The sequence below is a fragment of the Cuculus canorus genome, chromosome 26, assembly GCF_017976375.1.
Source record: "Cuculus canorus isolate bCucCan1 chromosome 26, bCucCan1.pri, whole genome shotgun sequence".
Taxonomy (NCBI): domain Eukaryota; kingdom Metazoa; phylum Chordata; class Aves; order Cuculiformes; family Cuculidae; genus Cuculus; species Cuculus canorus.
The window spans coordinates 2,821,774-2,882,721 of NC_071426.1; the positions used below are offsets into that span (position 1 = coordinate 2,821,774).

A 60,948-nucleotide genomic window follows, 5' to 3' on the forward strand; every position below is an offset into this window, starting at 1 on the left:
GCAACAGCAATAGCAGCTTTAGGACAAGGTTTGTTCAGGGTTGCCTGCTGTGAATGGGTATCTGACCCCTCAGGAGAAGAAATCAAAGGCAGCCAAGTGTGGCACCAGCCGTATCCCTGCCAGCTATACAAAGTCTTAGGCTTTAATCAGACTTCCCAAAAGATTACTTTTCCATTGGAAAACTACAAGCCTTTTGATCAAAAGAAAAAAACAACAAGCAGTAAGAGTCCTAAGGAAAAAGCTGGGAGCTAACTGAGCTATACATCATCTCCAATATCTCGATGTAAATAAGGCATCCCCTATAGAGCGGATGAGGATGTAATTTCATCATGTGCAGACACATATAAGTGAGCCCGTTAGGGACCCAGAAGTGACTGTCCCCAGGCTAGGCTGATGCTAATGCAGCAGCGTTCCTCACCCATTGGATAACACCAAGCTTCTCTGATAATCCCCCCAAACGCTGAGACTAAAAGCGGCGTTTTCCTCTGGAACTAAACCACCAGAACAGTTTTCAGTTAGAAAGGAGCTTTAATTAAGATAGCAGAACGCATCCTTCATCATTCACAAGGCAAGCACGTCCTTTCAAGAGGGACAGGACAAGCCGTTCCTGGCTGCCCCTGAAGAGCACAGCTTTATCGATGGTACAAAGCAACCCTGATACAGAGTTGTCATTCCAAGATGTGAGAGGCAGTAGGCAAGCTCCCAGCTTTACCGTGCACACACTGTTTTCATCTCAATCAAGCACTAGACCTACGAAACGGAAATAATGATACTGCCTCAGTAAGCAATTTAGGACCTTCTGATCCGGGCTGAGGCAGGAGTGCCTGTGGTGCAAAGCAAAAACTGCTTTCTTGTTGTGCTTCTATTTCAAATAGCAGAGAAAATATTTTACTTAAAACAGTCCCGTTCTAAAATATTCTGTTCCTTAACTCAAAAACACTTTTCAGTATATTGAAAAACAGATTCAAATAAAATGACGCACCTTGAGAAATAAGTGATGGAAGCGACTTTTGATTAAGAAATACTCCAAAACATAATTCCTATTCAACTCGTGCTCAAGCCTTTGCATTCTAAAGTCACTGAAGTGACAAGCCCCAAAATAAAGTTATGAGAAACGTAGCCATGGACTCGAATAACAGTTCCCACCTTCTGCTTCCAATCCGAATTAAAGGTCTTACCCCGGGACTTCAGGACATGGTCGTTAAGAGTACGTTCATATCATTTAATCTCGTAAACTGTTTAAATGATTAACACGCACATCTTTGTAGTGTTCACTGAAACAAGGAATAACAGCATCTATGCAGCCAAAGTGAAATGGAATTAGAAAGTAATTGGCTGTAGTTCAACATTTATAATTGTTTGAATGAACACATTATGAATATAATGCATAATCAAATCTGAAGGACCTATTATTTAGCTTGAAAAGTAGCTACAGAAGCATCTCTTTAAGCACTTATATCTTGCAGCAGTCGGACTCAGACTATGAAGTGAATCTATTTCTCTAAACTTTATTTTTCAGTACAGTGGGGTTTTGTGGGTGTTGACTTTGTTTGGGTACTTTTCAAAGCTAATTAAATGGAATTGTTTAGGACTCATCGTTTGCACCCAAGAGGTAATTATATAAGTTTTGAAAACAACCATTCTATAAACAACATTATCATTCATTACAGATCCTGATCATAACAGCAGGTTAAATGAAGGCAAAGGAAAAGAGTCCAAGGGAAAGGAAGTGAGGAAGGTTTTGTTCTCATTCCGTTTTCTTCTCCCTGCCCACATTTCAGACATTGCTTGGAACACCAAGGAGCCTGCCTTGGATTTGCTCCACAGTCCACATCTTCCTGGCAAACAGCTTGCTATATCATAGAATCATGGAATGGTTTGGGTTGGAAGGGATCTTAAAGGTCATGCAGTTACAAAGCCCTTGCTGCAGGCAAGGACACCTCCCACTGGATCAGGGGCTCCAAGCCCCATCCAACCTGGCCTTCAACACCTCCAAGGATAGAGCAGCCACAACTTCCCTGGACAACCTGTTCCAGAGCCTCACTGCTCTCATTGTGAAGAAATTCCTCCTTATGTCTGGTCTAAATCTGCCCCTCTCCAGTTTACACCCATTCCCTCTTGTCCCATCACTCCAAGCCCTTGTGAACAGTCCCTCTCCAGCTTTCTTGTAGTCCGTTTCAGGTACCAGAAGGTCCCTAGAAGGTCTCCTGGAGCCTTCTCTTCTCCAGGCTGAACAACCCCAACTCTCTCAGCCTGTCCTCATATGGGACAACATAGATCTGGGGGCAAAAAACCACACCTGACCCTTCAGGCTGGCAGAAAACCACCCAGCTGAAAGTAAGACCAACAGAATTTATCCTGAAAGCCTCTTCGACAAGTTAAAACCTTATCTTTAAGCATGTCCAAGTTTTCTCCTGAATCAGGGCTTTCGGGGCTGGTCTGGTGGGATCCAACGAAGTTTCAGCGTAATTAACGCAATCCCATGTATCTTCAAATACTAAGCGTACATCTCTGCAAAGAATCTGAAAAGTTAATCTTCGTAATTACTAATGCATCTTTACTATTTATTAACGATGACGGGGTTTTGTCTGGAAAGACAATTTATTCCGCCAACTACACATTAAGGCACTGAGAAGAGCAAAGCGCTGTGCCATCACTTTTCAGTCACGCATATAAAGGTGAAATTAGAGCACAAACCTGAAGGGTCATATATCCACCATGTTCCACCCCGTATATTCTGAACTTTGAGATCCCCATTCCCTCACAACCCTCATCGACAGACCTCTCTCTAGAGGCATTGCTTGCGACATTAAACTTCGTGAGCTCTATTATCCAAAGGTCAGCAAATCTAACCGATACTTCCTCATATACTAAGACACTGTAGATTCTAATTATTATTTGGGGAGAGAAATATTTTCATTTTACAAATGATAAAATGAAATAAATCAGTGAACATGCCTCCACAGTGAAAAATACTAATTTATCTCCTTTTGCAAATCCTATTTAATTCTCTTAAGTGACTCATTTTAACAGGGAGCATCCATGAATCTCATCTTCTTAAATGACTGTGGTGTGTTTGGAAGTCCTCAAACAAAAAAGCTGAGTCACTTGTCTAAATCCATCTCCTACTCTTCTGCAGGCTTGGTCACAAGTACAGGAGAACATAGCTTCATCACAGGACTTCACTACAGCTAAGATGCTTCCTATGCTTCCAAATCAGGGTACGGGAGGCAGCGGGATCTGTCGTTCCCTTATGCAAGGCTTGAACTCAACACAAACTTGCGCTGGCAGAGGCAGGAGGCAATGCTTGCAGCACTAAACAAGGGTGTCTCCAATCTCAAGAGAGTAGGTGGCTCCAGCAGGGAATAGGACATCTATTTGGAGAAACGACGCAAAATGTAGCAGTCAACACAAGAGCAAGCTGTCATTTTTCCAAAGTTTATTCAACTCAGGTTTAGAACCATACAATCAAAGAATGGATTGGAAGGGACCTTAAAGCCCATCCAGTTCTACCCCTCCCTGCCATGGGCAGGGACACATCCTACTGGATAATGTTGCTCCAAGCCCCACCTAACCTGGCCTTGAACACCTCCAGGGATGGGGCAGCCACGACTGCTCTGGGCAAAATGAAATAGAGATTTAACCACCTCTATCTCAGCATTGGAGCTGGACAGCCATGTGAAGCCCAGAAGCAGAAAATTGTGTTTTAACTTTCTAATTACAATGAGTGGAGAAGTCATATAATCAGTTTAAGAGAATATGCAAAGCTGATTTACCACAGAACGCCCTACACAGCCGTTAGCGTCCCAGAACAATATTTAGTTAAAGGAGTTTAGCAAAGGCTGATGCACGATTACTGTGCTCGTGTACTGCCTTTCAGCCGTGCTGGGATAGAAGAACAGTTTATAGATGATATAACAAATCACCTCTTAAGGACACAGCAACATGCATCACTTCACAAAACACCATAGGGTGACTCTGATTTTCTTCTTAATCGGCAATTCTGCTTCAGCAGCTTTGGCTCCTCATGCATTTTTAAAAGCTTCAGTCTTTGTCCTTCTGTGTCCCACGTGTCTCCAAAGTTACTTTCCAAATTAACAAGTGCATTAATTAAATCGTTATTATGACTTAAGATATTCTTTTGAATATTTGCTCAGGCATATAAAGTTGGAAGATTGTTTGTGGCCCCCGAACAACCACCTCCAGTCTCTGTGCACTGCTTTCCCTTCCCCAAATCTTATTAAATATGAGTCAAAGAGATTCACTTTCAGGAGGTGTAAAATAGTGCTACTCTGAAGCAGAGCAGCACCACTTCTGCTTCTTCCAACTACGGTTTGACCCCCGAAGCATGTTAAAGAACAACAGGTGGCTTCCACATGCATCAAAACCCACTTTCATCTGTTGTGTACCAGTGGCTACTCTGCACTCAAATATTTTATGGAGGATGAATGTCTCTGCTGTTTGGCACCCTAGAACTGAATTTCATGAAGTGTTTCTCCTTTTGACCCAGGGAGAGGAACTGCATCCTCCTCTCTGCTCTCCTTAGGCACATCAGCAATGCAGAATCTAACCTTCTGCCTGCCCCGCTGCAAAGCTTGCCAACCCCCTGGTCTTAAACAAGCAAAGAAAAGAAGGGGCAGAAAGTGCAGAATATGGAAGGATCACAGACAAACTTCAGGACACAAGACCATTGCCTTAAACCGTAGAGCAAAGAAAGAATATTCCAGCCTCTCCATTGCAAGCCAACATCAGCCTGTGCTTGAGAGACTCATTTTATCTTCCTGTGAGATCACTCTCAGTCCTAAGGATCTTTAATTTCACAGAATCATGGAATAGTTTGGGTTGGAAGGGACTGTAAAGTTCATCTATATACCCATTGCCCCTTGTCCTATCACTACGTTTCTTCTTCTAATTCATGGTACTGGCTGCAAAAACAGAAAGTCTCTTATCTCTAGGGGTAAGAGGGATGTTTTTTTGCTGGGATCTGAAGGTAAGAAATGGGTTTGCTAAAAAGACAGCCCAGGTCTGAAGTGCAAGGGTTACAACTCACAGATACTGAAGAATTATCATTGCTTATCTAAGCTTAGACACTTCTCCACTATCTGAGTAGTTTAATGGATTGCAAAGAAAAACCTGGGTGGCTTAACGTGGGCACGTATTTTAGTTCTTTGAGTTTCAGTTGGACAAAGTTAAACCCAGGCTTGTTGGACTCAGCCAGCTCTCAAAACTGTGTAATTTCAATGCACAGCTACTGTTGGAAGAATGAGTCATGCGAGAAGAGAACTCATTTTCCCATGTCTTCATTTCTCGTTGGATATGAAAGGTTCTTCTTTTTAATTAAGGAAAAAACAGTTTACAGCTGTCTTGCAAGATCTCATAGCTCTTATATATGCACCTTTGGGGTTTTTTTTTCCTCTTTTTAGTTGCCAAAAGAAACAGCAGAATATTCAGGATTAAGTTACATCCCTTGTTACTTACAACTCAAGGCTTAAAAACACAATCAATCTACAGCCACTCTTAACCTTTCCTAAGGGCTTTACAAAGCCAATGTTAATGAATCTTGCTTTACAGCAGACCCGGATTATCCAGGAAAGAGGCAAAAAAAAAAAAGAGCATGGTGCACATAAAAATGAATTCTCCCAATCCCTAAGATTCATATCAAGGATGCCCTTCCCTGTGGCTGGAACACCAGATGTTACTGGTGCTCAGCAATTATAACTGATCAATCTGCCTGCAAGTCCGAGTTCCGGCTGTGGTCTCACCCTATTAATGAAGAGCCATCCTTCTGAAAACACAGAGACAATAAAGGCTTGGCTTTTTCCTTGGTTACTAACCATGTGGGAGGATCAGCAGCATGTAACCAGCTTATTGATTTACAGGGGTTCTAGGGCAGCTCTGAGGAAGCTGTGAGCCAGCTGTGTTCTCCTCCACCTCTGCATTGCACAAGCCTTTATCAGAGCAAATTAAACACCACCCCTGCTGCAATGCACGGGCTGCTGTGCTGCACGACCTTTGATTCTTGGCTGATACCCATGGCTCGGCCTGGCAAAAATATAAAGGCAAGATCTGCTCCAGCATCATCTGAAGCTCTGTAGCTAGGGGCAAGAACAAGTCATATTCACTGTGACTAAAAACACAAAGGGACTTAAAACATGCCTTCAGCAGCACGTTACATATTTGCTCATGCCAGGGTCTTGTCCTTCACAAATGATAGCTGAAAAGAGCTAAGACACAGCTATACACCTTGAAATAAAGGCATTTTAATGCTTATCCTTAAGCAAATGAGTAGTCCCAGTGAAATGGAATCACTTAAATCGATGACTCTTAATATAATGGTCTAGTTTTCATTACCATCATTAATTATTTTACATAATGTGGTTGAAACGCTAAGCAAAACAATCAGCTTCTGCACTGTTGTGCCGATGAGAACTGTCAACGTCAATCCCAAATTGTGCTCGTGAAAAAAAGTCATCTTTTCTACCACTCTCGCATGCCAGTCAGAGCTGTTAAAACCCGCGGCAGGACTCTGTATTTCCACAGGGGGTTGTGCAGGACCATGAGTGTAACAATGATGCTTGGAGAGGTTTGCATAGTGACAGCTTGCTTGAGCAAGCGGTGCTTCACCACTGTCCCACCTGGAGTCTCCACTGGGTACCATTCATATCCATGATTAGAGACAACAGAAGACATCAAATGTTGACAGATTGAAGAAACTAGATGAAACTCTTTATCAGGGAGGGTAGGGATAGGGCAAGGAGAATGGTTTTCAGCTGAAAGAAGAGAGACAGAGACAGGATCTTAGGGAGAAATGTTTTGCTGTGAGGGTCAGGAGGCCCTGGCCCAGGTTGCCCAGAGCAGTGGTGGCTGCTCCATCCCTGGAGGGGTTCAAGGCCAGGTTGGATGGGACTTGGAGTGCCTGATCCAGTGGAACTGGATGGGCTTTGAAGACCCTTCCAACCCAAACTCTTCTATGAGCTCATTTAAGAATTAAATGACGCACCTCTAAAAATCTGTTTTGTACCTACACGACATCAGTAACTTTAAAGTGAAGCAACTTGTGGAAACTTTATCCCCGATCTGATGCAAAGGTGTGGTCTTATTGAAAAGGGAATACTTACAAAGAAAGCAAGAAGTAGCCTTATGTGGAACCTTGCTTTTCATGTACGACTGCCTAAGATGGCTACATCAACTCCTATCTCAATGCAGAGCCCATATGCAGCCAGAAACACCGGAATGCCACAAGACTACAAAGACGACACTCAAGTAAAAGCGACTTTTATACGAGATCCAACACAAAATTCATAGAATCGTAGAAACACTAGGTTGGAAAATACCTCCTGGATCACCGAGTCCAACTGTTCCTTTCTGCCACTAAACCACGTCCCTGAGCAACTCGTCTACCCATCTTTTAAATACCTCCAGGGATGGTGACTCCACCACCTCCCAATGACCCTTTCCATGAAAAATTTCTTCCTGATATCCAGTCTGAACCTCCCCTGGTGCAGCTTGAGGCCATTCCCTCTTGTCCTATCACCCATCACTTGGGAGAAGAGCCCAGCATCCTCCTTTCTACAACATCATTTCAGGTAGTTATAGAGACCAATAATTGAGACTAATCATAAAGCTGAGGAGCAGAGTGGGATGGGAGAGACAGAGAAGGGTATAGACCATGTTCTATCCCATCATGGTGAGACAGGGCTTGGCTCGATTGCTTCACTGAGTACAATTGGATTCATGTTCAAATAGTTTCTTACCCTCAGTCAGGGAGGGTTCAGTTTCTTGTGAACCTGAAAAAAAATCCATGATAGAAACTTTTCGGCTATTGACTGAGGGTGACGGTGAAGAGATCCCAAAGATCCAGTCAGTGCTCAAAGCATCCCACGGAGATCCTCAACCGCCTTTTGGGAAGTGATCTGAGGAATTGCTTTGGACATTGGCAGTGTCAGCTCAGAAAGGAGCTGTTGTGAAGACGATCATAGTTGATTTTCTTAATGTTAAACACCATCAGTTACAGGCACAATCTCGAGGGGGTTTTTTTGTGCTGGATCTCCTGTAATTCTAAGGCATTTCATTGCATCAGGTTTTGTATTAAGTCAGCAAGAAAAGGTTTTCAATTTGTTTCTGTAAGAATATGGGAGTTATCCTGCACTAATCAACCCCCAACCTACACACGACAGGTTTTAACATGATTTTTAAAGGATCCATCTTGTTTTCCAGAAAATAAACCCATTTGTGTTAGTTAACAGGTATTGTTTTGTCAGCTCTCGAGTGTATGCGAGATTTCGCTGGGCAAAATGCCAAGTACTGATGCTTCCAGGCAAAGGCATCCATTTAGCATAGTGATGAAGAACTGACTACTGATGCTTCTGAACTCTGCTCTTTTGTTTGTTATATTTAGGCTCTTTTTAAAGCCGATCTCTCAAGTTTGTTCTCTGTGCTCTTCCTCCAGATTCAAGAGAGAAAAACTGAACCCTTCACACCGTATAAAACTGCTGTGACAGATTGGAATAGCAGAATGGGGAGAATTGTCATTTGGAGCTGTAAAGTCACATTTATTTTCAGCTGACTCCGACCTTTCCACAGTTAAGCCCTCTCTTCTTCTGTTTATAATACGCAATGCTGAGCTTTTCTTATCAATAATGCAAAAGGTGCGAGTAAAGCAGAAGCTGCCCAAGAATGGCCACGAGCTGATTAAGGATATCTGCAGGTTCACTGCACCTCTGACACTCAAACATCACCTTTTACAACCATTTCATGGTAATGTGCCAAAATATATTAAAAGCATCGTTCTCAGGTATGGTTTAGTGCTAAGATATACTGAAAGTGGACAAAGAAAGCCCTAAATTGAGAGTAATTAGCATAAAAGTAAAGTGAAAGTGGCTGGAGTTTTACTTAGGATCTTATCCAAATCCATTTATTACAATGGTGGAACAGTAGTTTGCAATCAACATTATCACCCATGTGTCCATACTGGTGTTTAACTACTGCTGTGGTATAAGAGCAATGGGTTCCATTCATTAAAATCACCACAAAGATGGATTCTTATGAGCATTCGTTACTAAAATCACATCTTTTCTGATGGTACAGAGATGCACAGGCTGAAAGAGTTGGGGTTGTTCAGCCTGGGGAAGAGAAGGCTCAGAGGAGATCTTATAGTGACCTTCCAGTACCTGAAGGGGCTACAAGAAAGCTGGAGAGGGGCTGTTCACAAAGGTTTGGAGTGATAGGACAAAGGGCAATGGATATAAACTGGAGAGGGGCAGATTTAGACTGGACATAAGGAGGGAATGCTTCACGATGAGAGTGGTGAGGCCCTGGAACAGGTTGCCCAAGGAAGTTGTGGCTGCCCCATCCCTGGAGGTGTTCAAGGCCAGGTTGGATGGGCCTTGGAGCCCCTGATCCAGTGGGAGGTGTCCCTGCCCATGGCAGGGATGTCAACTGGATTACCTTTAATGCCCCTTCCAAACCAAAGTATTCTATGATTCCAGCTCAGAGAGCCCAGGAACGAAGCTGATCTTAGCAGGAGAAAAGAAAGTCCCAGAACTCAACAGTTCCTGGAGCTTAAGTCCTTTCTGAAAATTAATTCTGAAAGAAAGAAAGAAAAAAAAAGCAAGCACAGTAGCAAAGTCTCCTTTAAAATTGTTTTTGGCCAGATTATTCTGGTTTAAATTTTCAAATAAGATTATTTCCTCAGATCCATTCTCAAATAACTGCATTTTTAGATTCATATCCCATCTTTCTCCAGGATAACTTCTTTATAACAAGATCTCGGAACATTTCTTTAGCAAAAATGCACATGCATTACATTAAAACATGGTAAATGATGTTATTTTCCTATAATGCAAGCAAAATTCTCCCCTCCTATGAACAATGTTCAAGATCCCTGGGGATGCATAAGACTGACAACACCGGATGGCATGTATATAAAGTTGTTTTTCAATAAGAGCTATGCATATGCAGTAGTCCCTGCCCTCTCAACTCAGCTTCTCCCCTAACAATGCTTTTATAAAGCTTCAGGAGTTTCACATTTCTCATCAGAAGGCAGTTTAACCTTCATTAAGAAAGGGGCACACTATTTACTTCCCAGAGCAAAGTCATGTTTCCTCTAAGGCAATGCTTAAATAATGAATGACAACAGTGTTTTTCAGGGAAGAAGGTTAAAATATTGCAATCAACTATATTACTCTAAAAAATTCTTGCTTGAATGAAGAAATTTGTGCACTGGGCCAATTCTGCCAGCGCAGCAGATTTCTGCATTCCTCACCCTTACAATCAATTATCTGATTGTAATGCCCTTGGCTTGACCATCCCTTTTCTCTGCTTAGTGTTGGACACCGAACTCCTCAGCTCAGCAGCCCCTCATTGATTATGTGCATATCATTACTCGCCATAGCCGTGGCGTGATGTACCGTCACCGCAGCCCCAGGGCGCTTGTCCTAGAGACATGGACAGACACTCGAAACCAAGACAATAGCAAAGGTGAAACTGATAAATAGAAAGGTGATAACTCAGCAGGGTCCTAATGATGTACCTGTATGTACCGATAGCAAAGCTATTCCGATTTATATCGGTTACACATGTTTTATTTCAAAGGTTGGTAGGAGTTGCATCTGCTCTAAGAGTGCGCAGAGAAGGGCAACAAAGGTGGTGAAGGGTTTAGAGCACAAGCCTTGTGAGGAACAGCTGAGGGAGCTTGGGTGGTTTAGTCTGGAGAAGAAGAGGCTGAGAGGAGACCTCGTCACTCTCTACAACTGCCTAAAAGGAGGTTGTGGCAAGGTAGGGGTTGGTTTCTTCTCCCTGGTAGCCAAGGACAAGGGGAACGGCCTCAAGATGCACCAGAGGAGATTTAGGTTGGATATTAGGAAGAATTTCTTTACTGGAAGGGTGGCCAAACCCAGGTTGCCCAGGGAGGTGGTTGAGTCACCACCCCTGGAGATGTTTAAAATACAAGTAGATGTTGTACTTGGGGACACGGTCTGGTGGCAAACTTAGCAGGGTTGGATTAATGGTTGGGCTCAATCTAAAAGACCTTTTCCAACTGATACTGTGTGTAAGGAAGTAGCTTTTTTCTGCGAGCAAGTCACTCTACAGATATTTCTCAAAGGACTTGTTCCACTTTTTGCTGCAGCAGCAGAGTGACCACAGTCAGAGCAAGGGTATTGGACTGACTGGAGCACCGCTTTGATCAATATGGTAATTCCTATCTGGCTACTCACTTTACCCCAAGGTGAGCGCTAATGGGTCCACACAGCATTTTTTGATACCTTGAAGTGACAGATATTGTGGTTCATCAATTCAGTAATTCTATCAGGAGTGCCGGTGAAACAAATGCTTTCAAGAATAAACAGCCAGCTGCCTTCTGTCAGGAAATGATCTAAGTGTTAAACAGGAAGGAAATTAAATACTCAGAAAAAAACTCTTTTTAAATGAATTTTTGTAGCTCCTTGCACAATGACCTAAATATTAGAATGGTTTAGGTTGGAAGGGACCTTAAAGCTCATCCAGTTCCAACTCCCCTGCCACGAGTGGGGACACCTCCCACTGGATATTAAAAGGTATAAAGATTAAATATGTAATACAAAGATTAAAAGATGCATAAGCATAGTTACAATTGCCCTAAGTATGTCCAGTAAATTTATATTAACAATGAAAAACTGTGTGTTTATTTGGACAATGAGTGTATACTTATCCATAGCTGATAGAGGGCTTGATCCTGAATAAACCAATGAACACAAATAATTGACAAAGAATTTCAGTGGAGCTAAAAGTTAAGGCACATTCCTATGATGGAGTTGCAGGACTTGGCTCAGAGCGTAAGGAAAAGATTTACAGCTGATTAAAGCTGATAGAAATATTCATATGGCTTTGGCAGGGTTCAAATGCACTGTCAAGGCAGCTGCCTGTACGGAGATGACAAAACTATGGGAAAGGGTCAGAGTTACGTATTTAGAGTAGCAAGGAATGATTCTAAAACAGAATTCTTACTGTTCACACCACTTTGATTCCTTGGGAGATGAATGAATAGGTTTCTGCAAGGTTAATACGCGAATGCAGGGCAGGACGAGGGATAACAAAGCACTTATTAAGAACTGTACCAAATTCAGCAATTTTGTTATGAAGTTGTTCATAGAATAGTTTTGGTTGGAATGGACCTCAAAGCCCATCCAGTTCCAACCCCCTGCCATGGGCAGGGGCACCTCCCACTGGCTCAGGCTGCCCAAAGCCCATCCAACCTGGCCTTCAACACCTCCAGGGATGGGGCAAAAGGTCTTTTCTAACAATGGCAGACTGCCCCATGCAGCGCCTCACTTGGATGCGTCTGCACACTTGGAATCTTGACCACTCTACGTTCTCCTACAAAGGGACCTTGAGCTTGTTTGGAGGTTCTGGCGAGGGAGAACAGCTCCCACATACCCTTGGACTGATGAACAGTTTGCCTCTATTGAGGAAGGTCATTCTCTTTGACCAAGCATGCAGCTTTGGGAGGGATACACATGGAGTAGGGAGGGAGGGAGGAGACGCCCATCCACCCAACCCAATCAGCCAAATCGGCCCTGGCAAACTATGCGGTGAAAGATGTGACTGCCAGATCCACTTCACATCCATGTTTATGGAATATTAAGGATATATATGAAAAGATACCATACAACTAGTGTTGAAAGCACTGAGTAACCATCTTTCCTACATAAATGCCTGTGTGTTTGCATACTCACATGCTACACTGAAGCTGCAGCACCAGGCTCGGCGTACATAAAAAGCCTATTCGGACAGTTTAGGGAGATAATGGGACATGAAGTGGGAACAGGGACTTGGGAAGCCTGTATTGATTTGCCTTGGCTGTCTCTGGGAGTCAGCCATGTAATCTTATTACTGCATTAAGGACTACATTATTTTTTTGCATTGGGATTAAGTCTACATACATTACGGAAGCCACGTGAGAGATGGAGAAAGTCTATGGCCCATTATAACGTGCTTAGACCTTAATGGTCCAGGAGAGTATTAGCTACAGCCACTCATTCTCGTTAACAAGGGACTTCATGACAATATCTTCTCTGAATGATGCCATCCTTTCTTCATCTCCCTAAGGCTTCCCATTACCACTTTACAACCATTTCCATGTTATCTTTAGGTTTTGATTGCTGAAGCTAACTTGAAGGAAAGGAGCTGAAGATGATGTTTTGACAGATCAGTAGAAATGGCAATAGAGCAAATAAGCCAAATAACAGGGAGGACAAGGAAAAATAAGTTTAAGGCTATTTGTTTAGCTATTTCAGGAAACAGAGTTCATAGAATACAATCAGAGAATCATTAAGGTTGGAAAAGACCTCTAAAACTCATCCAAGTCCAACTGTCAGCCTAATCTCACCATGCCTGTTAAACCATGTCCCCAGGTGCCGCATCTACATGTTCTTTGAACCCCTCTAGAGAATAAAGACAGGAACCTCCAGACAAGAGTAGATCTTAGAATAGATTTTAATGGAATATACATCTCCTCTGGCATCTAATATGCCAAATCATTCCAAATACCCTTAGATATGCTTCCAAATTATAATCTGTACAAATACAGACTTTCCACTTCTGCTGTGTAGAAATCAAACAGATACAATCAAGAGATCAATGAGATACACAGAAATAGCCACTAACTACAGCACACTGTTCCTCAATTCCCTCTGAAGAGCCACCACATTGCAGACATTGTCATTGAAGGCTATCAAACTCAACAAAAAATATTCTCAGAGCATTATAAGTACCTCCTGGAGGTGCTGGAGAAGAAAGTAGCTTTGAACAGTGCTAATAAACTGCTTTGGACACTACATTACCTTCACTCTGTCCTTGAAGGTCACTGACTGTCACTCAATGAGCGTGGCTTCTGTTCTCATTAACTAAATTCTCTTCCTCAGGCCAGATGACTATAGATTATGACCTTGCAGAACAGACTTTGGCTCAATTTCTACTTCCTTCAGCTTTTTAATCTCCTGGAGGAATTTTTCCTGGCTAACCCTTTGAGTGTGCAAATAAGCTTCCATAACACGTGGCAGAAATCCCATAATATTCTCTCATCTTCCAATGAGAAATGTTTCACTGATGCCCATTTGCCTCAACTGAACAACCTTTGCAAATCACTATTTCAGCCCTCAGGAAGTCTCCAGTCTTGGGTGTTTCACCACAGTGCCTATTAAAAACATTTTCTTGACAAGAAAATAAGATACTGATATCTACTATTTCACACAATTATCTGAAAACTCAGAAATTTGGCTAGGGTAAGAGATTTCTCCAGTTTGTAGTATTTTCATGACCAAGTGGAGCGAGTTCAGAGAAGGCCACTAAGTTGATCCAAGGGATGGAGCACCTCCCGTACAGGGAGAGACTGAGAGAGTTGGGGGTGTTCAGCCCAGAGAAGAGAAGGTTTTGGGGAGACCTTAGAGCAGCTTCCAGTACTGAAAGGGGCTCCAGGAAAGCTGGAGAGGGGCTTTTGATCAGGAAGTCCAGGGATAGGATGAGGGGGAATGGTTTTGAGCTGAAAGAGGGGAGATTGAGATGAGATATTAGGAAGAAATGTTTTGCTGTGAGGGTGGGGAGGCCCTGGCCCAGGTTGCCCAGAGCAGTGGTGGCTGCCCCATCCCTGGAGGGGTTCAAGGCCAGGTTGGATGGGGCTTGGAGCCCCTGATCCAGTGGGAGGTGTCCCTGCTCATGACAGGGGTGACACTGGATGGGCTTTGAGGTCCCTTCCAACCCAAACCATTCTATGATTCTACGAAAACTGCTACCATAAATTACTTAAAGATTCCCTGAAGAACTTCTTTTCTGTAATATAAATGAAAACTCGGTGTAAAGACACAATTGAAAAAAAAACTACCAAAAATCTGAGTTTTAAAACATACTAAAGGAGTTTTACCAACCACCCCATCTACAATCAGCTTTGTCTTTACCAATAGGCCAGTGCAGTGATGCTGACTTGGCGTTTTTTCAGAGTGCAATGGTGTTAACTTTAAAAGAAACAGAGTTGATTAATTCATCACACCCCTAATTCAGCTATACATTTTGTTTAAGTCGTACACTCATGATACATGGCCGAGAACAAATGCAGAATCAGCAGATAAAGAGGCTTAGATGTAAAGTGTGTGTTGTACAGACGTTTGTACAATTCAGTGCAAGTCCTTTTAGGGGGTTGTTAACAAAAAACAAATGGAAAATCATTAATAATAGGCTCTAAGGGCAGCATCTGCTTCCCAAGGGATGAAGACAAATTCTATTCCATGGGCACAAATAAATAATATATAGCTTTGGTTTAAAAGGCATTATTTATTCTAGAGGGAAGAAAACAAAATAAAACAGCCTCAAAACAAAGAGCCACAGCAAGAATCTTCTTGACGCTGCACAGTTCAAGCCTTGGGGACAACACACAACACAAAGGCAGCTCTCCTGGAGAAACGCACTTGCGTGGAGGTGGTGTAAAATACCACGGCCCACGCACACAGATAACACACGCAAACTGCACTGATAAGGGCTTTTCAACTCCACTGCCCTGCCCAGATGAGCAGGCAGAGCACAAAGGTGCACTGTATAAAAAGCTAAGGATTATTTTGAGCATGAGGATATCGATGTCTTGTACCCTACCCAAGCAGACCTAGCGTGCCATTCACACAATGGCAGAGACAGCAGAGACTTGGTAGGTCCTCAGAGCCTCCTTCCACCTCTTCCTAGCATCTAAAAACCACATTTCTCCTTCCAGCTCCTTCTACACCCAGCGCAATGTGCTGTAAGAAGGATTGATAGAGTGCCATCTACTGTTACAACTCAAATTTTTTCCTACAGTTACAGGGATCAAACTGAGAAAGAAATCTGAAATCAGGAAGAGCCCCAAAGTGATGCCAAGCTGGGCTGAGGGGGCTCCAGAAACACGTGCAACAGGCAGATCAGCGTGCGGGTGACTGCATTTAGAGTTTCTTTTAGCATGATGGGGAAGGAGCTCTTGATTAGCGAGGGTAGGGATAGGATGAGTGGGAACCGTTTTCTGCTGAAAGAGGGGAGATTGAGGTGAGATCTTAGGAAGAAATGGTTTTGTGCAAGCAGGTACTGGAACAGGTTTCCCAGAGCAGTGGTGGCTGCCCCATCCCTGGAGGGGTTCCAGGCCAGGTTGGATGGGGCTTGGAGCCCCTGATCCAGCAGGAGGTGTCCCTGCCATGCGTGGAACTGGATGGGCTTTGAGGTCCCTTCCAACCCAAACCATTCTAAGCATCTAAGCTGGGAACAGCTCCGAGTCTGCATAAATAATCAGTCCTTCATTAACTACACAGCTTTGTCTATCTCTTAACTGTGCCTCTCGCTGAGATGGAAAGAGAGGCAACGGAACGAGACATGCTTGGACTGGAAGGTTCCACTTTCTAACATATACCAAGTCACCAACACACCTCCAAAAGCCTACATGTGATGCAGGTGGTGACAGATGTTTGGCACGGCTTTCATACACACAGAAAAAAAATTCCAACCGCTTAAGCGGCGTCCTTGGTTTCTAAACACACGTTATGCCAAAACCAACAGCAGAGCCCACAACCCCCACAACCAGATACTGTGCAAACAAAACAGCCCAAGACAGACCGCTCATATCACAGTTGCTTATGCTGTTTCAGTGCTTCGAGGCTAGACAGAGCTTGCATAATTTCCATCCACTGTCTGGTCCCTCAACTTTACCTCCTTTGCTCCCACTTAGGGACAAAACAGAGGAGCGGTTTAGTCATAAACAGTTAAGCACTTAGAGCAATGATGAGACGCCCTGCCAAAAATGGAGATCTTGGCCCAACGTGAACTGCTTTCAGCATATGAGGGGATTAGAAGCCATGCATGAAGACACAGTTCTCCACCAATCTTTATTAAAGCTGCTTCATGTCCTGTTCAGATGTGCTCCATTTAATTAAATGAGAGCTAAATGATACTCTGCTGCCAGCACCAAACTGAAAACTATTTACATGGCAAGATACCTGGCTAAGGCTCTGAATAAAGGAGGTCATGATTTTCATTACCACATCTGTGTGTTGACAAAATGCTTTTTTTTTTCTGAGGAAAACAGATTTGTTAAGTATGAGAGAATCAACACCAGCAAAACATTCAAAATCCTCTTTCCACTAGAACTTACTCTTTCAAGAACAGAGGAACACCAGGGTTAAGGTTTGCAGAGCTTTGAGAACTAACTGGGAATTTGGCTTTAAGTCTGTATATTGATTTGTGCATTAATATGCCATTATGTCCACAATATATGGTAGACGAAATCTAGACATTGCTCAAATTTATTGCTGCTGCCTTTTTTTTAATCTTGCTAAATCACTCTTATTGTTTCTTCCATCTCCAGAGATACCTAATGAAACACTGACAAGTCAGGCATTAAGTCTTCCAGGCAGGAAAAATGTTAACTGTGCAAAAAGCACATTTTTTTTTCTTATATTATAATGCTATAGATCTTAATAACCTTAAAAGTTTTTGATCTTCATGGTCCCTCATCATTACTTTCTGCTGGATTTGAAATGTTCAAGAGTTCTGAAGATGAAGAAGCTGTACCTCTAAGGAAACCACGGGAGGTTTTGATGGGAAGTTGGTAAGCGAATGGATTGCTTCTTCCTGAAGTACCGTTTTGAAAATACCACTGTCGTGATTGACCAGCAACACACAAGAAAAACAGGATGAAAGTCCAAAAAGGAAATTTCAAAGGCTTCATGGCATAAAGGAGAGAAATATCTACATCAGGACAGATCTACACCACCTTGGGATATGCTCCCTGATATTTTAGGTACAAATTATGTCACTGTTTCCAAGTCACCCTACACATTGAAGACAGTGCATGAACTCTGTGCTTTCTGCAGGTTTTATTAAATGAGCCTAATTCATTTAAGATTAATTTAACTGTAAATTACTCAGCCTTCAGCAATGTGAAACAATACTTATTACAGCCTTTATTTGACAATCCATCTTTACCACCCCCTACAGCCTCCAGTATGATTTTGGGAGCGTCTTTCTAAGCAAAACTGTCTTTGCAGTGAATTTTCTGTATGGACAACAAGTTCTGCAAGAGGCAGAGGAGTTGTGCTAGTTGGACTACCAAATGCGGGGATAGGATGAAGGAGCACACTTCAAAGCTGAAAAAGAGGAGGTTGAGATGAGATCTGAGGAAGAAATGTTTTGCTGTGAGGGTGGGGAGGCCCTGGCCCAGGTTGCCCAGAGCGGTGGTGGCTGCCCCATCCCTGGAGGGGTTCAAGGCCAGGTTGGATGGGGCTTGGAGCAACCTCATCTAGTGGGTGATGTCCCTGCCCGTGGCAGGAAGGGGAACTGGGTGATCCTTAAGATCCCTTCCAACCCAACCCATTCCGTGATTCACTCCAAGAAATCCATGTCCTTCCTGTGGCGAGAGCTATAGAACTCAACGCAGGACTCCAAGTTGTTTGCCTGGCTCCACACACTACTGCAGTTCCACATCTAACAGCAATGCCGGGATATCTTACACCAAACAGATGAGAACAAAGCATTCCCATGGCAGCAGATTTAGGTGTACAGGATGCATTTAAGATTGATATTTATCCCTGCAAACCACATAAAACATGCCATTGTCCTGATGGAATTACAGAATCACAGAATCACAAGGTTGGAAAGGACCCATTGGATCATCAGTCCAACCATTCCTAACACTCCCTAAACCATGTCCCTCAGCTCTTCATCCACCCGTTCCTTAAACACCTTCAGGGAAGGTGACTCGACCCCCTCCCTGGGCAGCTGTTCCAGTGCCCAATGACTCTTACTGTGAAGAATTATTTAAGGACTTCTTGATGCTTTGTTTAGCCATTCCTTTTCTGTGCAGAAGTGTTTCTAAGATAAACAGTGTCTCCTCACTGCTATTGCAATTTTCACATAACCTCAAAATAAAGTTTTCCTTCAGGTAAAAACATCTGCCCCTCGTTTTTTCCAGCACACAGCACTTTTGGTGCTGCATCATTTGGGTGACACGCAGGAATGCAAGAGTTACGGCTGAATGCAGCATTTTCTTGGGATGGGCTGGTGAGGTTACATCAATGCCCAGGCAATCAGAATCATGCCAAAAAGAAGGGCTGCACAAACTATTGATGCATTGCAGATAAAATGTAGATCAGCCGAGTTGGTTTGGCAGCGAGCCTGTCGGAGTTGAGAGCAGGAGTTCTGTCTCTGGGGTGGAAACACATATGTTCCTGCTTTTTCTCCCTTCCTTGTCCCACATGGCCAAGGTTTTTTTAAATACTAAAGCTTGGCTTTAGAAAGTACATGTGTAAAAGTACCTTATAGTCATTTTATGGACTTTTTGATATTCCATTCAGCTCTCCTTTAATAGTAATGTAAATATTCTGTCTTTAGAAGAGATGTAATCATTTAATTAGGCAACAGTCCTATATAATTATATTAAGTGTCCATTTTACCATTTATATAGCAGCTAATTGTCTACTTAAGTTGGCATAAAAGTATCTTTAACCCTATGGTGTGCACAGGGAACAGAGACAAAGGAATACAAGTAACACTGCACTCCTCTCCAGGGTCCCAGGTCAAACACAGCCTGAATCTGTTGTCACAAAATCGGAGGCAAAATTTACTGATATTAATAGGAAGGTTGCAAGAAGCAGGCAAGAGAACAGATAACACGACTCACATCAGCTTTTCCATATGTCCTCTGGATCCCATTGCCTCCCTAGCTGGAGTGAGGCCACTCAGTACAAGCACAAATACAGATTTAGCTTCTCCAGCGTTGCTTGCAGGGCTAGGAACAATTTCAGCTGAAAGAGGGGAAGACTGAGATGAGATCTTAGGAACAAACGTTCTCCTGTGAGGGTGGGGAGACCCCGGCCCCAGGTTGTCCCATCCCTGGAGGTGTTTAAGGCCAGGTGGGACGGGGCTTGGAGCAACCTGATCCATTGGGAGGTGTCCCAGCCCATGGGAACCCTTGTGTTGGAACCCTTCCAACACAAACTATTCTGTGACTCAATGGTTAGAGATGAAAAACATCTTGCAGCATCCCTTGAAGCCCTGTTGGCCCCAGGGAATACTGCAACTCCACAGCACCTGGCATCAAACAGCTTGCATGAAGTCAGGTCCCACCTAGGCTTGCATAAATCAGGCTGGATCAGGCTTATTCACACTTCTTTGGCTCAGAGTCATTTCCTTCCAAATGCACTTTGCTTTCCTAACATGCAAGCCTGAGTAGAGCCTGAAAATTTAATTTCAAGGGCTTCTCCGCATCATTTCCACCCTAGTTTTGCAAACCCCAAAGGATCCAAACATTCAAAGTACTATTACTTTCAAAGGATGGCATTGTCCATCAAGACTCTGGATTCAGATCCGAGTGTAGTGGAGAGATTATCGGGGCTGCTGAAGTGTTTTTTATTGGTATTTTACCTCTAGCTTTATGGAGTATTTACTTACTTGCCACTTACGCTTCCTATATGATTTTTCTTATTTTTCCTGATCAGACAAACGGATGAGATTTTGCAAAACCGAGGTTTTGAGTTTAAGAAAGTTAATTTTTCCACGGAAAGCATCAATGTTACCTACTTTTCTCCAATTAATTCAGTGAAATCCTGAATCCAGATCCATATCGAGGGGTCAGCCCTGCATTTCTTATGTTACATCACCATGTGTCGAAACAAAACTGGTGATCTGAAAATAGATCTCCTTTTAACTTGCAGCCAGAAACGTTTCGCTAAAGAAAAATATCCTACCCTTTCCTCACCCTAAGCTTATTTTCCTGCCTACTGAAAGCTAAAAAGAAAGACTGATAATCTAAGAAAATGAGACCTACAAATTGAGGTAAATCTCTTGCATTTTATGACCCTTGTCAAAGCTCTTGTTTCTGCAGACTCAGATCTCAAGGCAATGGGATTTCAAAGATTACTCTGAGGAACTGGGAAGCCTGGCAAATTCTGCATTTGGCAATGGGTGATTATGGGGAGGGGTTTTGCTTAGTGTTTAAATCCCACGTTTTGCAGCACCAGTTAATAATGCCAGTAGAAGAAATGTTCCCTAGCGCTTAACTTTGAGGTTTATTTGAATTCTGAGCTCTATTTTGCATGCAGGGGATTTATAGTAATGGATCCATCCTGCTATTACACCCTCATGAGCTCAGCAGTAGCTTTGCCTCATTAAAACCTTCAGGATTCAGCTCCTGCTCCTCCCTGGATTTGATTCTATTTGTGTCATCTAACTCAAGTTCACTTTGAAAATGTAAAGATTGCGGTGCCAACGCTCCTGTCTGCCTTTTCCCATAGTCTATGCAATATCTTGTGCCAGATTCCCCTTCTCTACTGCCATAAAGAGAGCTTCAAGTGTTATTTATGTGAAGTCCTTGACACCAGCCAACCTGACACAAAGCCTAGAGTGAGCCTGAGAGCGGATTTAAGGCAGGAAAAAAGAAAAAGCCCCACGGGTCAGCAAAATTAGCTTTCTTTGAAACCACTTTCAACTGGATGAACATCAGCTTGCTGCCACAGCAATCGATAAAACCCTCTCTCCCAATCCTCGCACCCACAGGGTAATGAAATGTTGTAACCAGCAGAGATGCAACAGAACTGTAGAGTCATGCTGCTGCAATGCATTAAACTTACATAAGTCTAACCCAACTTCTCTTTAAAAACTCACTTTTACCCCAAGATTGTTTCTATTCATGGCATGAAAATCTTGCCTCCTAATCAGAGTGGTCTGATGAGCATTTCCACAGGAGGATATTTTAGTTGCCAAGACTTCAGGAGCTCCTCTTTGCACAGGACTGGAGACTCAATCATCACAAGAAGCCCCTTTTTCACCCTTAAACTGCTAAGGAGGACCCTCAACAGAAACAAAGAAAGGCAAAGCTAAAGAGGTCAAAGAGCTCCAGGTGTTGATGGGTGGGAGGAGCAGATGCTGAGGAGGTCCATTTCACAGATAAAGAAAGCACAGAAAGACTAAAGCCCACAGCCATGAGGGTACTTTACCCCTGAACTGCCACTGATCTCTGGAGTTGGGTTAACAAAGAGTTCGCACCCCTAAGTAAGAGCTCTATAGACATAAGAATCTCATTTAAAGCCATAGAGGACAGAAACCTGTCTGGGATTGTTTTCTACATCTGGATTTAAGTTGCTAAGGAGCACAAGGGAAATTTCTAGCAGGGCTCATACCTGATGCTTAATTCCAGTGCTGCATGCTTTAGGGATTTGGTGCACTCCACAAATTTGCCTAAAATCCAGGTTACTGATGATGTCTGGAAAAAAGGAGCTGAAGTCTAGCCTTCACTAATTGCCTCCAGTTCTGTGCAAAGGCTGACTGACAAGAAACATTAGGGGAATGTGGCATTTATGCCTCTGAAATAGTGACCTGAATACTGCTAGAAAGCAAATATTTGATAGAATGAACTTAGAGGAATAAAGGTGGAATGGCAAGAGTTAAAACATTTTTCAGAAGGCTTTATTAGTTCTCATCCATCCCTTTATATCTCTACCACCCCTTTCCTCCTCTCCATATCTCTACAGGCTTGTTATCTCTTCTCTGTGACTGCCTTTCAGTCGTTTTGTACCACAGCCAAGTCCAAACACATGGCAAGTGAACCATTTTGGCTGAGGGGGAGATGTTGTGCCACAAGGGTTGTGGATCCTGCTCTACAAACACCCTCCCAACACCGCAGTAAGTCCTTCCTACCTGCTGAATTTTGTGCCTTGCCAAGTGGGAACACAGCACAAGACTGGTTAGAAAGAGTGCTGGCAGCAGTTAGTGCATTTCCAGTGCCAGAACGGTTCTTCAAACACATCCATGAGTCTGTATTTATTCTCTCAGCTCTCCAAGTTAACCTCCTGCCCTGGCGATGAGTGAGAAGAGTGAAGATCAGCACAGCTTCTAAATGAACATCTGCCCTGAGGGCTCATATGTGACAAGGAAGAGGGGAAAAAAGGGGGACACGGGGTAGGCACCTTTATATCTCGACTAATATTCTCTTGCCAGCGGAGAAATTCGGCGTGCACAAACCAACTGGGGTCTATTGCCGGTATTAATCAGTATTAAGATTTTACTCCCCTGCAGAAGCAGCGAGGAAGCTGAGAGGACATTGATTATAGTAGACAGATACTGCCCATGTTTGAGGATGGCCCAGGGACAGCTTAATTGGCTGGAAGGTATTGAAATCCAGCACTGAGTCCTTGGAGGAGATGGTTCTCACTTTGCAGCAGCTGAGGATTTTCCCCTATGAGACCTATTGGCTGGGAGCAGCTGCCGTGTACCTGTGCCTATTAACACCGCTGGAAATAAGGCTTTAACATACACCTGGTCAATAACATTGCATTGAGTTTGACTCAGGCTCTTATCAGTCATTGTACGCACACTATAGAATAAACACCAGAATTTTATGTTAGTAAAAGCGCTACTTTCAGCTCTGACAGAAAGTTTTCCACCTAAGATTCTCCCCTACCTTCAGAAAAATTGGGCCTTTGGACACTTCCCCAAATTGCACTACTTCTATAACATTATTTGAGATTTTCAACTGATTTCTAATTGTTTAGATCACTTCAAAAGACATGTGCCATTAAGAATCCCATTTTGAAATACACATCTCCGGTTCTTTCATCAGCTTCTTGTGCCAGCACCAACACATTCTGGCCCAGATCCTCCCAACACCATTGAGAGACCAAATCGATTTCAGAGAAGGGTATTCTGATGCCTCATGTCCTTCCAGCTCCCTTCAGGGGAAGCCTGGAAAAGTCTTATTGCAGGACTTTGCCCTACAAAGTGGTGAAAAAAGTTTCTGCTTTGCCTCATTTTTCTGCTCCGTGTCTTTCATATCCAAAGAAGCCGTGAAAAGCCAAACCCCATCAATGCCAATTTGGTTATTAAGCAGGTATTCCTTTAATTAGTGGTAATCCACCCAATGTGTTCAACTGTTGAGACTGGTTACATGACTTTTATACTGGTTAAACATACATATCCATATAGATTTCCAGGAAATACTGGTTAAACACACATATCCATATAGATTCCTGGAAATATTTTACACGCCCATTGTTTTTGCAGGGAATTATTATCATAATTTATCACCCACTCTTGTATGCACATCAGTTTCCTTGTGTCTTCAGAAGCTTCCTATGGTCTTTGTAATCTCCTTCCTAATTGTGTCCTTTTGGCAGCTCAGGACTGTTGTTTCAATACTTAATTTATTCCTTGTTTCAAGTAGTAATCAAGCCAAATTCCTCTTACAATCGCATTCATTCTAACTGCAAGGTGGTTAAGATTTGATTCTTATTATTGCTTAAGCTACTTCATTCCCTTAACATAATGATTTATTCCTTCCTTCACCACAATCAAACAAAAGCAGGGCCACATCAGAAGTGTTGATATCTACTGCCATCAACACCACCTCTTTGCAAGCCAGAGGCCACAGTACAAGATTTGGCACTCAACCTTAAAATCACGCACAACACATACAAACATAACATATTGACCACTGCTAGAATAAAGTTACTCAAACCTGCTCAGTTCAATTCCACTTCCAATGCCTTGAGGCAACCGATTGTCCCGATATGTATTTAAACGCTTAGTTCTCGGATCACGTAATGACAATTCTTTCATTTTTAAAGGGCTTTGATAAGCTGTATGGAGTAAAACAAACCCAAAACACCTGCACTGTTAGGCAGGCAAATCATGAGCACATGCACACGCTTAATATCTTTTTGCCCAAAGAAACATCTCCTACAAATACTGAGGTGATCTTTCTTGGCAGAGAAAATATTCCATGTTCTAGTGAGAAAAAAACATCCTAAAAGGAGATGCTTAGCTACTCAAAAACACAATACCAAAAGGAAAACAGAGACAAAATTACAGCATAGCAGTATGACTACAAGAATTAAAATATAGAGCACTCAGTTTTATGTTCAGGATAACAACAACAACAAGAAATAAACCCACTCAAATTCCCTTAATTCTAATTTATGCCAATGCTATTTTATGAAGCACACCAATGTAAAACCAGTTGAAAAGTAGTCCTGCAATGCAGCCTATCCAGTATGTCACAATTCAGTCTAAAATGTGCCCCAAGGAGACAAAACTACTGTTACCCTGCACCATGCTGAGCTGAAATCCTGCAGAACAAAGGATTACAGCAAAGGATTGGAGTTCCTTCTGGGAAACCCACCCTTGGCCTTTCATAACTACCCTGTCCACTGGTTTTCCCCTTTTGAAACACAATTATCCTGACCTGTCACGCAAGAGGTGTAATGAATATTCATAGCACACTCCCAGACTTCTGGTGAAGAGGTATTGATGCAGTATCATAATCACTTCTGCGGTTCCCTGGAGCAAAGATGGAATTTCAGATCATTCCAATAACCAACCTTATAAAGCCTTGTCCAGCTCTATTAGGGAATGGTGCGTTTCCTTCAGTGCAGCCTCTCTCTCTTAACAGCTTGAAATCAGACACTTGACTTAGTTTACTCGAAACATGATGGATTTTCAGCTAAATTGCTGCCGCTCAGGGTATGGGTCTCAGCTTCTGCAGTAGGTGTGAAGAGTCAGCCGCACATGTAGCTAATTACAAGACTAAATGAGTGAATTTCACATTAAAATTTGAGCAAGCCTCTCTGTTTTGCTGTTCACCACCTACAGATAAGAATTGCTGCCGCAGGAACCAGGAGGAAGAATTCCTCCTTGGAAAATGCATCTCGTTTTACTGTTGCTCCAGTCTTTGAACCTGTAATGACAGCTTAGAGCTCTCTCCACTTCTTGATAACTAGAAGCTTGGACAACATCTGAGAACAACCTTAGGAGCTATTGATTCAATACTCATCTGATACAAACCGGTGCTGCCCTGTAGGTCAGTGGATGAGGGACACCAGTTGGGGATTACCTCCTGGCACCAACCCAGCTCCTTTCAAAGGCAGGAAACCCCCAAATTATGCTTTAGCTTGGTGTGCCAGGCAGCAAAACCTCTTTCTAACAAAGGAGACAATACGCCAACCTGCTAGACATCGCCACATCGAAGCTGTCCTCCACACAGAAGGGATTTAAAGTTAGAGATACCATGTGCTTACAAGGGCACAGCTGCTCATTTTCACAGTTTCACCCCCCTACGCACAGATTAACCTGTTCCTGCTCTCCTGGCAGGCAGAGAGACAGCTCAGGATAGCAGTTAAATACCTATGCAACACTGCAAAAATACCTCTTGCTTGAACCAAGCAGGGCACGGTGCAAAAGCATTGCCAGTTGGGCTGACTTATACGCAATCTAGGACCTTCTAATTTTGATGCTTCTATTTAGATGCCTTCAAAAACTCAACAGATAACCAGAAACGAGTCAGCGCCGCTGGTGTCTTCCCCCCCTCGCTGCCTGCTTCATAAAAATTGAATAAAAAGCTGTTCAGCAGCATACCGAGAGGCGAGGGGGAAGAGGTGGGAGCTGCCTGTTGAGTAGCCCCAGAAACACTCCTGGTTGTTCTGATGAGGCTTTGAATCAAGCAGCTCCGTTGGGAAGGCAGTCGGTCCTCTGCTCAGCAGAGAGCAGTGAGTCAGAAGTGTGGGCTGTGCTGCGTTAGCAAAACTGAGCTCTGAGAAGAATAACAATGGACTTTTGCTCCTCTTCCTTCCTAAATCTAATTACAACACCAAAGGGAAAACCTGCCCTTCTCCTGCTACCCCTCAGGCCAGACACTTGCTCAGTGCTGTTCCCTGCAAGACGCCTCCTGCAGAATGATTTCATTACTTTCTTAGACAACTGATAACATATCCTTCTAGGGCCAGAATACTCCTAACAAGTGAACACCTCCAAAACCCCTCCAAGGGCGCAGCGAGAATAAATATACTCAATAGAAAGGAAGAGAGATACTGCCTTATGTCATAGGGTCTCTGAGAACATCATTGAGCTGAAGTTGACAACAGTGACAAAAAAAAAGCAGACACTTACATTCCAGCTGCAGACAGGCAGTGGGAAGGCTGGAAGAGTGGTTTTTCCTCTGTTTCACCTCTCTGTATCCGGTCTGTTCACAAGTCATTGCTTTGTCTCTTCAGTAACCACCAGTTCTAAAGACACTGGAATCCCAGTGAGACTGGGCTTAAAATGGGCCCTTGAAGAAACTGTAACTTTTCTGCCTCCAGGTAACGAGTAACATTATGAAAGTAATCACTTCAAAGCATCAAAGATAGCACTGCTATCCATTTTTAAGCCTTTTCTGTCCACACAAAGAACCACCTTTAGGGAAAAGGCTTGTTCTTCAAAGCTAACCCAAGGTATGGCTAAAAGGAAGTCAGGTCAAGCAAATTAAGACACTACTCCTCCCCTTTCTTATTTCCTTGTTTGAAAATTAAGGGGTAATTAAAGCCTTAAAAAGCTCTTTACTAATCCCAGGTGGATGGGAGGGGTTGCTGGAATCGTTGGGTCTCAACGGAGATAAATTAATTCATAGCAGCTGAGGGTCTGGCTCTGAGCTACTGCAGTTCCTAAAACACTCGAAGAAGATAAGCCAGCTGTATTGTAACTTGTCTTCAGAATTACAAACCTGTTTCCTCTGCAAAATGATATGAATCCAGGGAGATCAATCAGCGGAACATTTTCTGTCAAACCAGTAACAACTTCGTCTGTAGTTTATCTGGCTGCAGCCATCGTTGAATAAATTACCAACCTGGAGCTTAAATGCAATGTTTGCCTTTCTGTCCGTTTAATTAAAGGCATCATACATTTTGCAAGCTAGATTTTGACAGCTCTAGAAACAAACGCCTTCCAGATGGAGGCATGCCTTAGCAGCTCGAAACGGAGCAGCCTTGCCAGGGTGGGCAACACAGCATCCAGGGACCTGCTGAAAGAGAAAGTTTTCTTCACTATCGCGTCACTTGCAATCATACCCAAGATAACGCTCTTTCATTGCAGAAAGGTGTCAGATTACCTTATTGCAGCCCCTGGAGAGGATGAGGAAAAGTATGAGGAGGAATGAGAGGCAGAGAGGGGCTGTAGGAACTGACTGCCATCCCCTTTCCCCATCCCCCTGCATGCTTAGAGGGGAAGCAGAGGAGGTAGAGATGAAGCCATAGAACAGTTTGGGTTGGAAGGAACTTAAAGATCATCCAGTCCCAACCCCTGCCATGGGCAGGGACACCTCCCTCTGGATCAGGGGCTCCAAGCCCCATCCAACCTGGCCTGGAACCCGTCCAGGCATGGGGCAGCCACCACTGCTCTGGGCAACCTGTTCCAGTGTCTCGCCACTCTCTTCAAGCCTGGAGGGAAAGGTATTTTAGTGTTTGTCTTTGGCTCTCACCATCCAAATCTATTTCAATTGGCAAAATAGTACATTAAGTTTGCTCAGATTGAGTTTCTTTTGCCCATGATGGTGATTGGTCAGTGGTCTTCCCATCCTGATCTTCATCTACGAGTTTTTCAGCTTCTTTCATCTCACACCCAGGCAACAAGCAACAGGGCGAGAGGAAATGGCTTCAAGTTGCATCAAGGGAGGTTTAGTTTGGATATTAGGAAAGACCTCTGTACTGAAGGAGTGGTGAAGCACTGGACCAGGCTGCCCAGGGCAGTGGTGGAGTCTCCATCCCTGGAGTTGTTTAAAGAACGTGTAGACGTGGCACTTTGTGGCATGGTTTAGCCTGCATGGTGATGTTGGGCTGATGATTGGACTGGATGAGCTTAGACGTCTTTTTCAACCTTCATGCTTCTGTGATTCTTCTCCCCTGACCCTGTTGCTGGTGCACAGTCCCCAGCAGTGACTGCAGGGCTTCTCTAGCCTTTCTTCTCACATCTTCCATGTGATTATTGGATTGCAAACCCCTTTGGACATGAACATTGCAGCTGGGTTGATCAGTTTAATGTCCATGTCATTTACAAAACAAATTTAAAAGCACATTAATCCTCTCGTATCAAGGATTTCTTGCAAGATGCCGGTTCCAATACCTTGTTTATATGAGGCCTTTGCTAATTTATCCCAGATATAAACAAACCCATTGAATTTAGTAGGTGGTGGAATGCACATCAATCTGTTTTATTTGTGTTATTAATAAAACCCTCTTAGGCATTTCAGGATCACAGGAATTGGATAAATCATCTCTTTATTTCCTCTTATTTTTAGAATAAACACTAGGCATACAAATGAAGGACATTTTAAGATATTTATTTCTAGTCAGAGCTTTATCTAATGGTCTTAAAAACAATTACAAAATCAATTACATTATCAGCTGCGCTGGATTTTTGGATCCTGTGGCTAGGGTAGCTCATCCTATCTCATCCCCTACTCCCAGCTCTCACAGACTGCAAGCCCTATCACGATCTGCAATCAAAGATGGAAATAAACTCTAAAATATGACATTTACTATTGTTCCCAAAGCATTTCTAAAACCTCACTAGCTATTAATTTCATGTCATTGTCTCCAGTGCAGCAAATCCCTGCTTTGGTTCTCTGTGACAAACAACAGCCCAATCCCCTCTCCAGATCCCAGCAAGTCTTCGTGCACTCCTCTACTTCTGAGAGCAAACGTATTGCTTTTGAAATACACAACTACACATCAGGGACGTGCACCTTGAAAGCATCTGATCCTGGTGAAGAAGACCCTGTTGTCTTAACAGAAGGACTTTAATCTCCTCCCATCACTTCTTAAAATGTGTAGTTTGAACTGTAGTGCTGGCAAAGAGGCCTTGGAAAAGTTGCATTCCATTTTGATGTCTGGTAGGACTCAAATCTTTGGAAAACCCTACCTTAGTGAGGAGAGTTTGAAAACAAATATGGATCTTTATGCATCATCTCTTATCCAAGCCATCAATCCAACCGAGTGGGAGGTGTCCCTGCCCATGGCAGGGGGGCAGATCTCAGTGGGCTTTGAGGTCCCTTCCAACCTAAATCGTTCCATGATGATTCTACGAACACCTCAGTGAAACCAAGCCCTGGCCCATAGTGTGGAAAACTGATCAGATCCAACTGTGACTACATGGAATGGCTGTTGTATGAAGCCAAGGTGTTCTCCTCTTGACAACATCCTTTTTTGCCTGTATGTTTCTCTTAGGCTTTATATTTAGCCTCTGACTGCTTCATGCCTGACTCGCTCTGATATTCATAGACAATGCTACACAATCTAGGAGAGAAAAAAGGAAAGGAAGATACATTAGAAAAAAAACCCAGATGGGTTCTACTTAACAGTGCTCTTCAAATCCTTGAGTTCTACCCAGTATTAAAGAACGAGGGAGAGATAAGATAAACACACTGGGACATGGCTGTGGATAGAAAGACACCACCCAGGCTCTTATAACAAAAAGTTACAACAAAAGTATGACATTGGGAAATAATCTGCCTTGAAGTTGATGCATTTCAACTGCTTCAATACGCAATTAAGTTGAGGGGGTGAAGTTTTATGGCTCTAATAAGAAAGGTTGGGTTTCTGGCATCGTTAAACTCTGGAGACTTACACAAGCTTCTTATAAAAAAAACCCATAAATATTGTGGAAAACTTTGCACGAAATTCTGCAGAGAACAAAAAAAATGCCTTTCAATATATGTGCATTAAAATGGCCTTTTTATGGGGTTTTGATATAATCTGCTTGTTCTTTGGGTGTTTTTTCAGGTTAGGTATGACAAAGGAATCTATAAGCCTTCTAAAAAAACTAACGTCATATTTTTCTAGATCTCTTTTCTGCTTTTCCATACCTTTTATCCTCATAATTGCTCATGTAGCCATGGGACCCCAAAGCAGATCAGGATCCCACTAAGACAGAGTCATTGCGCAGATATTTATTCGTATTGTAATTCTTCGCCTACAGGAAAGCTGGGAACAGGATTTTTATCAAGGAGTGTAGGGATCAGATGAGGGGGAATGGTTTTCAGCTGAAAGAGGGGAGATTCTATGATTAAGTGTCCAACCCCTTGTGTTTAGATAAGCAGTGTGCAGAAAAGGAGACAATAGCAACTACCAGCTATCGAGATGAGATAAAGATGGCTGTAGTGCAGTGGTTTTGGTTCGTGCATAGGGATTTCTTAAAGAAATCATTCATACAAATCTGCATAACGCCGCCAACTTCAGAGCACCCGGTTCTGAACAGAAGAGGGGAACCAACTGGTCCTGAACTGGAATCATAGAATCACAGAACAGTTTGAGTTGGAAGAGATCTCAAAGCCCATCAAGTCTCAACCCCCTGCCATGGGACACCTCCCACTGGATCAGGCTGCCCAAAGCCCCATCCAAACTGACCTTCAACACCTGCAGGAATGGGGCAGAGACAGTTTCTCTGGGCAACCTGTTCCAGGGCCTCACCACCCTCACAGCAAAACATTTCTACCCAAGATCTCAACTCAATCTCCCCTCTTGCAGCTGAAACCCACCTCCCCTCATCCTATCCCTGCCCTCCTTGATCAAAAGCCCCTCCCAGCTTTACTTGAGCCCCTTTCAGTACTGGAAGCTGCTCTAAGGTCTCCCTGAGCCTAATCTTCTAGAGCTCCAGCTCTCTCAGCCTGTCCTTGTACGGGAGGTGCTCCAGTCCTCAGATCATCTTCATGGCAGTTCGTGGTATCAAATGCCATGATGCTCAGTTCAGGGCTGCTGGATCTCCAACAGCTGCCTGGCAGCATAACTCAATGTCCATCAGCAGAGCTCCCCTGCTCTGTAGTTGATGTGGCTGAACATCAGTCCCTCAGTGCCGAATTTCTTTCCTCCCAGCAGGACGCTGTTCAAGATCGATGTTCAGAGACAGGAGTTACCAGTGGAGCATGGCTGAGAGCACACCGGGGAAATTGCCTGTAAGTGCAAGGAGAAAAGCCAGTTATCAGTCATTTCTCATCTCTTTTTGCAGGCATTAATAATGCTAACAGGGCTGATGGCTCTCTGCCTGTCCATCAGCAGCTAAGTGGCCAGGTATCAAAGAGAAAATCTAGGTCACAAATAACCTTCATTTACTCCTTTTCTCTCAGATTGTTTGAACAGGACAGGCAGGTGGCTCCTTTATCTGGGGAACTCTACCTGTGGAAGACAGAGTGCCTGTAAAGACTCTGGAATACCATCTTCACTGCTTCTTTACAAAATGAGGACACCTGATTCTTCTCCCTTTCTTTTCTGGTTCAAAGGACACCAGTTTTTATTAAGCCAGCACAGGCTGGGAGAGTATCAGTTTGCAGGAAAACAGATGAGAATTGAAAATTCTAGTGGTTTCTTAAGAACAATTCAACTACGGCACAGATACCACTCAGGCTTTCAAGTGTTGAGTAATGCTGGTTGTTTTATCTGACTTCAATGAGCATGGAGTCACTGGAAGAAAAAAGAGCCAGAATATGCATTTCTGCCTTCACAGGACTTTGAAAACTCCTAGAAAATGCGTTTCAATCATTTCTATTTCAGCAGCAAATATGTTCCCAGAGCCAGCAAAAATTATTTGGCAGATATGTGGTATGTCAGAACAGTTATACATCTAAAGTCTGTATACAGAAACACAGCAAAAGAGTAATGGAATTTCTAACACTAAATATTCCAGATTCACAGAACTCAGAGTCTTCAGGATGTCCAGAATCTGAAAAGGGCTACAAGAAAGCTGGGAAGGGACTGTTCACAAAGGCTTGTGGGGATAGGATGAGGGGAAATGGGCATAAACTGGAGAGGGGCAGATTTAGACTGGACAGTAGGAAGAATTTCTTCACCGTGAGCGTGTTGAAGCCCTGGAACAGGTTACCTAGAGAGGTGGTGGCTGCTCCATCCCTGGAGGTGTTCAAGACCAGGTTGGATGGGACTTGGAGCCCCTGATCCAGTGGGAGGTGTCCCTGTCTGTGTCAGGGGGTTGGAACTGGGTGATCTTTAATATCCCTTCCAACCCAATTCACTCCATGATTTATTCCTGTCCGTGCTGCCCATTTTTTCTTCTGCATTCCATGACGTCTATAAAAACTAACCATTATCTTTAGCAGGGTGTTTAGATCCAAGACTGGCAAACACCGCAGTGGTTTTGCAGAGAGCGATATCCAGGATATATTAAGCCTGTTCAGCTGATACAGCATCACTGCCGACTGACACCACATCAAAATCTATGAGCTCAGGATGTGGCCCTTGGATCAAACTTATAAGAATCCCTTTTCAACGAGCATGAACTAAGCACAGCCCCAGCGGCATTGCTTCAGACACTCAGACATTAAAGTCTGTTATTCCTCAGGGTAAGGAAGAAGCAATAGATGTTTTATAAGGACAAAAATCAAATGCCTGCCATGACCACTGTCACCTTGCTGAAGCTCAGCACCTCAGGCTTTCAGTTTTAACTAAAAGCATGGTCTAATCCTGCTTATGTAAAATTTGCAGACTGGTTTCTGCCTTTACCCTCCTTTTATGCCGTTCTGTACGCTCACTGCTGACTTTTACCTCGTTACATTACTCTGCATTCAGTCCTGCAGTTTCCTACCTCAGGAAACGTCTACAAATCAAGTTGTGTGTTCCCAGCCGGAGCTATATTTAGCAACAGACCCGCGGTTATTCTTCATCTCATGGTTCAAAAGGTTTATTTTCCCTTCCTGTAAATTGTGTCCTGGCTCTGAAGATTTATCCAGCCTGAATCACCCATAACACACTTATCACATCGCTGTGTTTTCTGCCGAGGTGCTCGGGGTGACAGCGGTCCAGCCTAGGCAAAGCTTTGGTGATAACTCTTCACGAAGCAGAATATCAGGGTCTGAGTCAGCAGCCACTGGAAAACAACTAGAAAACTTCTTCTGACTTCACGGGGGTGCAAAAACTAATCTTTCAGTTACTCATTCAACACCATTTTTATTCCTCATCTCTTAATCTAATGGCCTTTGTTGTTAATGTCTTGTTGCAGTGGTAGGAGACACTTGTGTGTTTAGAACTATCATATTTGGCATTTCCTTTGAGAGCTAACCCAAAGAGGCACCATTTACCTCTTTTAATACAGACAATTTTCTGCTCCTCACTGTTCCTTTCAAGGGCTTTTACTTCCCCTGCGTCAGACACGGATCAATCAAGTGGCAGCTAATGCTGGCTCACAGGAAAATCTGATATTCAAAGTCTTGACGTGATCCGTAAAAAACACCCTGTACTTTCTCTTCTGTTTCTTGCCCACTCACACTCAACCTCCCACTCCAGACGATAACTCCGCTCTGGTTTTCTCCTCCTGCAAACACCTCTTTGCAGTTTGCGCCCTGCTTATGGTGAAGCAGCACGTGGGTTTGTTCTGCTCTAACTAAACTGGTTGAGTACGTAATTTTTAACTCTGCAGCGTTATCTAGAAGTTTAGTTCAGCTGGGACAGCACTACATCCTATTATCCTGCATCTTTACATAGATAGCAATCACTTTGCAGGAAGAACAATCATTTATTGCACTAAATTGAGGTTGTTGGCCCCTAATTGTCTTTCCCTCTGAAGTTTGCTCCACTGACCTCTCCAGCTCCCCCTCCTGCTCAGTCAGAAACCGCTTCTTTTGCAGAACAAGTAGATAGATTGTGAGACAAGGTTTATAATTTAAAAAAAAAAACTCATTTCATTGCTTCTTTGATTGAAAATAGTTGCATTTCTATTACCCCTTCCGTCTGTCAAAGGCCATTAGCTAGGAATCTCATCATAATTCCTTGCGTAGTCCATGAAATGAATTCCTTTTTCTGGTTCTGCAGCCTGAACATTTCTATTGTAGTTATGCGAGGCAAAGAAAAAACATTTTTAATAATCTCTTTCCCTCCTCACTGAGGAGAATGCAGTTCTGCTACCTCCATTCCTTTTGTTTCCCAAACACTTCCAGTATACAAGACCTCAGGGTGACTTTTGCAGTCAGGTCTCTGTTCAGACTTCAGGGATCAGCTACAGCTTGAACATTGGTGGAGACCGGACTCCAAAGAGTGAGTCATAGAATCAGTAAGGTTGGAAAAGACCTCTAAGAAGCAGAGGTCTTCTTAGAGTCCATTCCAACACCACCATGCCTGTTAAACCATGTCCCAAAGTGGCATGTCTACATGTTTTTTGAACCCTTCCAGAGATGGAGACTCCACCACTGCCCTGGGCAGCCTGGTCCAGTGCTTCATCACTCTTATAGTAAAGAATTCTTTTTCTAATATCCAATCTAAACCTCCTTTGATGCAGCTTAAGGCCATTTTGTCTCAGTCTATCACTTTTCACTTACTTGGGAGAAGAGACCAGCACCCAACTCACCACAACCACCTTTCTGGGAGCTGCAGAGAGTGATGAAGCCTCCCCTCAGCTTCCTCTTCTCCAGACTAAACAACCCCAGGTCCCTCAGCTGCTCCCAGATTCCCTGGGCTTCAGCCTCTTCCTCAGCTCTGTTCCCTTCTCCAGACATGCTCCATCTCCTCAGTGTCCCTCTTGAATTGAGGGGTCCAGAACTGAACCCAGGATCCCAAATGCAGCCTCACCAACCCTGAGTGCAGGAGGACAAACCCTTCCCTGCTCCTGCTGGCCACACCACGGCTGATCCAAGCCAGGATGGTGTTGGCCTTCTGAGCCAGATGAACATTCTGCTGGCTCAACCACAATTTGCAATTTGCATAATCTACCAGCTCTTCCCGAGGGACTGTACTATCAGGGTCTGTAGGTCCTAGAGAATTTGCCTCACCTATCAATACTCCAGATTCTCCAGAATGAGAGGGTTTGGATGACCAATTCCAGCATTCCCTCAAAGCTAAATTTATTGAAGATGCCAAGCACTGCTCCTAAAAGCCTCGTGAGGTATATTTTTAACCAAGTAGCACATTAAACACATTTCTGTTGATACCTAAGGACATCTCACTTAGAGACACCAGGAAGCCACCAAGCCCCTTAAATATCACTTCAGCCCCCAAATATTCAGGGTTTTTTGGAAATGAAAATCCCAAGCCACTAAGAAAAAGGGTTACACCAAACTCTCAGTTGACAGCAAACGTAGGGGATAAAATCTCTGAAGGAAAATCCTTATTGAGCTATCTAAAAAGAAAAAAAATCAATAGCACTTCCTGCCTTGCTTTGCCATCTCATTTATTTTGCTGTAATTTTCTTGAGCACTACCAGCCCAGTCACTTTTAATCACATCTCCAGACTGAAATACTCCAGGAGTTTAACTCTGAACACAAGGTTATCTTAAACCACGTGCCTAATTCTGAAGCTGCTTCAGCATTATTCAATGACAACTCCAACAAATTGCATCATTTACCGTACGCACAGTCGGGTTGTCAAAGGTCATCTGCTCAGACCCTAGAAAAGCATTTCTGGCTCCAAGAATCTAAATGGGCAAATCCCTGCCCATTGCAGTTGGAACTGGATGGGCTTTAAGGTCCCTTCCAACCCAAACTATTCTATCGTTCTATAATACGGCCTCCGTTTAGACAGAGGTAGGAGGAAGTGAGGGAAGAAATCAAGATAGGTTGTAACCCCACCCAAACGCTGCAGCTGGGAACCCTCTAGTCCCTATTGCCATCTCTAGAAGCTGCAATAAAGTCCATACTAGTAATCAGTTTCGATTCTTCATCTACACAACACACATTAAATTCCACATCATCCTGCCCACACCTCTGGATGACAGCAACATAAACTCCCTCGAACGGCTCATGCCTGACATTTTCCAGCAGATCTGTTAATTACCAAGGGTCAGGGCTGTTCGCTATGCACGGTTTGTTTCTGTTGTTTCATTATTGACATGGTATTTGCTCTCCATGGTGAAGCATCTTTCAGAACCATGATTAAAATAAATGAGCTGACTTGCCCTTCTTTCTCTTTCCTAGAATTATCCTGCTGTCTAGTGTTTTCCCACTGTTTATACGCGTCATTCATAGCTCTTGCGGAAGGGAAGATCAAATCCATCCAGAAACAAAACAAATCTATATTGCGTTCTGACAGTATGGATTTATTCCATCAAACACTTATTTCTATGTCAACACTCCAGCCCACCTGAGACCCTGAGTCAGTCGTCCAGGGCATCCTGGCTGTATTTGAAGTTTCTGATGGAGAAGAATTGAGCTTTTCACTAGAGGTTTGATTGCCCATGATGTGTAGGGAAGCGTGAAGCAGCCACTGTTTGGACTTGAGAGTCGAGTCTTTGATGACTTCATTTTTACCTTAGTAGATATTAAGGGCCACATGTTTTAGCTACACTTTGTAGTTAGAGATACACTGCAACTCAAACAAATACAACTATTATAATGGATTGCATTACATTACCCGTCTCGTCTTCAGTGTTAACAGGTTCTTCCAGAAGAGCAGGCACTGCATTGCACAGATTGAGGACTATGCATCTCCTGAAGTTATTTCGGAGGAAGTTACACGCTCCGAGAACACAGAAAGCTCAAAAGAGTGCGGTGCTTCCTGGTTTCACAAGTTGAAAATCTGCAATTGCACAAATTACCTTTGAAAAATGATCCAGTAATGAATTAACCTGGATTGGCCCCTGTATTTGACCTCAGCTTGCAGACAGAGGACAGAAAAAGATAACTAAATGACTGAACAGCATCCAGATACACAGCACTACTTGAGAAAAACATCACAACAGAAGGCTTCCCACTTGCCTCAATAGAATTAATTCATTCCTTAACTAATAAGCTAGGAAACAGTCCTATCTCAAGACCTATCTCTTAGACTGCTGACTGAAAGCTTTCTGTTACTCCGTATATCATTAACCTAAGTATATAAAGCCCTTTCCTGAGGGAAGAAGCATTTGTTTGCTGAGAAGTAGCAGAAACAGCCAGAAAAGATCAATTTTACACTTCAAGATTTATAAATGAATTAAAGAAATCCTTCCTGAAGGCCATGTCAAATATAGACATCAACTGCAAGTCAGTTGAAGCGAGCCATGAACTAAAAATAGTCTGCTTTATGAATTCGTGTGTTTAACAGACTGTTCAATTGCTGCTGAATATGACATGCACTTTCACAAGGAATAAAGATATATCAAGACTGCACTTCCTTTCGCTCTTTCAAGCATGGCCAGCAGGTCAAAGGAGGTGATTCTGCCCCTCTGTTCCTCTTTTGTGAGGCCTCATCTGCAGTAGTGTGTCCAGCTCTGGAATCCTCAACAGAAGGAGGAGATGGAGCTGTTGGAACGGGTCCAGAGGAGGCTACAAGGATGATCCGAGGCCTGGAGCACCTCCTGTATGAGGACAGGCTGAGAGAGTTGGGGTTGTTCAGCCTGGAGAAGAGAAGGCTCCGGGGAGACCTTAGAGTGACCTTCCAGTACCTGAAGGGGCTACAAGAAAGCTGGAGAGGGGCTGTTCATAAAGGCTGTGGGGATAGGATGAGGGGGAATGGGTATAAACTGGAGAGAGGGGCAGATCTAGATTAGACACAAGAAGGAATTCCTTCACCATGAGGGTGGTGAGGCCCTGGCCCAAGTTGCCCAGAGCAGTGGTGGCTGCCCCATCCCTGGAGGGGTTCAAGGCCAGGTTGGATGGAGCCTTGGGCAGTCTGATCCAGTGGGATGTGTTCCTGCCCATGGCAGGGGGTTGGAACTGGATGGGCTTTAAGGTCCTTTCCAACCCAAACTATTCTATGATTCTATGTACAATATAATAACATTTTATTGCCTAATGAAAGCAGTCTGGTCCTTCAAGTCTCAAGTGAGGAAAAACACTTTTGATTCTTGCATTTTAAACAGTGCTTCAAGGCACATACCTAATTCTACAACCAACATCCAAAGTAGGGTAGATCAATGTTCAAACATACAAAACATCTACACCTGACCTCAGCTGAATTCAGATCCACAAAGGCAGATGCCCATAGACTGCTAGTATGAAGTCATTACCTTTTTCTTGCACTGGGAACTCATTTGAGAGCCAAGACCAGCACCTACACATGAACATTTTGCATATAGTGAGCTGGACAAACTGAAAGAAACACCTCATCCATCCTCGGCATCGGTGTGATCAGGAAAAACTGATGGACGATCCAGAAATAAGAAAACGTCGTTTATCATCTTGCCTCAAGCCTGAGATTTTTAGCTTGTCCCATAGCTACTAATCTTTCCCAACAAGAAGCTTTTGATCAACTGCTTAGACAATAGAAAGCCCTAATTTGCAGTGGCTGCAGTAAGGCTGTCTGTTCTGGAAGACGAGCACTTTCAGACTATCCTTGGCAAGACGAGGATAAAGGAAGAGCTGGCTTGAGAAATTCCCCTAACTTGCCTCGCTAAAGAGCCACATCCATCAGCTGTGAACTTTTGGTGGGTTTTTACTTTGAACTACAGTGTTAAGCGTGTTGGAACTGGGTGAGCTTTAAGGCTCCTTCCAATGCAAACCAAAGTCCATCATTCCTGAATATTAACTTAAATGGAAGAAATGAAATAAATCTCTGGATAGACAAGTTGCCTGTGTGCGCGAAGCATCTGTTTAGGGATCATTTATTTTTAGAGGACTGCTAGGCTCAGGCAGGACTTGTTTTAGATCACACTGAATAGACACACCTTATCTCCCATGGCTACTTCTTTCTCTCTCTCCAGGATATTGAGCAGGAAGCCATCCCAATCACTTCTGCAAAGTTACTATAGGAAGACTCAAAGCTGGTAAAAAGAAAGCATTCTCAGATAAACTGAGGCAGTTTTATTCAACCTCCTGATGTGAGAGCCAGCGGCTGAGAACAGAAGGCATCTTCACAGAGGTATCAGCAGTCTTAAACTTCACAGCTGGTCTGTCGGGGCAAGAGCGGGAAAAACCTCTAGGAAAGTTTGGATTCAGTCTCAAATCCAGTGGCTTTATGCTTACTCAGACCTTGCCTTGTCACCCCTCATTTGCCGAAGCCTGATCGCACACCGCTGTGATTACATTAGCACATTTTCAGAAGGTTACAGCTCCCACCACTGGGGCACAGCCAGTCTCCCTTAGCAAGCTGAGAACTGACAGCAGCAGAGAGGAGTTAAAGCCAATCCCCTTCTCAACAAGCTGCAGCTGGAAGCCACCCTCGCTCAGCCAAAAGGGCAGCAGCTCATTAAAATATGCTAACAAGATCTTATTACTTCATCTTTAGTCTAGGACAGAAATCACGTCTGTTTTCTCAGTTTTCCCTTAGAGTCGGTCGCTCCTGCCTGGGAAAGTCTGAGATTGATTATTGTACCTTTCTTCCACCATCTTTCAGCTTCTTAATGTTTGATTTCTGTCTTGGTAAAGACAGAAAAAAAAATGAGTTCAAACAGACAGCAAGCAGTTCCCTCGACCTGTGAAAAAAAGGCTTAATTAACACTCGGAAATCCCTCACACATCTCAAAATGGCTCAGCACTTGTGGCCAGGCTGCTGCTCACAGCTGGCTTAAACACAGCCTGGTGAGTTGATTGTTACAGCTGAAATTAGTATTAATGTGTCTGCAAATAACTGCATCCCTTGTAATCAAGCCAGCGCCCGTCAGTGCATTTGTTAGGGCTAACGCAGTTAGAAGCGGAGGAGGTCTTGGGCCAGGGGGCAAAACAAAGACAGAAGCCTCTGGGTCCTGCTGTGAAAGTGGTATTGATCAATTATTTGGCCTTTAAGAAGCCCATCCGCTCAGCATTTCGCAGGATGAGTTATTCCTTAAGATAAGCCCATAGCTCCACTATCTCTGTTCTCCTGCTTTGGAAATCAGAGATGACCATTAGCCACCAACTAGGGGCTCTTCATCAGGAATAGGATGAGGGGTAATGGTTTTAAGCTGAAAGAGGGGCGATTGAGATGAGATATTAGGAAGAAATGTTTTGCTGTGAGGGTGGGGAGGCCCTGGCCCAGGTTGCCCAGAGCAGTGGTCGTTGCGCCATCCTTGGAGGGGCTCAAGACCAGGTGGGATGGGGCTTGGAGCCCCTGATCCAGTGGGAGGTGTCCCTGCCCATGGCAGGGGGTGGGACTGGATGGAATCCCTTCCAACCCAAACCATTCCTTGATTCTAGGCCCTGCTGAAGGTGATAGATGCTGCTCGTTTCAAAGCTTTTCCTATGATGGCAACCCACAAGGTTATGAATGTCCCCAAGCTGGAGATCAGGCTAAACATTTCTAATTAGACTTCAAAATTTAGACTCTAAAAATCAGCCACAGATTATCAGGAGGCACCACCTCACCTGAACACCCCAAGGGTCAAAGGCAGTTCCTTCTACACCAGTAAAACCCCTCAAGCATTCTTCATAACTGGCTGCCTCTTCGATTGCACAGCACTACTTAAAATCCAGGCTGCTCTAAGGCATCGTAACCATTCTCAAGCAACAGACAATAAAATAGATAAGCTTGACTTACTGGATGGGCAGCATCCCTGAGAAAAACCCACAGCTCCTGAGACCACAGCAACAAAGATGCTCCTACTCGTGTAGAGGGGATTAAATACCCTAAGGGCAAAGTGTGGCTGAGTGGGGTTGGCTGAGAAGGAGGGCACTGAGGAGGCTGGGCAGGAATTAATGCAGGTGGTAATGTAGGATGGGCCTCACGTACCTGTGCTGGCACTGGGTTAGAGCCAACCCCCCCCAGCTGCTAAAAATTAGTATAAATCCTTTAAAGATGGCATTGCAGTTTTTATGCCAAAGAGATTATAAAAAGTAACTCAGAAAGAATATCAAACCCTTTATGTGAACACTCATGAACTGTTTTCAAATCCAAATGTCCTTGATACAGGCAAAGAGTTAAGATTTAAATTATGTTCCCAGAGCACATTTTTTCCAAGGTCAGAAGTCCACTGGTGATCTGAACCTTCTCAGAAGTGAGCTTTGTTCTCTTCTCCATTGCTAATCACCTTTCTTTTAAGCTTTCATGGCTCAGTCAAAACCCATTGTATTTTAAGCCAGAGCAAACAAGAGAGAGGATAGAAAAAGCTCCATTCGGGAAATGGCATTCATACAAATAAATAAGTAGAGGAGACTGCGGTGACTTTCTGGTTTATTTCTTTTTGATTAGTTTAGAAAACAAAAAAACCCGCAGTATGTACAAAGCAATACATGCTTTTTAAATCTCTTCTCATTCCAATGGGGTAATAAAGTGTGTCATGTTTTCCTTTGTTATACTGCTTCCTCGTGGACTTAAAACTTGGATACAATAAACAGATCCAATCTGAACTCAAAGCTGAATCTTGGCAGACAGTTTGATGTTAAAATAAAGGATTTGAGCTTGCTGCATAAAGAGTAGAGCAGACAGAATAGGAGGTGAATGTGTTTTTAGCCTGATTTGCATTCCCACTGTCCCAAAAAGAAATGTTTTCAAAGTTGCGTTTTCCAGATGATGAATATAGTTGTACACAGTTAGTTCATCATGGGATAGATATTTAAGGTTTCTCCATAGAATTAGGAAGAATCTGAGTCTTTAAGGTTGCTGAAATTCAACTGAAAGTCACCTGGAACAGTAAATTAGGTATAGGGAGCACTACAGACTTTCTGGCAAACCTCGCATCACTGTTTACTGAGTCCTGGTCTGGCCCAATGCTGATCCATCAGTAGATTAAAAGCCCACCAAGGACTAAATTTAGACATTTTGTGTCTAACAGCCAAAGAAGCACATCTGCACACGCAGCCCCCAAGCCCCTGCGTCTTTTCTTCTTTTCACGTCCTGTTCATTTCTCTTTTTCATCTCCAGAAAAAGGTTACGAGCTTCACCCCTGCTTTGTCAGTGACAGTTTTGCTGTGGCCTCAAATTGTCAGGGATAAATGCATTTCTTCAAAAGTCCCTGGGCTCTCGTTCCAGCTTTCCAGTTGGATTTGTGTGGGCTGAAATCAAGTTCTTCAGATTATTCTAATTTCTGGTCTTTTTCCATCTGTGACTTGCAGATTTGTCCATCATAAAAATGGCAGTGGGGCAGTGAATGGCGTTAATAGAAACAAATGATATTACAAGCTTCAAAAAGTGCCATAAATCTAACCCTTAGAGCCAATTTTCATAGCAGTCACTTACAGCTGGGAAAGCGACTGTGAAAATGAACCCTCTTTCCTCAATAGGTTTGTTCATGGAGGATGAAATTAATACCTCCAGACCAGGGTATCTCAACAGAGAGTTGGAGTGAGGGTTTGTAATACGCCGTCCTTAAATTGCAGCCAGGCATCTCATCACACGCTATTCAACAGCTCTGATGTTACCGGGCTCAGGTAGCAGTTGGTGCTCAGCCAACAGAAACCAACCTCTGGGCAGACTCGTTACCTGCAACCACTCACCCACCAGCACGCTCCTATGGTGACATAGAGTCATAGAATGGTTGGGTTGGAAGGGACCTCAAAGCCCATCCAGTTCCACCCCCTGCCATGAGCAGGGATGCCTCCCACTGGATCAGGGGCTCCAAGCTCCATCCAACCTGGCCTTGAAGATCTCCAGGGATGGGGCAGCTCTGGGCAACCTGGGCCAGGGCCTCCCCACCCTCACAGCAAAACATTTCTGCCTGAAATCTCATCTCAATCTCCTCTCTTCCAGCTTAAAACCATTCACTCTCATCCTATCGCTGCCCTCCCTAATCCAGAGCCCCCTCCCAGCATTCCTGAAGCCCCTTTCAGCACTGGAAGCTGCTCTAAGGTCTCCCCAGAGCCTTCTCTTCTCCAGGCTGAACAACCCCAACTCTCCCAGCTTGGCCTAACACAGGATGTTCTCCAGCCCTCGGATCAGCTCCATGTCCTTCCTGTGCTGAAGGCTCCAGAACTGGACACAGAGCTCCAGGTGGGTCTCACCAGAGCAGAGTAGAGGGGCAGAATCCCCTCCCTCGCCTGCTGGTCCCACTGCTCTGGATGCAACTTAGGACATGGTTGGTTATCTGGGTTGCGAGCGCACTTTGTTGGTTCATGTCCAGCTTTTCATCCACCAGAATCCCCATACCCATTCTCCACCCAGCCTGCATTTGGGCTTGGGATTGCCCTGACATCGTCCTGTGTGTCCATACCAACCCATATGGGTTTTCTTACCCTTCAGTGCCCTGTGCTGAAAGAGAAGGCAGATACTTCTCTTCCATGGTATACGTCCCACCAGGAAAAGGCCCACTACAGGCTGCTGCAGTCCCAGAATATGATATGAGATGCCAGCAGACTCAGGGAAAGGACCACGTGGAAATGAAGTGGCAGCATGGGGCAGCACGTGTCTCACTGTAGCACGGCATAGAGATCAGTCTGCAGATGATTTAGCAGGAGAGAACAGCTTGAATTTTTGTCACCTGAACAGGAGCAAGACTTTGGTGTCTCACCCTTGACTCTTCTGCTTACAACTCAATTTTCAAGTTGTCTTGTGTGTACCAAAATACTTCCGACTGCTTTTTATTTGTCTCCTGGATTCAACATATCAGTCAAGTCAAGAGGTGGGAGATAAATTGCTGAAACATCCTTGCAGCTTGAAAGCCGTAGCATTTTTACCTTCAACTTCATTTTGTGAAGACAATAAATACTTTCCTATTCCCATCAAGCTTCTGTTGAAAAGCAAGACGGATGCTCCATTAGTCACTAGTGTGATGTTAGTCATCGGGAAAGCTAACATTTCTCTCCTTGTTATAATCACTGAAACATCAGGGGACAAATGTCTAATTGGGAGTTTTCTACCGAACAGCAGAAACCACTAAGTGGCTGGCTGTCAATTAAACCTCTAATTCCACCTGAAAGTCACATTGTTAACAAAGCTGATTCTGAATAGCAAAGAACTGGAACCAACAAATTAAGAAATAGAAATTCAGTAGGAGATTGAGCGAGCGAGGAACCTGGTTAGGGAATCACAGCCTTCCACAGCCCGGCTACGGCTTCCAACAAATTAACGCTGCTGATGGGAGTGTCTTACAGATATGATGGAGTGCCTGGAAACAGAACAGCTGAGGTGGAAGAAGGGAATCTGCCCTCCCCAAGGTCAGATAATAAGCAGATGATGTCCAAGTATCATCAACAGGTGCCAAGTATTGTTAGGACTTGTAATCCTAGGACAGACTGAGAAAGTTGGGGTTGTCCAGCCTGGAGAAGAGAAGGCTCTTAGGAGACCTTAGAGCAGCTTCCAGTAGGGAAAGGGGCTGCAGGAAAGCTGGAGAGGGTCTCTTTTAGCTCATCCCTGGAGGTGTTCAAGGCCAGGTTGGATGGAAACTTGAGCAACCTGGTGCAGTGGGAGGTGTCCCTGCCCGTGCCAGGGGGGTTGGAACTGGATGATCTTCAAGGTCCATTCCAAACCAGGCCATTCTCTGATTCTATGATTACTTCCTGATGGGCACTGAATTACAGCTATCTGTGTTGAATAAGTGATAGCTTTTGCTCTTGCCTGTCCATCAGAATGTGTGTGACCATGTGCGGCTGCCAGGAAGGTGCAGGGAGAGGCCATCATTGCACACTTTACCTTTGTTAAAGATTGGGCAAATCTGCATTGAATTTTTGGTTTATTTTGTTGAAAACTCCACCCTTGAGGTCAGAACATCCCAATGACATTTATTGTTTGCCTCTCATTTTAGTTATTCTGTGGCTGAGTGTTTCTCTATCAGCTGTGAGTGTAGTGGGAACCTATGGATGCACCCAAATTCGTCCACCACCAGTCTCCAATTTGAGATGCTTGGAAAAAAGATCCCTGAGATGCCATTTACTCCATGTAGGGACTTTGCCTATTCCATCACACGCTGACCTTTCTTCTGTTTTGGATTTACAGCACAGATTTTTGCATTGTTTGTCACTCTGCTTCCAAAACACCCATATTCCAGTGATGTTAAAAGCAAGTAGTTTGTGAAGCTTTGTGGTCAGAAGAGCATGGAAAACAACACGGAAAACCATACAGTTGCAACAGGGAATAAATGGGAAACTTGCGTTGCCTTCTAAACCATCCCACCCAGTGCTTCCTGCTTCCCCAGTTGCAGGGAAGTCAAGCTCCATCCTGATCTGCTTGTTTCTGCCTTTGCAAACAAGAATCATAGAATAGTTTAAGTTGGAAGAGACCTTAAAACCCATCCAGTTCCAACCCACCTGCCATGGATGGGGACACCTCCCACTGGATCAGGGGCTCCAAGGCCCATCCAACCTGGCCTTGAACACCTCCAGGGATGGGGCAGCCACCACTGCTCTGGGAAACCTTCTTCCAGGGCCTCACCGCTCTTACGGTGAAGAAATTCCTCCTTATGTCCAGTCTAAATCTGCCCCTCTCCAGTTTACACCCATTCCCCTCGTCCTATCACTCCAAGCCTTTGTAGACAGTCCCTCCTCAGCTTTCTCGTAGCCCCTTCCAGTGCTGGAAGGTCACTTCCAGCAAGCAGCATCTCAAGCTGCAGTTTGACCTTCAAGATCTTACTGTAAATGGGACCAAGGTAAACAGCTACTTTGATTGAACGTCAGTCTTTCCCATTAGATTTTCCAAGCGAGGTGCGCGTGAACTAAGCAATTCTTCTCTGTAGAGTTCAAGGAGCCTCTGCCCCAGCCTCCTGTCGCAGAAAATCAGAGGTAGTTTTGCACACAAAAGAAATTCAAGGACCACAAAGCCTGACACAAACACTTTGTATTTCTATCCCGGTTGGAATCCATTGCCTGTAGAAAATTCTTTTCTGTTGGAAGCGTAAAACACAAAGCTGCAGATGAACAGGTTTCATATTTTCTCTTTTTTAATGTGCGATACGGAAAAAAATAGACACAGGCTCCAAAGTACAGAGCACTGTTTTTGCTGCTAGGTCTGAACTTACACTCAGTTTTTGTTCCTGACAGTAATCTCTGTATTTTCAGCAATGAGAGCCAAAATAAGGCTGCAGATTTTGCAAACACCTTTATTTTTTTATTGCTTTATATGCTCCCTGTGCTGAAAACTGAGTCCAACTTGCATTAATATTTATGAAAAATCTCCTGCTGATGTCAGAAGCACCTGGACCAAGCACAGGGTTGCTTGACAAAAGAGGCTTGAATTTATCTGTTATCCTTTGCAAATATGTGACCTAAATAACATAAAGTGTATTATAGTGTTTGCACCACAAGATACACCGATAGAAATAGAGGATTCCTCTGTGCAACTGCACATACTTGAGCGTATATCATGAAAAAGGATATTAAAATGTGAAAAGTGATTCTAGGGCCTAAAATTTAGTACCAAATAAAAAGTTAGACTCTCACGTGCAAAGTTGGCTGTCAATTTAACTTAGCAAATACCTGCATGAGAACTAGAGCTGGGATTTGCAAACAAACTTGTTCCTTGGCTAAATATTTTTAGGTTCTTACCCAGAATGAATTTATGAAGCCAAATTTTAAAATAAGAAGGTCATTTTGGAGCAATTTTAATGCTTCCTTTTGAACAAGGTTTATAATATAAAAGAAAACACTTTTTTAACAGAAAATTTGGAACGTTCCACGCTGAGTGTTTGATTCACTTAGTTTTATCCATGTGGGCTTTCAGAGAAGCTGAGTTTTCTGAGAGTAAGGAGCTCTCCCGATTACCTATCAAGTGTGGAGATGATGTCTGAGAAGAAAGCATTCCATAAAACCTCTGTGTGATTTTTCTTTCATCTTTTAAGCAGGAAATCTTAGAATCATACCATGGTTTGGGTTGAAAGGAACCTCAAAGCCCATCCAGTCCCACCCCGTGCCATGGGCAGGGACACCTCCCACTGGATCAGGGGCTCCAAACCCCATCCAACCTGGCCTGGAACCCCTCCAGGGATGGGGCAGCCACCACTGCTCTGGGCAACCTCTTCCAGGGTCTCCCCACCCTCACAGCAAAGCATTTCTGCCCAAGATCTCATCTCAATCTCTCCTTTTTCAATTTAAAACCATTCCTGCTGTTGGAGGGAGGGTGGGAGGAGGCTCGAGCACCTGATCAATATTCTTAGTCATAGCTGGGTTATTTAATTATTCGAGGATGGGCTTGCTTTAAACCAGATTTATCAGCTCAGGCTATTAAAAAAAATCTTTTCCTATAAATATCCCTTCTGTACATCCAGACCCAGGGGAGGGTTACTCTCGTAATCTAATTTGTGGGAGTGGGAGTTCAGCAAAGAGATGCATCTGAGCAGGAAGCTTTTCAGCCTGAAAGCCACCTCGAAACCCACCCCCCCCCCCCCCCAACACTAAAAAGCCTCCATTTAGCCCCAGCCTGCAGAGAAGGTGCCTCCTTTTCCAACCTCCTCCGGTGAGCCATAAGAGCAATGATCCGTCTCCCCTTGGGAATGTGGCCCCTTGCACGAAGTTGCCTGGAAGGCTGTCAAGAGCCACTTTGGCTAATTGCAATCCGGGCTTAAAAGCATCAGGGGTGCAAAGCAACAGCCGCCTAATGCAAGACTAAAGGTTAATGCACAATTACACGAAAGCATTTAATCTTCCAGAAAAAGAAAGGCGCATTTATTTATTTATTTATTTATTTCCTTGGGTTTGTCTCTTTAAAAAAGGGAAAAATCGGCTCCACAAACAAGTAACAGCACACTAAAAAGGAAAAACCCTCTTTCTCCCCCGTTCCTTTGCTCCCTGGCAAAGGGATGCCTTTGCTCTCTCTCTCTCTGCAGCGTCTTTGGTGTCACGGCCGCGTCTCCCATCACGCTGGCAGACATTGCCTCACCAGGCTCTGCCCTGCGCTTGGAGGGGTCCCTGAGGAGCCTAGAGCTCCCGACAAGCTTTGTCTCCGGTCAGCACACACACACACAAAAAAAAAAGCAAATAGCAATCAGCTACGAGGCTACAGCACAGAGGAGAGTGAACTATTTTGATTAATGAGAGCTGATGCACATCCAAGCCCCGCTTTCTCACCGAGTGATGCACAATAAAGAAAACTCCCTGCCAACAACGTGTCAGGGCAGGAGGAGGAATGAAAATAATACATCACCTCAGCAGCAATGCTAGGAAAGAGCAGCGCGCCTAAAGAGCAGGCGAGACCTTTAATAACAGAAATGTTTCCCTGTGCCGGAGGCTTTTGCTTTTGTGACAGCCCATGCCAGGAAGGCAGCAGGGAGCTGAGGGAAGTATGGTTTTGGGTGAGGTCTGATGGATGATGAACAACGCTGGCTGCAGCTGGCAGCTCTTTCAGGGACCTGCCACCAGGCTGGGCAGTGATGTCTGAGCTGCAGCTCCTAAGCTGCGGCTCAGCTGCTCTCCTTAAGGACTTTGTGGCTGCAGAGCCTGATCCAAAACTTAAGACTCACCGAGACAGGTCACAGAAATTGAACCATACAATAGTTCGGGTCGGAAGGGACCCTAGAGATCAACTATTTCCAACCCCCCCTGCCATGGGCAGGGACACCTCCCACTGGCTCAGGCTGCCCATAGCCCCATCCAACCTGGCCTTGAACACCTCCAGCGATGGGGCAGCCACAGCTTCCTTGGGCAACCTTCTTCCAAGGCCTCACCACTCTCATAGTGAAGAAATTCCTCGTTATGTCCAGTCTAAACCTGCCCCTCTCCAGTTCCAGTGTCTCATGGTGAAGAAATTCTTCCTCATATCAAGCCTAAATCTGCCCCTCTCCAGTTTATACCCATTGCCCCTCGTCCTATCCCCACAAGCCTTTGTAAGCAGCCCCTCTACAGGTTTCTTGTAGGCCCTTCATGTACTGTAAGGTCGCTATAAGATCTCCTCAGAGCCTTCTCTTCTCCAGGCTGAACAACCCCAACTCTCTCAGCCTGTGCTTGTATTGGAGGTACTCCAGTCCTCAGATCATCCTTGTAGCCTCCTCTGGACCCGTTCCAACAGCTCCATCTCCTTCTTATGTTGAAGATTCCAGAACTGAACACAACACTCCAGATGAGGTCTCACAAAAGAGGAATAGAGGGGCAGAATCACCTCCCTCAACCTGCTGGTCCAATTAGTCCATGTCAGCTTTGTCTTACCCTGACATAAAACTGGGAATTCCTGGTAACTGTAATAGATTTGCAAACCAAAGCTGATTTGCATCTGCTGAGCATCTGCTCCCTCCAACAGCTCTGCCTTCAGAGGAACCATTTCAGATTTATGCTTTCAGGGATTCTGACCCCAAATACATAGGGGGGTTCGGAGGTGACAGTCATTCCCTGCTATAAGGAGACCGGTCTGTCCCCTGCATTCATCTTCAAACCTTTACCTGCTGTGCCCATCTGCTCCAGACATCAAGATCAATATCGTCAGTGAATAGCACCGAGATTTGCACACAAAACGATCCAGTCAATCAAAAAGTTTGTAGAATTGGTTTTCCCCCCACCCCTTGGCTGTTCCAGTGCCTGGAGGGTGTCAGCAGTGGCTGAAAGCACTGACCTCTCCCTTCTGCACAGCTGCTGTTATAATGTGAGTGGTCTTATTCACCTCCCAGAGGGACAGGGAATGATCACATCAAGGCACTGCCTTAGCAGGGCTGGGCAGGGGGGACCCAAGAGCCAGAGGTGGGAAGAACAGCTTTTTCAGACCCTCTGGTTATCAATTATTTAGTGAATGATGAAGACCCAGCAGTAGACCTAGGCCAAATCTTATCTGATAAATAAAAAAAGCTGTAAAGTTTGAAGAAAGGAAAACTCCACAGGGTGTGCAGCACTTGGTGGGAAGAGATGCAGATGGTCCAGTGCAAAGCCAGGCTGCCAAACGGAGACAAAAACACTGTTGCCACCAATCATAGAATCATGGATCGGTCTGCGTTGGAAGGGACCTCAAAGCCCATCCAGTTCCAACCCCGTGCCATGGGCAGGGACACCTCCCACTGGATCAGGGGCTCCAAGCTCCATCCAACCTGGCCTGGAACCCCTCCAGGGATGGGGCAGCCACCACTGCTCTGGGAAACCTGGGCCAGGGCCTCCCCACCCTCACAGCAAAATATATCTTCCCAAGATCTCATCTCCATCTCCCCTCTCACAGCTGAAAAGAATTCTCTCTCATCCTATCCCTGCCCTCCCTGATCGAGAGCCCCTCCCCAGCTTTCCTGGAGACCCTTTCCCTACGGGAAGCTGCTCTAAGGTCTCCTCACAGCCTTCTCCAGGCTGAACAACACCAACTCTCCCAGCCTGTCCTTGTATAGGAGGTTCTCGAGCCCTCAGATCATCTCCGAGGCTTCCTCTGGACTCGCTCCAACAGCTCCATGTTCTCCCTGTGCTGAGGAACTCAGTCTTGTGAATTGTCTGTGAATTCGATCTTGTCCCTATTTCCTCCTCTCCCCTGACTCACCAGTCACTGGTTTGTGCCCCTGTGCACTTACAGGCAGAGAAAGTTTATCTAAGCCAGTGGCAGCCCCGGAGCCTTCCTCCAGATGGGTTTTTCGTTGTGGTCAGCACGCTGCAGATGACTAAGACATTTCTGATTAATGGGAAGGGGTAGAGTCTGCTCAGGAAAGCAATAAAACACTGAGGCAAGAAAGCAAGTTTTAGCCTGGCACACACTGTAATATTTCAAGCTGTGATAATCTATAGGAATGAGATACTGTAAACTTGTGATGGGCTATGAAGGGAACTCATTATAAATGCATGTAGGATTCAGTGCTTTCCAGGGCATATGGGGTCCAACACCGCCTAATGCGTTTCTCCTCCTGGCAAGTCTCTAAGGAGAGAATTACGATTACCTGCATTTCAAGGGCAGAGAGTTTTGGTTTATCTCAAAGAACCTGTGGAGCAAAACAGAGAATGAAACCTCAGATTCCTTAACCAGAGCTTAATATTCCTAAAGCCCAAGCCATCCATCTTTCGAAAGGAGCCTTTGGAGAAAGCAGAAGGTGAGCAAGCTGTAAGCAAACTTTACATCCTTTCCTTCATCTCTTTCAACCCTTCGTATCCAAAACATGAGCATCACGGGGCTGGTGGGAAGATGCCCTCTCAGATGCAAGGTCTGGACCTTCAGCTGCATCCCCTGGTGAGCAAGGCCACCAAAGCCCAAAGGGTGAGCAGGGACTGGCACTGAGAATGAGGATGGCGTGCAATGTTCTGGATTCCCCATTCTGTGACTGGTGTAACAGAGCTAAAACTGAGCTGCCTTCAGGCAAAACACAAGCACTTAGTAGCTCAGAGTCCACTGGGTCTGATCCTCATCTTCAGTAATATTGTTTTACACCTGCCTTTGTGTCCGACTGCTCTAAAGGGCTTGCCAGAGAAAAGAAAAATCCAATAGATACTGCTGGTACATACATATCTCATCCTGTTTTTTCTCTCTGTCTGAAATGAATATTACCCAGCTAAAAGCCAGAGGTTGAATTCCCCTTGAAGATCTTGGCAGTTGTCGCGCTTGCCATTACTGAAACATTGCTTTTACCAATAGATTTCTCATCAAGACCCTCCCTGCAATGCCGTATCGATCGCCGAGCAAGCAGAGGGGCCGGGAAGCACCTGCTCTCCCATCTCGGTCCCTGCGGCCACGGAGCCTTTATTAGGATGGATGGGAGAGGCCGTTGATAAGTGATGTCCGGGAGCCAGGCAGCCCCTTGGATACTCATCCCAAGCGTCAATAAAGCTATTTTAGCAGCACAGCTGCCATCTCCCTGGCCGGGGAGCACCGAGCAGTGAGGCTGTTTCTGGGGGGGAGAGAAGGAGGAGGTCAGTGGGGTTTTTCTCCTCAGGGGTCATTTTCTATCAGGGCCCAAAGCTGAGGGCTCAGAGGGCAGGATTTCCCAGTGGGCAGGCACTGAAACAAAGAAGGATCCCACAGGTTCAGATAAAAAGAGGAACCGAGGCAGTTTGCTTAAAGAAAAACAAAAAAAACACTTTTGTGGATAGTCTGGTTCTGGAGGTGTAAAAGGTAATGGCAGAGCCGTTACACCCCCACAGGAACACACAAGGCACCAACGCCTGCTGATGGGAACAGACTATCTGCCGCAGAATGGCTGCGATTTCATTTGCTTTTATTTTTAGGCTCTCAATTTGAAACAAATCAGAGAGAGACGACTGCCAGAAGGAGAGCGCTTGGGGTTTTCTAAAACGCAGACCTCTTCAGCAGCTGCAAAAGGCACCCACCTCCTCTTAGCAGCCGCTTTCATTCTGGATCGGACCCAGGCAAAAAAACATGATGCTGGATGTCTCTTTTAACCTCTGAGCTCCTCTCTGAGCCCATGGGGCACCCAGCGCTGCTCCACGTCTGACAAAAAAAAACCCAGCAAAATGAATCAATGAGGAAGAACAGGGTGACTCTGTCATCTATATATAGCCCCTAAGTGGTGCCAAGGCGAATGTAGGTTACTGTAACATGTGAATCATCCTGCTTTGAAGAGCAAGGATGAAAATAAGGGATGTGAGAAGGGGGTGGGGGGTAAAAGTGGTTATAAAATCCTGCCTTGATTGACTACTAGTCGTGGTTTGCCAACAGCCTCTAGACAGGAGTATGTAGCGCGCAGTGCGCCTGTTCCCACTACTCTGGGGAGGATCTGCCTGTAATTCCCAAGCAATGTGCCAGCAAATATGCCAGCACTGACAAAAGGAGTCGGAACAGCTTAACTGGTTGAATATCTATGGCCGATTCCCCATAAAACAGATGGAAGCATTTCTTAATGGGCAGGGCACAAGGTTCTTAAGGCTCATTTCTTTCCTAATTCTTGTTCTTTTAGCTCCATCTTTGTGTCTGTGGAAGGAGCTTAAGGATGGGGACCTGCCTTTAAGGGTCTTTGAGACTGGGCTGCATCAAAAGAAGAGAGGCCAGTAGGGTGAGGGAGGGGAATTCTACCCCTCTGCTCTGCTCTGGTGAGACCCCACCTGGAGCCCTGCATCCAGTTCTGGAATCCTCAACACAGGAAGGACATGGAATTGTTGGAGCGAGTCCAGAAGAGGCCAAGGGGATGATCAGATGGATGGAGAACTCTTCTACAAGGCCAGGCTGAAAGAGTTGGGGTTGCTCAGCCTGAAGAACAGAAGATGGGGTTGACACTAGATGATCTTCAAGGTCCCTTCCAACCAAATCCATTCTACGGAAAATATAATAGGAGGTAAGTACCACGAGTAATTAGTGCTCTTGAGTACCAGCCACACCAAGAAACAGATACAGAAATGATGTGCAAATTGGTATTTTAGTTTAAATTCCCCCTACTGCAAAGGGGGAGTTATCTGCTAGGGCCCTCCTATTGGACTCACTGCCACACAGTGATGCATTGTGTCTGTTGTCTTCCAGATGTTTTACGACTCCCCTGCAAACAAGGTGATGCAGTGGGTTACTGTGACAACTGCTGGGAGTTTGGGGCTGGCAATCCCTGCTCTTGGTGCGTTTTTAATCACAGTAGTCAGTAACACATAAATGTTTGTGCTTTCTCCCTGTTCCTCTAAGTGTGATGTTTTTCACACTTTGAGATAGCACAAAGGCCCCTCAAGCTCTGAGCTTCTCTGTGAAGGTCGGAGAGAAAGGCAGCACACAGGGTTAGGAAAAATAGTGATGATAAACTGAGAAGAGAGTGTTTTTACAGGGAGGCAGGAAGGAAGGGAAGATGCAGCCTGATCCAGTGGGACTCGTCCCCACCCATGGCAGTGGGGTTGGAACTAGATGATCTTTAAGGTCCCTTCCAACACAAACTATTCTATGATTCTGTTTTTTAGTGCCGATGTGCCAGAGTAACGTAGTAGAGAAGCAGAAGAAGAGAAAAAGGTTGCTGCATGAGCAAGTAAAATCCCCTGCCAGGAGCATCACTGAGTCTTCAGAGAGGTAAACCAGAAAGGTCTGTGCCTTTCCTGCAAGAAAACACGCACTGAAAAGAAACCAAGAGAAAGAAACTAGGACACAAGCTTCCCCTTCAGTAACATCGTATGCGGAGGAGAAAGGGTAGAGCAGAGCATCACTGACACATAGGGGCTCCTGGTGCCATGTGCTCTCCATCGCATCCCTCCTACTCACTGCACTGCCCGGGCTTTCTCCTGGCTCTGCAGCACAGAGGTTTCCGCATCCCACAGCCATTTCTTTTCCTGAGGTTGGTACACGGCCCCATCACTCGCTCGAGGTATGTCAGAGTGTGGTCCACGAAGCATCACCAATTTAAAGCTCTTCCCCCAAATTTTGGGACGGTTTGTTGCCAGTCTCCCTACCACAGAACTGAAGGGACGTGTCAGGAGAAAGGACAGGCTGTATCTGGGAGAAAAGAGAGGAAGAGGGAACACATTCAGGCTAAAAACACTCACTGGAAGTGCAGGTTAGCTCATGCTTTCATATCACAGCCCTGTTTCAGGAGTGCTGCACAAACATGCTGCTCCTAGAGGCAGTGAAGGAGATTTTTGCTCCCCGGGGGACTCCAGGATGTAGGAATGGTGCAAACATTGTGGCTTTTGGCATTTTCATTGATGGCTACCCATCAGCTTTCCATGCTCCAACCTTTAGGGATCAACCACCCGCATTAACGTTTGAAGTAATTCTATTCCTGCTTACATCAAGGAAGTAATACCATCGATGTTGCCAGGACTCAATCAGCATTGAAGTCATCTATAGAGCTGGTGCTAAATCCGAACTGTTATTAATCCCGTCTTAAGCTTTAGTCTTTAGGGTCACTGCAGAAGGGGACTGTAAAATGCTAACTGCCAGAAACACGACAGGAACCATCAATAGGAAGGCAAAAGGTCTGATGAGCCCAATTCAGCCACTAGAAAAAAAGACCTTTATTGTTATTCATGTCACCTGCTTTTCCCGGATTACGTTAGCCTTTAATTATTTGTCTCACACATTAATTTCCCTACGTATTAATAGCAGCTCAGCAATCTGATATGGTCTTCCTTTGTGTTTGGAAGACTCTGCACCTTGGGCGTCTTCTCCCAATGTGGTTTTCTATGGAGGTAGAGAAGAAATGCAGTCTCGTGGTCTGCAATGTAATAATAAAAGCATAGTAATAAAAGCTCTTTTGGGCACAAAACAAGCAGTAGCTGGCTTTCCGTTAAAAAAAAACCAAACAAACCTCTTCAGCTCTATCTGTAAATAAATAGGAACCCTTTCTTGCTAGCGTACAGTCCCTTGAGCCAGGGAACAAATGACTACCACACTTATTTGTGTTTTCTAACATTACATGAAATTAAAATTCTGAGGAATTCAGTACAATGAGAACAAAAACCCTTGGAGCCCCTGATCCAGTGGGAGGTGTCCCTGCCCATGGCAGGGGGGGAACTGGATGGGCTTTAAGATCACTTCCAACCCAAACATTTCTATGATTCTATGGTGTTCTCATAAAGCTCTATGCCCATTTTCCTTCTGAAAAAATCATTAGCCCTATGCATTGACAGAAACGTAATGTAATGAAATATTTGGGTAATAACCCGGAATACAGATGGTAAATATTCACGGAAAGGTGATAGCCATGATATATTTGGTGGGAAATATACAGTGAGCGTTGATAAATTTACACCCAATGAATACAGATCAAGAAAAGTATTAAGTATTTGTGCAGTCTAGCTGGAAGTATTTAATGATAGGGACATCCAGGCCTTTCTGTCCATGTCTTGTTACCAGAGCATTATTCCACATCTATAAATATCTGACCATACTGGCAGCAAAGTCACAACATTGTGATCACTCTGAAGAGTTGTAACACCACTGTGCATGGGAAAAATTGTATTTCCAGTCTAACGACTGCTGTAATGAATCACGCCTTGTGCTGCATCAGAGATTTCCAGCCCCAAGAGCATCCCCATCTGCCATCTGAGCCAGAGGGAAGGCTCCTCTCCCTTGATCCTTGAATAGACTGAGTCCTCAGGGGACCTCTCTTAGGGAAAGCAGCAGAACCAGCCCTGCCAGAAGGGCTCAACCCAATGACTACTTGCAACCCCTCAAGCTCATTTGACCGGTTCCATCCTCACAGCTGTTAGTTACTACCTCCTCCCTGATATTTCCTACCCTCTACAGAACACCTCTTCATTTTTTTTTATTGTTATCATTCCACCTCCGAACATATTTGTTGCTGGATTTCAGTGCACAATAAAATAATTCAGCCCTATCAGCCTAACAACACTGCCAGGTCGATCGAGCATCTCTTAGTTTTTAGGATGTGAAAAAAATGAGGTCACACATTTCCCAGTTTCCCTATACTCTTAAAGAACAAGGTTTTCTCATGGATAAAAATGCATAGCACAACCGCATAGTAGCTCCCATGTCTAGTCCTCAGAGTTTAAAACTTAATGTCTTCAAAAAAAAGAATCTATTTTTGTATCTGCCTTTCAGAACATGTTCTCTGCGTTACATATAAATGCTATCCATTAACATTAATTATGCTTCAAGCCCATTATCACTTAGACATCCTTTATCACCCAGAACATCCTCCACAGCTCTCATCTGATTCACACATGTCTAAGGTGTGCAGAAGCACTGCTCAGTTTTCAGTTTAAGGGTTTTTCACAGCTTCTTATGGATGAATTGTATAAAATCCCCACCCTGTGATCAGGAATTTAAGACTATGCCCCCTCCCAGCCCACCCCTGCAGGCAGCTGCCTTTCTTTTGAACTCAGGATTTCCTCATCACTTCCATGTTCACAAACTGCACATCAAGGATTTCCCAGTTTCTCTCTAGTTTTCTGAAGGTGGAACATAAAAAAAGCCTCGAAAGCAGTCTGGTGGAGAGCACACTGATGAAACGAACACTTGGACATGTTTAATTCATCAAAGAGGAGCTGAAATTTTTGGAAGGAGAAGCTCCGGCACAGCCTGTCTTGCTGACTCACGCCAGTCTGGCTGAAGAGCATTCCAGATCGTACCAGTGGAGACATGGATGGGAGAGGGCAAGGAGCAACCATACATCTACCCATCGCAACAGCAACTACTGCAGGATGCTGTCCTCCTGCCAGAAGGCATTTCATAGAATTGCAGAATAGTTTGGATTGGAATTGACCTTAAAGATCAACCAGTTCCACCCCTTGCCATGGGCAGGGACACCTCCCACTGGACCAGGGGCTCCAAGCCCCATCCAACCTGGCCTGGAACCCCTCCAGGGATGGGGCAGCCACCACTGCTCTGGGCAACCTTTTCCAGGGCCTCCCCATCCTCACAGCAAAACATTTCTGCCTAAAATATCATCTCAATCTCCCCTCTTTCAGCTGAAAACCATTCCCCCTCATCCTATCCCTGCCCTCCCTGATCAAGAGCCCCTCCTCAGCTTTCCTGCAGCTCTTTTCAGAACTGGATGTTGCTTTAGTGGTTGGACTTGGCCACACCACTTATCCTCTGAGATGTCCGTCAAGTGCATGAACTTTTGGATGCACAAGAGCAACATCTCATCTGTGAAATGCATCTCCGGCCACACTGCTTTGTAAGGGCTTTATGAACAACAGTGTCATTTAAATATCCTGAAGCACAGATAAAAAAATTAATGAAATATTCCAAGAGAGAAATATGCTGCTCTGCAGGTGACAAAAGGAAAAAGAAAGCAAGGCAGTGCTTTTAAAGACTTCCCAAGACCATGCTACACCGGCAGTCTCTCCCGCACCACAGGAGTGCAGTGGTTTGCCGTGTAAGAACAGAGATGCAGGATGCGATGATAAAACTGGCATCGGCTTCCTTGGAACAAGAGCTCGCTAGCACAGGGGGCTGTTACCAATCCCACTTCATTTATCCCCGTTGATCTCACATTATTTATTTAGAAAGAAAAAAAAAAATAAAGCAGCACATCATTTTTCTCCTTGACCCTGCAACCTATTGATTGCTGCTCTGTAAAAGTAATTAGGCTCCATTTATTCTTAAAGAACACACTTTTGGTACTGCTGAGCGGTATATGAACATTATATCAAGCCCCTACGAGACAAAGTTATCACACATAGCTTCTCCAAATGAACCTCCCTCCATCCCTTTTCTTATTGTTTTCTGACCATCATCCTAATTAAAAGGTATTATTCACTACTACAGAAGGATGTTAAAAATGGCGAATGAAAATAAGATCTGGCACGCAGAACGCTTCCTTTCTGTGTTTAAAGGAGGTAAAGTCGTTCCTGTGGGTGGAAAAACAAAAATCTGACAAGAATCCAACTCTTTCTGCAGATGGGGGAAAAAAAAGGGAGTTCTTGGCATTCATATTCACATCCATGTGAGGACAGGCTGAGAGAGATGGGGTTGTTCCGCCTGGAGAAGAGAAGGCTCCAAGGAGACCTTAGAGCAGCTTCTAATGCTGAAAGGGGCTCCAGGAAAGCTGGAGAGGGGCTCTTGACCAGGGAGGGAAAGAAGAGGATGAGGGGAATGGTTTTCAGCTGGAAGAGGGGAGAATGAGATGAGATCTTGGGCAGAAATGCCTTGCTGTGAGGGTGGGGAGGCCCTGGCCCAGGTTGCCCAGAGCAGTGGTGGCTGCTCCATCCCTGGAGGGATTCCAGGCCAGGTTGGATGGGGCTTGGAGCCCCTGATCCAGTGGGAGGTGTCCCTGCCCATGGCAGAGGGAGGAACTAGATGGACTTTAAGGTCCCTTCCAACCCAAACCCTTCTCTGATATTTTAATGCTCAGAGTGGCTGTTCTCAGCCTCAGTTTACAATGCCTCCGTCACTAAACACCGTATCCCTCATCGTGACTCCCTCTTGTAGGCAGTGAGGGTCATCTCTGCAGGGCAAGAGGTCCAAACACCCACAGCTCTGCTTCCCAGGCAGCACCAGCAACTAAGAATCTGTGGAGCTCTGCTTGGAGAGGATTGTTGCTGCATCAAGGGCAGAGGCAACATTTCAAATGGTGCCAGCCATTACCTTTTCCTCTTTTATTCATGCCAAAGGATACGGGATTAAGGGCAGAGCCAAGAATTGTCAGGAAACAGGATGAGGGTTTCTCCAGACAATAAATAAATATTACTAATTTATTTCCATAAAGAGAATTCAGTGCAAAAAAGAAACTGTAAAGCATGTTGGTCACAAAGTGAAAGCAGCAGAGACACGTTGGGTGCGAAACCAATCAACCTGAGCAACACAAAATGCTAATAAGGCTTCTTTCGGAAAAGGCAGAACACTTTGGCATTAATCCCAGAGTTATTTCTCCTTGAGACCCGCCTATATCAAGACAAAGCGTCAGAGAAACCAGACGACTGATGAGAATCATTAGCTTTTCATTACAGCCTTTCATCTTGACAGAAAAATTCATATTGCGTCTTTTGATTTAATGACCTGTTTCAACAATTAGCTGAAACAATTAAGATGAGGGAATAGAAAGAGTGGGTTTGGCTTATGATGGAGACACAGTAGAAACCTCAATCTCACAAATTTCTTCATCCCCCTTGTACAAAAGTTTCCAAAACCACGAATCTTGCTGTGAGAACTTTTAATATTGCTATAATTAGGGTTAGCAAAGAAGTGGAGAACATTAAGATCTAATAAATGCACCACAGAAGAGTAAACAAATTACTTTGTTGGATGCTGCACGCTGGAGTTATTAACTCAGCAGCCTCGGGGGCAACGATGCACCACTGGGAATGCGGGATAACAGAGCAGCAGTTTCTTGGGGCCAGCTCGAAGCTGTGCTGAACCTGTACTTTAGGCATAGATTTTCTATACTGTATCTCTTTGTGTAAAGTAACGAGATGCCTCTTCACCCCTCCTTCTGCTGGGAGCGGTGGGGGTGATGCCATGACAGGCTGAGAGAGTTGGGGTTGTTCAGCCTGGAGAAGAGAAGGCTCCAAGGAGACCTTAGAGCAACCTTCAAATACCTGAAGGGGCTACAAAAAAGCTGGAGAGGGGCTGTTCACAAAGGCTTGTGGGGATAGGATGAGGGGGAATGGGGATAAACTGGAGAGGGGCAGATTTAGACTGGACATAAGGAGGAATTTCTTCACCATGAGAGTGGTGAGGCCCTGGAACAGGTTGTCCAGGGAAGTTATGGCTGCCTCATCCCTGGAGGTGTTCAAGGCCAGGTTGGATGGCCTATCATCACAAGCCTTTATCAACAGTCTCTCCCCAGTTTTCTTGCAGCCCCTTCAGGTACTGGAAGCTGCTCTAAGGTCTCCTCGGAGCCTTCTCTCCTCCAGGCTGAACAACCCCAACTCTCTCAGACTGTCCTCCTACAGGAGGTGCTCCAGCCCTCGCATCATCTTTGTAGCCTCCTCTGGACCCATTCCAACAGCTCCATTCCCTTCTTCTGTTGAGGATTCCAGAACTGATTCCAGTTTCTTCTGGGATGTTAGCTGAATGCCTCTAACACAATAATGTGTACAGACTGATTCCCCAAGTGACAGTCATCCCTGACTAGATAACTCATTTAGAAAAAGCAATTGAACAGGGGGGAAAGCTAGTTAAGGAGACTGATTTATGGGAGTGTGAGATCCGTCGTATCAGAGGTGAGATTTGTTGATGGAAGAGATGGTTAAAATCACAGTGAAA

At 44.5% G+C, this 60,948-nt stretch overlaps 1 long non-coding RNA gene across 1 annotated transcript; it reads right to left on the minus strand.

The window, feature by feature from the left end:
* Window positions 1-29,852: 29,852 nt before the first annotated feature.
* LOC128854671 (uncharacterized) lies at window positions 29,853-37,271 on the minus strand. Its single transcript, XR_008453618.1, has 3 exons — window positions 37,123-37,271; window positions 36,853-37,019; window positions 29,853-31,727 (listed from the first exon to the last, which is right to left on the minus strand). It is a non-coding gene; the product is annotated as an uncharacterized LOC128854671 (long non-coding RNA).
* Window positions 37,272-60,948: the final 23,677 nt, after the last annotated feature.